Source organism: Misgurnus anguillicaudatus, chromosome 3 (genome assembly GCF_027580225.2).
Source record: "Misgurnus anguillicaudatus chromosome 3, ASM2758022v2, whole genome shotgun sequence".
Lineage (NCBI taxonomy): Eukaryota > Metazoa > Chordata > Actinopteri > Cypriniformes > Cobitidae > Misgurnus > Misgurnus anguillicaudatus.
Genome location: NC_073339.2, coordinates 43,107,315 through 43,179,403, shown reverse-complemented (window position 1 = coordinate 43,179,403; position 72,089 = coordinate 43,107,315). Strand labels below are relative to the sequence as shown.

Here is a 72,089-nt window from a genome sequence, read left to right as displayed (position 1 = left end):
CATTTATGGCTGATTTATTCAAATTACAGCAGTGTTTACACTTTTTAGGGTTTTTACTTAACTTACACAATATTCAAGTAAAGTTCATTATTGAACATATTGTACATATTAAACACAAAACATTAAAAATACAGAAAATTAATGTAAAATTACAGCAAAAAAATTCTGTAACTTAATGTGCCTGGTTTTTACGGATTTATTTTACAGTGTAATGCAGAATTACAGAAAAAAACTGTATTTTTGTATTACGGAAAATTTCTGTAATGTATTGTGTCCGTTATTTTACGGTATTTTTCCGGCACCCCAGCTGCCGGAATTTTACCGTTTTTTTGTAGAATTTTCTTTACAGTGACAGAACAGTTTGTCCACTTAGAGACATGTTGGTGCAAAATGGCGAACTCTGTGTAAGAGGACCCGCGGTGAATTCATATATGAACAGCACATTATAAAGTAAAAAAACCAATACAGTTCACTATGTAGGTCTTTATAAACCACTATTAATATAGTTGTGTCAGTGGTTCTCAAACTGGGGGCCGGGGCCCCCAGGGTGGCCGCGAGATGGTGCCAGGGGGGCCCCAGGTTTATGACATTTTATAACATACATTAACTCAAATCATAAATTCTGTGTAATTAAACCTCAACAAAATAAGGCTACTAACCAACAACAATTACATTGTAACAAAAACTAATTTGTATACTTTACTATGTATACTTGTATACTTGTCTAATCAAAATGTTACATTTTAGAACAAATTTTAAGAATACATTTTCTTTGGGGGGGGCCGCGAAGGAATGCATCGTACCCAAGGGGGGCCGCAAGCTGAAAAAGTTTGAGAACCACTGGTGTATGTTATATTGCATTTCTGTCATGAGATTCACACAATGCACCTTTAAATTGCAAATAAAATGGTTATTTTTTAATAACTCATGGAGAATATGCCATTAGAGATTACTTTTTCATCCATACATTTTATTAGCCTTCACTTCAGCACATAACTAGCCGGTACTATGTTATTTTGCAATGTTTTTTGTTGCTTTAGAGTAGGAATATTGTACTCTATTGATTTGGCTTGTCGGATTGGGATAAGAAGGACCCTGCTGTTGGCCTAAGGTCAGCTGTGAATAAATGATTGATTCCACATTCACGTTTCAGGCCAGGGTCCCTCTAATTGCCCGTCCAAACAGATGGGCCTCCAGTTCAGCACAAACGGCCGTGATGTTGTCCTTGCTGCTGGTCCTCTGGATGTTATTTCTGCATTTCTCCAGCATAGATGGATGGGGAAGCCAGGTACTAGATTCTCATTTAGCAGTTATGACGGGGAGTGTGATTCAATATATCTCTCCCGCTTTATGAGAAATGCAATTGAAGCTTGACAAAAGGCAATACAAATTGACGCCCACGTGCCACCCTCGCATACGCTTTTTGTTTGCATTGGGGCAGGTTGCACTAATGAGGTTATAAGACAATGGTTGATCATTCTAGAATGGCATATTTTCCCTAAAATATGTGTTTACCCAGTTACGTGACTTTGGGGCTAATGGTGTTTTTTGTTTACTTTAAAAAAATGAATTCACTTCTGTGCACCGACACGCAGGTTCCTCCTTTGGTTAAAAGCACGGCTGCTTTGATGGCTTTCGCCTGCCTTCAAAGACATGTTTGTTGAATAGGCAAACAGCCTTATGGGGTGGAATGAAGGAGTTTGAACCTGCCGAACGAATACGGCCATGCAATAAAAGCTGGTGTTTCAAATGAAATGCTACTTAATGAAGCATGTTGTTTAGGAATAAACTGAGCAAATGTTACGGGAGATGCATGTGGCCGACTTAACAATTGTTAAATTAGCTCGAAATATTAATAGCTTTATATCATTAAATAATTGTTTATCACCATGTTGGCTCCCACATCTGAAGAGATGGCATAAGCGTGAGTAAAGTACAAGAGTAATTTTCATATTTGGATGAACTACTCTTTTAATGTCCAATGTAAAGTCTATTGTGCGAACCAGCTGTGAATTATTGATGTTCTTTGAACTCTTTTATGGATTTGATTCAGGAGTGCTTTAAGTGCTGCGTTACATGGAGTCTTCTTAAGCACAAAAAGTGCTAAAATGAGGTGTGAAGGATTTGGATAATGTGTAAATACTTACGGAGTTGCTTGGCATTGCAGTCAGTGATAGATCAGGGTGCAGTTGGCAGTGTCAGGTTGAGATGTAATGAATAGACTGGTTAGGTCTTTGGCAGATAGTTTCATGCAGATGGCAGGCACGCTCTCTCTCTCTTTCTCTCTCTCCCTCTCGCTCTATATCTCTCGCTCTCTCTGTTCCTTTCACACAATCCCTGCTCCAGGATCTCTCATTAATCACTGTAATTACCAGAAAGAGAAAACATATTAGGACATTTAACCCTTGTGTTGTGCTAATTTCTCAAAAACAGAAAAAAAACGCTCCATGCCAAGATGAACTGCGTTCAGTCATAAGTACCAGTAATATTACAAATTCAGACTTCATTTAAATATTATGGCTCAAATCTCATGTGGGATGTATTCAGTATGTTTTATAAACTATTACCAAAAACAAATCTAGCATGGTAATTACTTTTAAATAGATCAGACAGCAAGCCAACATTTTGATCCCAAACTTGATGGCACATACTGACCGCTTCATTTAGGCTATTTGAGCATATTTATTTAATTTTTTTCACAATTTAATACTTTTTATTAGAGTAATTTTGGATTTAATGTTTATTGCTAGAAAATACCAAACACCATTTTAGTTAACTCTTTCCCTGCCAGAATTTTTAAAAGTTGCCAGCGCCAGCATTTTTTATGATTTTCACAAAAGTTAAAAGCCTTTCAGAAAAATTTTGTCTTTTTATATATATATATATATATATATATATATATATATATATATATATATATATATATATATATATATATATATATATGAAGAGTTTGGTTCCAAAACGCAATAAATCCATTTTGACAAATTTCAGTAAAAACGTGTTTTCTATACCAAGAAAGTGACGAAACCACTATTTTCTGTTACAAACTTTCACATAGCATCTTTAGGTTATAAAAACATAAAAAAATTCAAATCCATAACTTGATTTTCAAAAATTTATTATAAAAACGAATTCTTTTTTCCACAAAATGCAATAAATCCATGACAATTTTTTATTTTAAAATGATATAAATCTATTAAATCAATGTATAAATGTGCATTCATCTTTACCATTTTATATTTATTTAGTTGATAGTGGTATACAATGATTAAAAAATAAACATTAATGGCATTAACCAAAACACTTACTTTGTTATATTAAGAACACTGTCATTGCTGCGGTTATGCTTGACATCGTTTCTTTACATTTTTCACAGCGATTAGCTGTAAAATGTTTTGGTCCTGCTCGATTTTCGTTGACTTTGAATAAAATAATGTAAAGTTTTCATAAGATCCTCTGGGGTCAATGTTTTAGCATGAGACGCTTGATGCTGTCGGGAGAACAAGCACCCGAGTGCCTCTCGCGGAAATTATTAGATGTTGATGGCTTACGTTTCTTTCCCCATCACAGAAAACCATCACAGGTTTAGCGATGCAATTAAAGTATAATTTTGTTTTGTTTGTTGATCGCGAAGTACAAAGTAGATGAGGAAAACTAGGACTCTGTGTACTCAGCGCGCCGCCATGTTTGTTTACATTGCGTGAATGGTCCGCTGTAATATCAGGAATGGATTTATTGTGTTCTGTATAAAAGGAGGAGTGGCGTTTATAGCATTTTGGGAAAAAAGGGAGAAAAGATGACAGAATAACACGGCGGATATTGGAAATTAAGAATTTACTTTTAACTACTGACCTGCTATAATACAGATTTTGGCAGTAACTCATTTTTTTCAAAAATGATGTTTATCGCGTTTTGGAACCAAACTCTTTATATATATATATATATATATATATATATATATATATATATATATATATATATATATATATATATATATATATATATATATATATATATATATATATGAAGAGTTTGGTTCCAAAACGCAATAAATCCATTTTGACAAATTTCGGTAAAAACGTGTTTTCTATACCAAGAAAGTGACAAGATGAAAACCACTATTTTCTGTTACAAACTTTCACATAGCATCTTTAGGTTATAAAAACATAAAAAATTCAAATCCATAACTTGATTTTCAAAGATTTATTATAAAAACGAATTATTTTTTCCACAAAATGCAATAAATCCATGACAGTTTTTTTTTTTCAAAATGCTATAAATCTATTCAATCAATGTATAAATGTGCATTCATCTTTGCCATGATATATTCATTTACAGTAGTTGAACAGTTATATATACTGATAAAAAATAAACATTAATGTCATTAATCAAAACACTTACTTTGTCATATTAAGATCACTGTCATATTGCAGCGGTTATACTTGACGCCGTTGCTTAGCATTTTTCACAGCGATCAGCTGTAAAATGTTTTGGTCCTGCTCGATTTTCGTTGACTTTGAGTAAAATAATGTAAAGTTATTCATAAGATCCCCTGGGGTCAATGTGTTAGCATGAGAAACTTGATGCTGGCGGGAGATAAGCACCAGTCTCTCGAGTGCTTCGCGTAAATTATTAGATGTTGATGACAATCTTTCCCGTCACAGAAAACCATCACAGGTTTATCAATGCCATTAAAGTATTATTTTGTTTTGTTTGTTGATCACGAAGTACAAAAGTAGATGAGGAAAACTAGGACTCCGTGTACTCAGCGCGCCCCCATGTTTGTTTACATTGCGTGACTGGTGGGCTGTAATATCAGGAATGGATTTATTGCGTTCTGTAAAATAGGAGGAGTGGCGTTTATCGCATTTTGGGAAAAAAAGGAGAAAAGATGACAGAATAACACGGCGGATATTGGATTTTGCGTAAAATTAATTATTTACTTTTAAATACTGACCTGATATAATACTGATTTTGGCAGTAACTCATTTTTTTCAAAAATGGCGTTTATCGCGTTTTGGAACCAAACTCTTCATATATATAACAAACAAAAAAGTTTCATCCTATTTTCATTTTTGTTCTCTTTTTATAACCTCTTAAATGTGGGTAGGTTTCTTAAAAAAAATGCCAAATTTGTAAAGGGCTTTTGTTAGAGATCAGATTCAGAACAATGATACAGTCATGCATTTGAAAAATGTCTCATGTTCTAATTAGCTTGACCTCTTGAGTTTGACCAACATTTTCTGTCAAAAGGTCAAAAACTTTTTTTTTAACTGTTGTTTCAGGCTAAACTCACAGGAATTTGTACGTATTTTACGAGTTGGCTAATTTGTATGAATTCATATGATGTGAATCATACAAAAATCTGTGATTATGATAAAAACAATAACAAAACCCCGCCCCTAATCCCATCGTCAATTAGTTACTTTTTTGGGGAGTAAATTAATATTGTAATGCATTACTTTTAAAAGTAACTTTCCCCAACACTGGTTGTTCCCTGATAACAACCGCTCAAAACTAATAACACACGGTAACCCGGCAAATCATTTTGACAGGTACAGTTTAACATTACACATAAATGTAATATAAATATGTCTTTTAAAAACATATATGACATTATATTTAAATACGATTAAACCAAATAGTGTGTTTGAACGTCTTGTCTTAAAAGCAAAAGTAAGCGTTTTTTTTTTCTTGAGGAAGGTCTGCATTAAAAATTAGCAAATCAAATATTTCAAATCAATACTAGAGCAATACTATAATACCATTCATTTTGAATGGTGATGTATAATTAACCTTAAATGTTATTTGTTGGAAGATTTGTAAAATGTCTTAATACTTCTTCAAGGTCGTTCGGACGGTGAAGCTAAACGCAACAGGCAAATTTACAGGATATGTTGTATTCCCTTTTGTGCCATACAATAACATCACCTCCATGAAAAAGTTCAGTTTAAAAGGCAGCCCACTAGAGAAATAATATGCACAGACACACACTTGTAACACTTGAGGAATAACATTTATGGGTTCTTCCTACGGTACCAATAATGCTATAAGGTGTTTGGGGTTGTTTTGTGCTATGTTGCTATGCATTTTGCTTGGGAACAAATAGTCCACTTCTAAATCCCTGATGTTTTGATTCCGTGATGGCTTTGGTCTCTTCCCTGACACCTGTTTCATTCTTGCCCTAGCCAAGCTGCTTAAAGTTATGCTTTATCAAGTCATATCCAACCTGTCATCCTTCTACTAATGCTAAAAATATATAAAAGCTTCATTTTTAATCAGAAACTGGATTTTATGTCTTTAATATAACCCTCAAGATCTCATCCAGAATGGATCTATGTGTAAATCCTGATCTCTGTTGACAGGTGTGTTCATGTTGTGCCTGGATTATCCATGCCAGACTTACCCGCTTGGCTGGCACTAGCTGCACATGAGGTCTTAACTGTGCCAAGTTTGTCACACCGTCATTTGAACTGCACTCGGCTTCAATAGAAATCTAAAGCTTGAAGCCTGTTTGCCTTTTCACATTCAGCTGTTCATTATATTGTTGAAGCTATTAGTTCAAGTGCTAAGTGAAATAATAGATCAGTCGTGTAGTACGATGGCATCTAACCACTGCTATATTAAGGGCACAGTTAGCACTCATTAAAGAATATTAAAACAGTAGTTTGTGAAACCTCTTTTAACCTCTGCAGAGCAATTATTTCAAACAGTGCTGTTGGTCTGGTTTATTCAAGAGCTGATAATATAAAAGTATTCTTAAACTTGTTTTTATCTGAAAAAAAAAATTATATTATCTAAATTATAATCCACATTATGGTAATACTAAAAGTTGTACTTTTGCTGATATAAAATGTGTAATTGTGTAATACTGTAAAAAGTATTGTGGAATTAGAATTTCTATTAAAAACGATGGGAAATAAAAAAAAAAATAACAATCCGAGAAGCATTACAGTAATTATAATTTGTAATTTTTTTTTTAAAATGAAGTCACACTGAGAAAAATTGTAATGGTCCGAACATGGGCAAAGATTATGGAAAAGTGCAATACTCAGTATGGCTACTCTAGTGAAGAAAATCCCACTTTCCAGTAAAAAAACCTCATAAATTCTTAAAGACTCATGGTGCGTTCACACCAGATGCGAATGATTTACATGTTAAGTCAATGCAAAGACGCAATAAACATCTTGTGACGTGACTCATGTGAATAACGAGATCTGCACGTTTGACGCACATAACGTGCGTTTCGTGCTTTTGACGCACATAACATGCAATTCGTTCGTTGACGCACCTAGCATGCGATTCGCTCGTTTGACGTACGTAGTGTGTGATTTGCTCGTTTGACCGACGTAGCATGCGATTCGCTCGTTTGATGCAGGTAGTGTGCAATTCACGCATTTGATGCACTTAATGTGCGTTTGACGCATGTAACGTGTGATTCGCGCATAACACATGAGTAGAAAAATCTGAACTTATATTTGTATATTCATGCCAAGACATAGCGAGTGGAGGCAGAAATATGCAACATCAATTGAGGACAAAATCATTGTTGCTGTGTGTGGACACCCAAGCTGTACAACACATCTTCGTACTTTTATAGAAACATGGAAAAAAATCTTCATGCAGATCGAACAATCTGATAAATCATAAAAAATGCTCTTTACTCAATTTGAGATGTATTTATTTATTTATTCAGACTACATACTACTGAATTTCACACAAGAATGACGCAAGTTAACTCAAAATGTTCAAGCGTCCAACTACGTGCGAATAGCGCAATTTATTTGCTTAATTCGCGTCTAGTGTGAATGCACAGTAATGAAACCTACCCGGAATAAGGTGTTTTAGCGCCTAATTTAAATTATTATTTTATTTATAATTATTTTTATACATTCTCATGAAGCATGTTGCCCCACTAGGGTTGTGCCGATAGACAATACTATCATCTATTGACTAAAGTCAGACAAATGGTTGTTAGCGGCCCTTCATGATGATAGTTGGCATGTGTGCCCATTATAGTTATGAATTATTATTATAATCATCATCATAGTTTCACATTAACATGCGCGTTGCACGCTTTTTCCTTACATGGGAGAGCTTGTTGGCTTCTCTTCGCGCAAGACGGCTTGTAATGCGCTCGGCATGGACTTCCCCTTGCACCTGAACTTGCAATATGCAAGGCTCTCAATGTCCTTGCACTAAAGACGTTGTTATGCGCGCAGGGGTTTAAAACCAGTGAGTGAGTGGTTTATGCTCTCTGGCTCGCAGAAATTTTTTAGAGCGCCTTGGCATCAATGACGCGCTCGGATTAATGACATCAGGTGTAAGAAGGTTGCGGTCGTGACAGTGCTGCCCTTAAAGTAAATAAGCTTTTTTTACCAGAAGGTGTTGCAAAAATGATCACAGTGCTGTGAAAGTGCAGTAACTCAACTAATTTTGACATCATTTCTGATTAGTTTGATCATTTTCTTAAAGATTGCAAAATAAGTGGTTTTCCTTTTTGCTTTGTAGCACTTGGATGTCCCTCTAAAGATATTTGGAGTTTAGAGTTTTGCTCAAAAGAGCTTCAGTTAGTCCCACTGGTGTTGATACTGGACACCATATACATCAGCCATCATCATCGTCCAGAAAAGATAAAGTAACCTTCTTCACCTGTCTAAAATGGCACAGTCTGATTTTATCTTAAGCCACTTTGAAACGATGCTAGTGAAAAAAATGACTTAACCTGTCGTTCTTGCTTTGGCGGAAGTGTGTGAATGTGTAAGTACTTGTAAGTTTGAATGACTTTGCTGTGAAATGTGCTCCTGGCTTCTTTCATACATGCGCACGTGAGCAGATATGTGGGGTGAGACATCTCGAAAGTCTCTTCAATGGAGCATTCATTCTGTAAATTTCATAGGAGAGGATTCAAATACGTTTCTTTGCCTTTGTAGGGCCGTGTAATTGATTTCCCTTAAAGCTTTTCCTCTGAGAGCATTGTGTTACAAAAGCTCTCTGTCACAGCTGTAAAGGAGTATTTTACGCTTTGTACCACAGAAATAACAAGCAACTGTGTTGGATTCAGAAACTGTTGCTCATAGTGCAAATCCGAGGGAATGAAACGAAACGCCATGTCCGGGCAGAGCTATAAAAAAGAGCATTAGTATTATAATCCAGTGATGTACACTTAATACAAGCCAACACATAAGAGGTTTATCTTATATAAATGCAGAAAGGGTTATCCCAAAACTGCTAGTTGAAACCAGTCAATGCACAGAGATAACTACATTTGTACTTGTGTTATGGAAGACAAAACAGTTTGGTAAGCTGATAGACCGACACAGTACTCAGTCTGCCCCATGGGTTTCCATCAAAGAAAGGGCCGGGAAAACTGGCGGTATACTGGGATCCTAAACCAAATTGCCTCTAAATTTGCTGATCTCTAACCAGAAACCATTAACATCAGTGGCATGTGGGATGGGATCTTGTCTTCACCAAAAGCAGCCACACAAGTGCATTGTAATTGATTTTTGACTACCAATACAATTATTGTTTGTTTCATAAATACATAATCTAGGCTTATCTCAGATAATTTTATGCAGAAATTATATTAAAATTTAAATAAATAAATAACTTTTTAAAGAGCACCTATTTTCCGATTCACAATTTTACATTTCCTGTGATGTGTGTAGGTATGTATTAGTACATGTTAACAATATGCAAAAGGTACATACCCGAAAGTAAACAATGACGCGAGGAATCTTTTTTCTTGGACTATAACAAACACACGGATTGTACACTCTAAAAACAAACGGTGCTATATAGCACCAAAAGTGGTTCTTTGCTCGTAATCATAGAAGAACCGTTTTTGGTGCCATATAGCACCGGTAAAGCACCAGTGAAGCACCTGTGTAGAACCATATAGTGCTATGTAGAACCATATGTGGTGCTATATGGCCCCTAAATGGTGCTATACAGGTGCTTCACCAGTGCTATATGGCACCAAAAACGGTTCTTCTATGATTACGAGCAAAGAACCACTTTTGGTGCTATATAGCACCATTTGTTTTTAGAGTGTAGGCAAAAGTTTATTCCTGGGATTGGTGATGTAGCCAAGACCGACTTTATCATAATTCCTCCCACTTCGGAATCACAGCCTGTAAGTTATCTCCTGTCCGCATTGCATTGTGACCTAATCTTTAAACATGGTAAGGAGCGTCACATTTCCGGCTGACGTCAGAGGTATTCAGGCCAATTACAACGTACAGATTAGCTGGCAAACTACGGACACTGAGCTTTTCAGATCAATACGTTTTGTACAAAATCAAAGCGTTTGAGGAAGGCAGGATATCTGGGGCTACAAAAATGTACGGTATGTGTTTTATAACCACAAACCACGCAAAAACATTTGCAAATACCAAATACAAACAATAACGTTGTTTTTAGCAATGAAATAGCTGCTCTTTAATACAGAGAGAAGCTAAACTGTCAGGCTACCAAAATTTTGGTTAGATAATTATATTGTATGTAATTCAGGCATCAGGTATTGAAATCGCATTTGAATGCACGCTTGCGTTTACTTTCACTTTTCATTCGCAATTGCTCGAACTGTTCATGGTGCAGCAGTACTGATTTGTCATTGATGCTCTGGACCTGTTGCGCAGAATTTCCTCCAATGTCATCTTGTCCGTCATTACTATCCTCACGTAACAAGTAAAATGTCCTGCAGCGATCTTAAACGTCATTTAGATTGCATGCGCAGTAAAAAGAATTGCGAACTTGCTGATAGTTATGTCAAAAATCCCTGACAAGAACAAAGGAATGAAATTTGCTGTAGGTCAAAGTAATCAAATATCATTGTCAAGGTTTGCTATGACAAAATACACTGAAAAAAAAATGATTTGAATCTTTGAATTTAATCAATTTTTTTAAGGTAAGTGGTTACAATCAATTTATTTAAGCTACATTTAAACAAAAGTTTTATATTTTATTTTACTTTACTAATCTTTTTTGTTTAAATGTAGCTTAAATAAATTGATTGCAACCACTTACCTTAAAAAATTGATTAAATTCAATGAATCATTTTTTTCAGTGTGTGTCATTGTCAACTGCTTTGTCCTATTTTCAAACCATTGTCACTTAGCCCTACGTTAGAGGTATGGATTGGGTATTTCGGTCAAGCTACTTTCAGATGCTCGCACACAGAGAGTATCATTTCCGACAACGTCCACACAAAATTCGGTTCTTTCTCGTGTTTTTACCAAACACATACGACAAAGCAGTCTCAGCATGTATTCTTGTAAAAAACAATTATGAAGGCCTTGAAGTGAACATAATGCATTGAGTAAGAAATCAGATTTTTGACAATATGCTCTATGTGGCTTCGAATTGTTTAATTTGGGCTACTTATATTCATTTTGGGCTACCAAAAATTTAATTGTCATTTAATATATTGTTTTTATTCCCTATTTTTAAATCATTGTCGCTTGGGGTTGGGGTAAGATTTGGGGTTTGGAGGTACTTTTATATATTGGTTTCTAAATGTTTTTCTTCCACTTTTTAAAACGACAATACATCAAATGCCAAAAAATAATAATTCGTGCAACGGACACGAAAAACTATTTATAGAAATTTGTGCGAATTGACACGAAAAAGACATTCATGCTCAAGGCACAAAAAATAATCAATTTTTCGTGACTATAACTCTCCATGAGATCAGTCTCAAAAGCATTGTATTATGTATACAAGGCCAGAAGTAGACTTATGTAATTACTAATTACTTTATTACTTTGTAAAGGAATGCTTTTTGTCTGTGCATGTATGCATTACTTGCGTATACCCAAAAAATGAATAAATTATAGGTATTCTCATGATTTTGCGTTTTTGTAGGTACACAAAGCCAATAATGATAACGATTTTCACTTTAAAACATGTTTTCAAAAACCTGTTGTTGTGTAAACAGAGGGCCAAAATGAATGAAAACTGTGTTATGTACAGTGTTGGGTAAGTTACTCAAAAAAGTTATTAATTAATTACTAGTTACTAATCACATCTTCAGTTCAATCATGTAATTAGATTACAAATTTCTCACTCCAAAAAGTATTTAATTATATAATTACTTTCTAAATCTTACAGTATTAGTACATGATACAAGGATAGGTTTGAAATGGCTCGAAAAAAATATATATAAAAGTACATCAATTATTCTGGTTCCAATTTAGGGTCCAATTCTCTCTATTAACTAACTTTTAACTACTTTTGCCTCAATATACTCCAACTACTGCTTATAAATACTAAGGAAGTTGTTAATTTTAAGTATTGGTAGAAATGTGGAGGGTTAAGGATGTAGAATAAGGTTTTGCAGAATCAGGCATTAATATGTGCTATTAAGTATTAATAAACAGCCAACACCAGTTTATTGTGAGAATTGTAAATTAAAACCATGTTAAATCCACTATTGTATTATATTATACATAATTGTTTTACATTCCATACACAGTATTTAGTTACATCAGAAGTAACTGTAATTAGATTACAAGAAAAATAAGAGTAATCCCTTACTTTACTTTTCCAAGGGAAAAGTAATTAAATTACAGTAACTATTGTGTAGTAACTAGTTACCCACGTAGAAGGTGACGTTCTCGTGACCTTTCGCAACGTTCCCTAAAAGTTCTCTAAAGAGGATGAAAAGACCTGAACCTTTAGAGAACATTAGGTACATTCCTAAAACGTCCTTTGTTAGTTATAAAAGTCTTGCAGTTCAAGGTTCCTCGTGTGACTTTAGGGGGACGCCTTAGACATTTACAGAACATTCCCACATGGTACTATTTTGGTCAGATAAAAACGTTTCCTGATATGACTGTAGGAAGACGTTCCATATTGGTTATCCTGTGGTCACATAAGAACGTTACAGAGAGGACATTTGGAACATTAACAGAACATTCCCACATGGTACTATTTCGGTCAGATAAAAACGTTCTCGAAATGACTGTAGGAAGACGTTCCATATTGGTTATCCTGTGGTCACATAAGAACGTTACAGAGAGGACACCTGAAACATTTACAGAACATTCCCACATGGTACTATTTAGGTTATATCATAACGTTCCTGATATGACTGAAGGATGACATTCCATATTGGTTATCCTGTGGTCACAAAAGAACGTTACAGAAAGGACATTTGGAACATTAACAGAACATTCCCACATGGTATTATTTTGGTCATATCATAACGTTCCTGATATGACTGTAGGAAGACGTTCCATATTGGTTATGCTGTGGTCACATAAGAACGTTACAGAAAGGACATTTGGAACATTAACAGAACATTCCCACATGGTACTATTTTGGTCATATCATAACGTTCCTGATATGACTGTAGGAAGACGTTCCATATTGGTTATGCTGTGGTCACATAAGAACGTTACAGAAAGGACATTTGAAACATTAACAGAACATTCCCACATGGTACTATTTTGGTTATATCATAACGTTCCTGATATGACTGAAGGATGACATTCCATATTGGTTATCCTGTGGTCACAAAAGAATGTTACAGAAAGGACATTTGGAACATTAACAGAACATTCCCACATGGTACTATTTTTGGTCATATCATAACGTTCCTGATATGACTGTAGGATGACGTTCCATATTGGTTATCCTTTGGTCACATAAGAACGTTACAGAAAGGACATTTGGAACATTAACAGAACATTCCCACATGGTACTATTTTGGTCATATCATAACGTTCCTGATATGACTGTAGGAAGACGTTCCATATTGGTTATCCTTTGGTCACATAAGAACGTTACAGAAAGGACATTTGGAACATTAACAGAACATTCCCACATGGTACTATTTTGGTCATATCATAACGTTCCTGATATGACTGTAGGAAGACGTTCCATATTGGTTATCCTGTGGTCACAAAAGAACGTTACAGAAAGGACTTTTGGAACATTTACAGAACCATCCTACATGGTCCTCTGTTGGTCATATAATAATGTTCCTGATATGACTTTAGGGGGACGTCCCATATTGGTTATTCTGTGGTCACATGGCAACGTTACAAAGAGGACATTTGGAACATTAATAGAATGTTCTCACATGGTCCTCTGTTGGTCGTTTAATAATGTTCCTGATATCACTAGGAGGACAAAATATTAAATTACAGTTAGAGCATTTTATTTTTATAGGCAGTTAATACAAAGGATGTGTCAATGTGCAGTGGACCATACAAACAAAGTAATAAATAAATGATTTCAGAATGAAGAAAAATAAATGAGTGATTCAGTCTGCACTATCGTACATCAGACAAAGACAAATAGTAATTAAATAAGACTTTACATTACATTGTGTTAACAAGCACAAAAAATACTAGTAAATAATACTATACTAATATGTATTATGTTGTACTCTCTGAATATAATGATGTAGATTGCAATGCATCTTGGAAACAGTAATCAGTTAACAGCAACAGCGTTCAATCCGCTTTATGAAAAAAACTACCTTTCCCATAATGCAACAGCTTACAAGAGGACCCGGAAGTCACATGAAATTCAAACTGCCACACTTGACGACGCGTGATCTTTGTTTTGTCTTTATATAATACTGTAAGGTAAGTTAAGATACTTTTCTTTTTAAATAGATTTCACTCGTTGTTCTACAGCGAGTTACATGAATGTTTTTTCTGTTTATTTGCTATTCTTTTCTGTGATGTTTTTTATTTCTATGTTAGGCTATATATTTTTATTTGCCATTTAAAGTATAACGATAAACATGCAGGCTTACAGTGAGCTAAACAATGTTCATAAAGAGGATGTTAAAAAAATCTTTAAGATGTTCGATCTTTACAAAATAAATTAATGCTCAGCCCACAAAGATGCCAACCGAAGATCAAATGTTTTGTGTACAAAACAAAACAATCGACACTTTTTGGAAATACTGTTGTAAAGGAATTTAATACCTAAGAATCATAAATTAGCGTTTGTCTTACAAATTTTTTTTAAACATTATTGTGCTTTGTTTGCAGAAGTCATGTACCACACATTGTCAAACCTGAAGAAGTGTATCTTCCTGCAATCTGGGTAAAGAAGGTGTAACTTTAATACACATTATTTAAAAACATAAGAGTCATGTTCATTATTTATCTTTGTGTAATTTGATTTAAATTACAATATTGAATGTATTGAATTTGTTAAATTTTGTATGAGGTAATTTCTTGTATGGGTTAATTTGCCTAATATTAGTATTAGATACAAAAGCACAAGTGTTTTGGCTTAAAAGTGACAGCATGTTTTAAAAATGTTTCAGGTACTGGGGCTTGGATTGTTTGAAGTAGTAGAATAATGGCAAATAATGAAGCAGGCATTAAAAAATACTTGACCAAGAAGTTTTGGAGCTTAACATTTTTGTAGTTTGTAATTGCTTTTTTCTTTAAGTTGGTAATTTGAAAATCTTTCCGGAAGTCTGAAATCTTCCTACATATTTTTTTCACATCTCGATTTGAATGTTAAAAATCTTAGTTCTTGGATTTGTGATGTTTTGTAATATGTGTTTTTGCCCTTACTTATGCATTTTATGTAAATATATTTTTAACTGGATTTGTATTTGTATGCTCTTATTCTGCAGGCTCCAGACCTGGAGATTGAAGTTCCTAAAGGTTGATGTTTATCAAGCTTGTGACCTTATCACATGGCGTTATTTTTTTACATTTATATATCTAATACACATTTGCACATCTGTAAACATAAATTTTATATTTTGTGGGCTATTTTTTATTTTATTTAACCAGTTGTTGTATATTGAAATATGTTACATTTTATGCACTCCAAATGTAAATGTTTTGTTTTAATTGCATCTTTATTGTTTAAAACAATTTAATTAATGTGGGTTTTTGTTAGCTTTTATGTTATTCTTGTATTTTTTGGCTATTTATTTGTTTTTGTTTTTTATTATCCTTCTGTTAATTTGCCAGATTTTGACCTTCTATTTGTTTTTCCTGTAATCTCACTTCAATGATTTTTTGTGTTTCTCAATGATACATTTTTGTCACAGTCCCAATTTGTTCCTGCTTGTTTCTCCACTGTCAGGTGAGGATAATAACAAACACAGTTCAGGTGAGAGAGTGAAAAGGATTATGGGAAATGAAGTCCAAATGGATGATGAACGGGGAACCATTCATCATCCATTTGGACTTCATTTCCCATAATCCTTTTCCACTCTCTCACCTGAACTGTGTTTGTTATTATCCTCACCTGACAGTCGTCCCCCTCATCACTCCATTGTCTAAATACCCTGCTTTTCCCTTTGTCTAGGTCAGTTCTTGTTTATAGTGATGTGTTGTGTGTTTTGCTGTTTACCAGTTTCCATGTTCCTTGTTTTATATTAATTAAAGATTATAATTTTGGATTCATCATGATCTCCATCTCATCCTTTATCCTCCACCACACCAACCGTATCAATTTCACAGTATAATTATATATTGTTTGAGTTATGGCTATGTTCTGGGGGTTCTGGATAAGTTGTGGGTGAGTCTCAAATGTTCTGGGAACTTTACTAGGCAATGTACTTAACACCAGCGGGGTCGTTCTGGGAACATAACATTTCTACATAAAATATGGTTCCCTTAACATTTCCAGAACGTCCTGAATGTTCCGTGAAGGTCTGCCAAATAACATCCTTCAACCTTTTAAAGAACTCCACATCACGTCAGTCTTGGAACGTTCTGGGAACTTTTCTGGGCAACGTCCTTAACACCAGTGAGGTCGTTCTAAGAACATTATGGGAACGTAAAGTGTACATAAAATATGGTTCCCTTAACATTTCCAGAACGTCCTGAATGTTCCGTGGAGGTCTGCCAAATAACGTCCTCCATCCCTTTAGGGAACTCCACAACATGTCCGTCTCATAACGTTCTGGGAACTTTACTGGGCAACGTCCTTAACACCAGCAGGGTCGTTCTAAGAACATTATGGGAATGTAAAGTGTACATAAAATATGGTCCCCTCAACATTTCCAGAACGTCCTGAATGTTCCGTGGAGGTCTGCCAAATAACGTCCTCCAACCCTTTAGGGAACTCCACAACACGTCCGTCTCATAACGTTCTGGGAACTTTACTGGGCAACGTCCTTAACACCAGCGGGGTCGTTCTAAGAACATTATGGGAACGTAAAGTGTACATTAAATATGGTCCCCTCAACATTTCCAGAACGTCCTGAATGTTCCGTGGAGGTCTGCCAAATTACGTCCTCCAACCCTGTAGGGAACTCCACAACACGTCCGTCTCATAACGTTCTGGGAACTTTACTGGGCAACGTCCTTAACACCAGCGGGGTCGTTCTAAGAACATTATGGGAACGTAAAGTGTACATAAAATATGGTCCCCTCAACATTTCCAGAACGTCCTGAATGTTCCGTGGAGGTCTGCCAAATAACGTCCTCCAACCCTTTAGGGAACTCCACAACACGTCCGTCTCATAACGTTCTGGGAACTTTACTGGGCAACGTCCTTAACACCAGCGGGGTCGTTCTGAGAACGTTATGGGAACGTAAAATTTCTAGGGGGGTTACACCCAACACTGGTTATGTAAACAAAGGTTTTTATTTCAGCAATCTGGCTGTTCTGCATGTGAAAATTCAGCTTTTATTATTAATAAATGTGTAAATTGTGATAAATCTGTACATATGTACATTGTGTGTGCATATGTTTATATATAATACAAAACCACATGCAGAAATAGAAACCATTTTTTTAATGAAAGTATATGAGATCGTAAATGGCATATATGAACAATATACAGTGCTAATGCATGCACATACCCTGTGATGCCTTCATATTATCTTCTTGTTACGTAATCCATCATACTGGCTTTCGCATTATGGCCGTATGCCATACGATTGCATTTAAATAGTGCGGTAATAGTGTGAATGCCTCTTGTGTGAATCGCCAAGATTTCTCCCTTTGGGAGAACAGAATAATTAATAGAGCGATTCTTAGCACCTTAATTACTGAACACATCTGCCAGCGTCACATCTGCCGCTGTTGCCATCGGCTCAAACAATGTGTGTTCTGATATAAAACTCAAACGGGGAGGAGAATTGGGTCACTTCTGCTGTATTTCTTCATCCCTGGTCCTGACGGGCCCGACTGAATCCAAATTACTTCCACTTTTTTGCAACTTAAATGCAAGGATTCTCTTTAGTATAACACAGGTCAGGCAAGCTCATTATGGATTTATAAGCACATTTGGGCTTTTTTGTGTGTTGGCAGGAAAGCATTTACCGAATAAGCCGACTGAGCTCTCGCTCTAAGTTTTATGTGGCTAGTAAAACGTCCAAATAGGTTTGGATACCTGAATGTGTCTTGACTTCCTTGAAATGCTGACAGGAGTTGTTTACTGTCCAGGACATCGAAACTAACTGCAAATAGCAAGCAGCTCTTACGTATATGGACTGGAAATTGCATGTGGTCCAATAGTGAGATGTTAATGAAGTGTTATCATACAGAAAGTTGGCGTAATGTATTTTGATATGATGATAAGATGGTTACTGCGTGATCTATGCCCACAAATGTGTGTATTATATGCAAATACTTACTGTAGCTCAATTGGTAGAGCATTGCATTGGTGGGAAAAGGTCGATGCCCAGATACACATTGATTTAATAAAAAGTATAGATTTAGATTAAAGCATCACCAAATGTAAAAACAAATGTAATTTTCATCAACGGTTGTATCATTTGTGTCTCCAGTAGGTCTCCTAAACTGAAAAAAAGGAACCTGTGAATACAGTAGTAGTACTGGCATGGCACACAAACTGTATTTTTACTGCTTCAGCCTATAGCTTTTTTACTGCAGATAAAGTAAAGCCGAGCTGGTCAGGTTATTGAGACACAAGAAGGTTTATCATTTGAAGAAGAGTGGTTTAGCAGAAACTCTCTTTTAACACAAAAACTGTTTTACATTAAAAGAGAGCTTTAATGAATATTTCTGCCGTTTGTACAGAAGTAAAAATATGTCACATCTAGACAATGCAATATTTTCTGCTTAACGCTGATGTTTCATCTACATTTCTTAGCTGCTGTCCTGCTGTTCTCATTGCTTTTCATAGTTTCCCTTGCTCTTCTTTGTGTCCATTGATCTGTGGTGCATCAGTGCCCTTCAAAGGGCTGCTGGGAGCTCAGCGCTGCTCTCAACCGGGTTCTTTTCTTGATGCTGTTTGCAGATGCCTGAGGTTCACTGGAGACATGATGTGAGGTCTGCAAGACTGCTAAAATGTAGATTCTGCCATGTTGTTAAGAGGTGTTGGGTCCAAATTTTAAGAATATATCTTAAATTGTTTTTATTACACTCTGTAGTATTGCAAGTTTGGTCATCATGTAATGATATATTCAGAAAAATAGTTGTTAATGCCAAAATAGTGAATGTTTACACCAGGTTACCAAAATTTATAAAGATATTTATCAAAATGAAAATTTGGATTTTGTAGCGACAGTGTGTAGAGCATAGATATGTATACATAGATGCATTATTCAACAGCTTCACATATGTAAACCTGTCCTCCATTTTGGAGCGGTCCAGTTGCAGATGTCAGTTTTCCAGGATAGCACGACATTGCACAGCCCCTGGTTTCAACATTTAACCCATTATATATTATGTTTTAAATATATATATATATATTAATACATTTATATATAGTGTTGGTCTATGATTGTTCACAGGCTGTATAGAAAATATTATAAATTACCAGAATTAACATGATAAAATGAATGCAAAATTTGTGTAGTTATCCAACACCTTTACCACCCCCTTAAAATTTTTGACGTGACATCTAACTGGAGATCTCCAAATAGAGGCGTGTTCTCCAAATGTGGGTGGTACCTCCAAAGACAGTGGGTAGGGTTAGGCCAAAGGGCAACCTTCCGATCACTCTGATGAAGCCAATATGGAATTGACTTAAACTGCAATTCATTGATTGTCCGCTAGATGCTGGCTCCAAAAGGGAGTCAATTCCCATAGACCTCCATATTAAAATGCCCAACTTTACAAAAGAAAATGTGTTTACAGCTTGGTACAAACAGTGTTTTTGGTCTATATAGCTAATTATGCCCTCCATGACAACTGTGAGGGGGTATTTTTTGTAACACATCTGTTTAAATTATATTAAAGCTTAAAGGATTAGTCCATTTTCTTAAAAGAAAAATCCAGATAATTTACTCACCACCATGACAAACAAAATGTTGATGTCTTTCTTTGTTTAGTCGAGAAGAAATTATGTTTTTTGAGGAAAACATTGCAGGATTTTTCTCATTTTAATGGACTTTAATAGAGCCCAACATTTAATACTTAACTCAACACTTAACAGTTTTTTTTAACGGAGTTTCAAAGGACTATAAACAATCCCAAACGAGGCATAAGGGTCTTATCTAGCGAAACGATTGTCATTTTTGACAAAAAATATGCTCTTTTAAACCACAACTTTTCGTCTAGATCCGGTCATGATGCTCCATCGTGACCCGACGCAATACGTCATGACATCAAGAGGTCACAGAGGACGAATGCGAAACTCCGCCCCAGTGTTTACAAGTGTGTTGAAAGAGGACCGCTCCTACGTTGTTGTATGTCAACTGATACTAATTAATGTCTTTGTGTCAGTTTATTGTTTAGAATGGTCCGCAAATGTGCGTTTAATTAATATTAGTAACACGTGACCTTCCTACCTCACTACGCATTTACGTTAGGTCACGCTGGACCGGACCTAGACGAAAAGTTGTGGTTTAAAAGAGCATATATATATTTTTTTTTTTTTGTCAAAAATGACAATCGTTTCGCTATATAAGACCCTTATGCCTCGTTTGAGATTGTTTAGAGTCCTCCGAAACTCCGTTGAAAAAAACTGTTAAGTGTTAAGTATTAAATGTTGGTGTCTATCAAAGTCCACTAAAATGAGAAAAATCCTGCAATGCTCCCCTCAAAAAACACAATTTCCTCTCGACTGAACAAAGAAAGACATCAACACTTTGGATGACATGGTGGTAAGTAAATTATCTGGATTTTTCTTTTAAGAAAATGGAATATTCCTTTAAAGTTATGCATAATTAGGGGGGTGGCGACTTGAGTGAGGGGTGAACTGCCACTGCTGTCACTAGAGTCGAGCTAGGGGGTTGTGGTTCAGCAACCAACCACCTCAGCTTTACCCATGTCCTGTCTCTTTACCAATTTTCAGTTACCCGCGGCCAATATGGCGACAGCAGGCACCTCCTACTATTGGCTTCAAAAATGATTTTCAGAAACCTATGGTTGACGTCACAGACACTACGTCCATATTTTTTACAGTCTACGGGTTAGGCGTGTCTTGTCTGTCTGTCAGTCGGAGAAAGCCATGCCCCTTTTAGAAGCTGCCACCCCATTTTGGATATCTGCAGACTGCAGTTATGTCCTTTCCTCAATAGGCTTTATGCCCAGCTGCACTACTTCCTGAACTTCAGCCAGCTCCTTGTTTCCTGTCTGCCATTATTGGACAAACTGATTAATCCAGGTGTGCCTGACCTCAGTCACAACAACAATAATCAGACACACATGGATTAATCAGTTTGTCCAATAATGGCAGACAGGAAACAAGGAGCTGGCTGAAGTTCAGGAAGTAGTGCAGCTGGGCATAAAGCCTATTGTGCAGAAAACCACGACCCTGGCAAAAACTGGCACTAATGCTTAATTGGTTGCTAAATTCTGATTTATACACTTTGTTATACAGTTCATTTTTAAGCATCTAATAGTGACTTTAAGATGAAGTGTTACTGTAGTAGAGAGGTTTCCAAGTCTGTGCATATTGTTTAGCTCTTGTGTAAATCTGTTGGAGCGCCAGTCGTGTTCAGTCAGTAGGGCTATTAGGATGGTAGACAGGGCAATAGGAGCAGGCTGATGAATGGTCTAATCTGAACCGATGGTCTGTTCTGACAGTATCTGTCCTCTCTCGCCTGGCAGACTGAATGTGTAGAGATTACTGCTGTGAACAATGAATTGTACTTCACCTGTCGCCTGCTATTGGCTAATGAAAGAAAGGCTCCTGTGCATAAACGGCTCGCTGGGGTGTGGCGAAGCAACGGAGCCGAGTTGAAGAGTAAATATCAGAAATGTCAGATGGAATATTAACTGCTGGGGGACTTCTTTTGAGGAGATACAATATGTGCAGACTGTATGCATTTTCAGGAGAAAGTATGTATAGGATTGACATGGATTTCTGAATAAGTTGGTCAGAAAATGTACAGCTACATGAAAACAATAGATAAATAGATAAGGTCCAAGTTACATCACAGACCAAACTAATCGATAATGACATTTGTTCAACACTGTTTTCATGATTGATGATTATCCGTTCAATTATTTGTTGCTGCACCATTTTTACATGGCTTCCCCAAACACACCTGATTAGACATTTATATTATATTTTTACATTTGGCACATGCATTTATTCAGTCCATTTGTTAATCCAACTGAATTTAATCGAAAGTTTACATGTATCCTAAACATTGCAATATGAATAAAATGTTTAAATGTACATTCCATATAATCCAAACCAAACGTCTGCGCAAGTGCACAGCTAGGGTTGCCAGACTCACGTATCAAAACTAGCCCAATGGACATTCAAAACTAGCCCAAAAGCATCCTAATGACTATTCACAGCCCATCATTAACCCGCAGGAAAAAAAATCAATTTGTGGAAACCATTTAAAAGTAGCCCAAATTTGACCTCCGCCAAAAATCAGAGGACTTGGCAACGCAGCGCACAGCATCTCTTATCGAGTCAATGCTTTTTCTTTGGATAAATGTATGTCACAGGAGTGACGATCTTTTAGGCGGAACCAAAAATTGGGCAAGTTTGGTTCCGCCCGGATGTTTCCGCCCGGACCGGTAAAAGAAAACACCGGACATCCGGTAGCGCCGCGAACGCTGTAATCAGCCGAATTACATGCAGCTGAGAGTTATCAAGAGGAGCGCCGGGTGATTGGGCGAGAACAACACTCAGGGGAGTATTTTAGATCAGTTTGAAACACAGTTTGAGGTCGATTATTCCTGTTGTTGATGTGGACCGTAGCGCTGAGTTGGGCTCACCTGGTACACTATTTTGGACTGCTGTATTGCTCTCTCCCTCGTTCTGGATTATAGATTTACGTGAAGGAAAATACCGAAGACCTTAAAGGTAAACGAAGTAAACGAAGTAAACAAATACTGACCTTGGAGGAAAGCAACGAAGGGAGAAAAGACGCACCGTTGTGAGTATACGTTTATGGAAGAATAGTGTTGGCGGCTGGAAAACGCCCTGTCTGCGCATTTGGAACTATTACAGCGTGAAGTCAATCTAGGACAAAGAAAATACAACAGTTGTGAGTAACGGAATCTTCTTACAGAAGTATTGTGTATGTATTTGACCTATATATCTCTGAGTGTTTCCAAAGGAGAGCGGACGGCCCTACCCCTGAGCCAGCGCGGTGGGTGAGCCGAAGGGCCTTTGTGTGAAACAGCTCCAGTGACGAAATACAAACACTAGGCCGAGTTAACATCTCCATATTTCCGTCCGGAGCGAAGGAAAGGAAGACGGGCGTCTATTGTGTGCACTGAGTGGTGGGTGAGTCTTGGATGTAGAAATTTTCACTTGAAGTGGTGCTGTGTAATGCTGTGTCTTGCAGTGGGATTGCTGTTGTCTTGTCCGACGTAGCCCCCGCCTCCAGTCACTCGCTTCAGAGACGGTAAAGAGGAACTATGGTCCTAGAGTAAGACCTGTACATGATTATGCTGTGAGTGTGTTTCAGTCTTAAAACCCATGAACTGGCATCTCGAAGTATTTTCCCAGCTAGGCGCTCGGCGGACTTGAGTTTATGAGTGGCGGTGAAGAACTGTGCTATTGACGGTGCGTGAGTATTATCTGTATTATTGCTACCTTACCTGTGTCTTCTTTTCATCATCGCAGAGTTTGAGGCGAAGGAGATCCGCCGCCCCGAGGTCTCAACGAGAGGGCGCCCCGGTCCAGTTTTCGATCGACCAACGGGTCTCGAGGAAAGGGCAGCGCTCGACCCGGTGTGCCGGCGTGACGTTCTCGCCCCTCTGTGGACCAACGAGCTCGCCGAGAGGGTTTCGGCCCCCGGCGCCACCTAGGAAAAACCACTGTCCAGTTGACGCATCGCGTAGCCAGCCATCTTAAGTCCGCCACCCTGTTACATTAAGCATAACCTGTTAAAACCTGCCAACTCAACAGGGAAGAGGAGTGTGCCGTGAGAGCTGTGCAGAGAGCCGTACCTACCTCGAAGTGGTAGCTAGCAGCCATCTGTGGAGAGAGAGAACCATTGGAGACCGATTCATTGTGCCCTTGTGTCCCAGTAATCATCTGTGGAGAGAGAGAGAGAACCAGCGTGAGCGCTGAGATACCGAGCTGTGAAGAGAGCATTACCTACCGAACGCTGTAGTCAGCACAGAGGTGAGAGAACCATTGGAGACCGATTCATTGTGCCTTTGTGTCCCAGCAGTCATCTGTGGAAAGAGAGAGAGAGACAGCGTGAACGCCGAGATAACGAACTATGAAGAGAGCCTAGAGGGGCCGTTATTTTAAGTTCCCCCTTTTCCCTGCCCTATTTATTAATTTTAAATATTTAAATAAATAAAGATTATTTTTTTTATACTTACCTGTTCCTCGTTGTTGTTTGGTCATTGGGTTGGTTTTGGGGACCTCCTCGAGGTGGAGATTGAGAAGGGGCGTGGCTTAACCACTAGCAGCCAGCCCCTGGCTTGTGACAGATTTTGGCGTAGTCGGCAGGGTTCCACCTCGAGTTGAGTAACCAGACTAGCCCAATGACCGACAACGCGGGGCCCGCAGCCCAACCCCGTGCAGTACCTGTTTTTATGGGCAGCCCTTGGGTCCAAAAATATGGAGGGACAGAGTCGGGAGTACGGCTAATGGAATGGAAGGCCCAGCTAGAGTATCTAGCCGACCTGCAGGGCCTTAGTGTAGCCCAGCGGCTACAGTTCGTGTTGAACTCCCTAGAGGGAGAGGCGCGGCGAGAAGTACAGGCCGCCCCTGAAGCTGTCCGAACCAATGCCCAAACTATATTCCAGTTTCTCACCGAGCAATATGGTGACCACACCCCCGTAGCCGTCCTCCGTTCCCAATTTTTTAATATTAAACAAGGCCCCCGACAACCTATTAGAGCGTTTGCCCTGAGACTGCGTGAACAGTTCACCCGGCTACAGACCCGCCGCGACCATGGGCTGGGCGACGGAGAAACTTTGCTGCGCGACCAATTCCTTCTGGGGATGAAAGAGGGCCCCGTGAGACAGAGTCTGAGGGTCCAGTTTCGGAGAGACCCCGGCCTCACATTTGAAGACCTAAGAAAGGAGGCGCTAGCTCTGGAGGGCGATGAGGTGGAAGTAAGTGAGACCCCAGTATGCGCGGCTGTAAGTGAGAACGTGCCGACACAACCAGAACGCACGGATTGGAAGCAGGCTCTGAAAGCCGAACTTTTGAAGGATGTCCGGGAGCAGATGTCAGAATTATCTGAAACTCTGTTGGGAGAGCTGTGCCAAGGTAGGGCGCGGGAGGAACCAAGGCCGGCACCCCGAGAGCGAGTACACTCGGAGAGGAGCCGAGAGCCACCTGGACGCCCAAACCGATATATTCGGCCCCGTTTCGAATGGGATGATCAGGGACGGCCGATCTGCAACCGGTGTGGTAAGCCAGGACATTACAGCCGCCAGTGTGGGCCCCGCAGGGCATCTGAAGGGGGTTTTTAGGACGACCGGCCACAGTGGGTCGTGTGGCCGGGACCCCTCGAGAAGACCCGGGAAGAAGGGACAGCTCTAGGCAACAGATGGTCGGGCATAGCCCGGTGGCAGAAGTAAGAGTGTGTGGTAAATGGATCCAGTGCCTGGTAGATACGGGCTCACAGGTAACGATGTTCGCAGAAAGCCTCTCTAAGGAGATATTCGGACGAGGAGGAACACAAGGAACGGAGGCCCCCTGGCTGACGTTGAAGGGCGCTAACGGCCTAGAAATCCCCTACATTGGCTATCGCCTGACGGATCTTGAAGTGCATGGGGTAGTCGTCCCCCAAAAAGGTGTGATCATTGTCGAAGATAGGTGTTTGGGCGCCCACCGAGCCCTATTGGGCATGAATGTCCTCTCCGAATGTTGGGAGGAGATATTCCAGGCTAGGCCTGGTCCGAGGATCTCACCTACTGAGAGACCCAAGTGGGAGCGTGTAGTGGCCGATTGCCGCCGGGTCCAAATGAACCAGGTTCGTAGAAATCGGGAGGAAGTGGGAAGAGTAATGTGTCGTTTTGCCTTGTCTATTCCCCCTAGGAGTGAGGCTATCGTATGGGCGAGAGTGCCCCTTCGGGAAGCGAGCCCAGAGGAGTGGGTGTTTGTAGAACCACATACAGATTGCCCTCAAGTGGAGGTAGCACGGGGACTAGCGGCGGTCCGCCGGGGGAGAGTTCCAGTGAGGGTACGAAACGAGCACCCCTATGCAGTACAGTTACACCGGCATCAACGACTGGCCCGGCTGACGATGGTCACACCCCACCAGGTGAGGGAAGAGAGGGACGTCAGTTTCCGTCAGGTGTGCCCCACTGTGATCGAGGTGGCCCTGACCCAAATGGATGCCCCGGCGAGTAACCAGGGGAGAGGTGTGCCAAGACACCTAGCGGGTGAGTCACTGCAAGGAGACGACCTGGGACAGGTACAGACACAGAAACTGCAGGCACTCCTTCGGAAGTGCAACATGTGTTTGCAAGGCACGATGAGGACTACGGGTGCACCAGGGTGGTGGAACATCACATCCCCACTGGGGACGCAGGGCCAAGCCGGGAGAGATATCGGCCGATCCCACCTACCTTGTACGCGGAAGTACGTACACTCCTGCAGGGCATGTTGGGCCGGGGCATTGTCCGAGAGAGTAGTAGTCCCTGGGCGGCCCCCATCGTGCTCGTACAAAAGAAGACGGGAGCCTGGAGGTTCTGTGTGGACTATCGCAAGCTGAACCTGGTAACTAAGAAAGACGCCTTCCCCTTACCACGAATTGAAGACTCCCTTGCTAGCCTCACACAGTCGGCCTGGTATTCCACCTTAGATCTGGCCAGTGGATACTGGCAGGTACAAGTAGCCGAGGCGGACCGGGAGAAGACCGCCTTCACGACCCCGTTTGGACTGTTTGAGTGGGACCGGATGCCTTTCGGGCTCTGCAACGCTCCGGCCACCTTTCAACGCTTGATGCAACGCTGCCTTGGAGGTCAGTTGATGGAGTCAGTATTGGTATATTTGGATGATGTGATTGTGTATTCCCCAGATTTCGATTCCCACCTCCGGCACCTAGAGGAAGTCTTCCGAGCCATGGAAAGGTACGGGCTGAAGCTGCAGCCGGACAAGTGCCACCTGCTGCGGCGAGAAGTGAAGTTCCTGGGCCATGTGGTTAGCGCAGCAGGGGTGGCCGTGGACCCCGAGAAAGTCTCGGCAGTGAAAGATTGGGACGCGCCTAAGACTGTGAGGCAAGTACGATCCTTTCTGGGGTTCGTGGGATATTATAGGAGATTCATTAAAGATTTCTCGAAGATTGCCAAGCCCCTTAACCAGTTGCTGGTTGGCACGGGACGAAACCGGGGCCGTGGGTCGCCCCCGATCAATTGGGACAATGATTGTGAGATGGCTTTTCAGAGGTTGAAGCAGGAGTTGTTACAGGCCCCCATCTTGGCGTATGCTGATTTTTCTGAACCTTTTGTCTTATATACAGACGCGAGCAACCTGGGATTGGGGGCAGTATTGGCCCAACGGCAAGAAGGTACAGAGCGGGTGATCGCTTATGCGAGCCGGAGTCTCCATCCGGCAGAGAGGAACGACGCGAACTACAGCTCTTTCAAGCTGGAACTGCTGGCCCTGAAGTGGGCCTTGAGCGAAAAGTTCAAAGACTACCTTTGGGGAGCTAAGGTAACAGTCATTACAGATAACAACCCTCTAGTACATTTACAGACGGCGAAGCTGGGGGCCGTGGAACAGCGATGGGTGGCTCAGCTGGCCAACTTCGATTACAAGCTGCAGTATCGGCCTGGACGAGAACACACGAACGCGGACGTCCTCTCAAGACTGCCAGAGGGAAAGAGCCCCAGACATCAGGGGTATCGAAGGGAGGATAGCCGTGAGGAGGGCTACATGATAGGGGCCGTGGAGGCGCCAGGAGGCCAGCAGGAAGCTGCACCAGGGAACTGGGGGTGGGACCCCCGCCGTTGGATAGAGAGACAGGCCCAGGACCGGGACGTGTGTCAGGTGAAGACGTGGGTAGAACGGGGCCGACGGCCCGCGCCAGCGGAAAGGCTAGCCCAGACAGAGACGGAGAAGAAGTTGTTGGGACAGTGGGAGAAGCTGGAGCTACAGGAGGGAGTGCTCTGCAGGAAGACCTGCGATCCAAAAGTAGGCGAGGAAGTGCGTCAGATCGTGGTGCCGGCCAACCAGGTAAACGCATTGGTCTCGGCCTATCATGACCAGTTGGGACACCAGGGACAGGAGAGAACCGTATCCCTACTGCGTAGATTCTTCTACTGGCCGGGATTGGAGGCGTCTGTGCACGACTTAATTCAAGCGTGCCCCCGATGCACGCTGTTTAAATCTCGACGAGAGGCCCGAGCACCGATGGTACCCATCCACGCGAAAGCCCCCCTCCACATAATGGCAATGGACTTCCTGACGCTAGGCCGCCCTCAGGACCGTTATCAAAACATTCTAGTAATTACTGACCTATTTACTAAATACGCCTGGGCAGTCCCGACGCTCGACCAGACTGCAAACACCACCGCCGCAGCTCTATGGCGAAATGTGTTCCAGACGTTTGGATGTCCCGAGTTTCTGCACTCCGACCAGGGAGCAAACTTTGAATCCAAGGTAATCCGTGAGTTATGCCAGTTGTATGGATGTACCAAAACCCACACCACGTCGTACCACCCCCAGGGGAATGGAAGCTGTGAGAGGTTCAATCAGACCCTACTGGGGCTACTGGGGACCTTAGATCAACGACAGCAGAGCGATTGGGTGAGTGCGCTACCAAACCTTTTGCAAGCATATAACAACAGTGTTCATAGTACGACGGGGTATGCCCCTACTTACCTGATGTTCGGCAGGCACGTACGGATGCCCACTGACCTGGTCCTGGGAGTAGCAGCAGACCGGGAAGAAGTGAGTGTGACGGAGTGGGTGGGGCGCCATCACCAGCGTCTACACTTTGCGTACGAGCAAGTGTCTAGAAAGATACAGACGGCAGGAGAAAGGAACAAACGTCTGTATGATCGGACTGCTCGAGATGCCCCCCTGTTACCAGGTGAGAGGGTCCTGGCGAGAGATAACCGGCGGCAAGGAAAGGGAAAGTTAAGTGACCGCTGGGAGGCTATCCCGTATGTGGTCTGCAAGCAGCAGAGACCGGGACAGCCGGTGTACACCATCCGGCCGGAGGGAAAACCTGGCCCCGAACGTGTAGTACATCGGAACATGCTCCGCCCCTGTCCGAACTACCCTGAGGCTGTGAGAGAAGGGCACACAGAGCCAGTACCGGTGGCCCCCTGGATGGAAGGATGGGCGGTGGTACCAGGTCGACCCGTGGCGGCGCTACCCCCGGCCGCCCAGAGGCAGCCAGAAATAGCACCCGAGCCAGCTGAACCCCCAGTGGCCCAGATACCGCCTGAGTTGATACCGGAGCCGGTTGAACCCCCGGCGGCTCAGATGCAACCAGAGGTAGTACCCGAACCAGTCGAACCCGATTCACCCGTGAGACGCTCCCAACGGGAGAGCCGAGGACGCCCCCCTGCCCGGTACGGTGAGTGGACAACGCCGAGGCATTCCAGGGACTAGAATGCATTGGCGGGGGAGGATGTCACAGGAGTGACGATCTTTTAGGCGGAACCAAAAATTGGGCAAGTTTGGTTCCGCCCGGATGTTTCCGCCCGGACCGGTAAAAGAAAACACCGGACATCCGGTAGCGCCGCGAACGCTGTAATCAGCCGAATTACATGCAGCTGAGAGTTATCAAGAGGAGCGCCGGGTGATTGGGCGAGAACAACACTCAGGGGAGTATTTTAGATCAGTTTGAAACACAGTTTGAGGTCGATTATTCCTGTTGTTGATGTGGACCGTAGCGCTGGGTTGGGCTCACCTGGTACACTATTTTGGACTGCTGTATTGCTCTCTCCCTCGTTCTGGATTAAAGATTTACGTGAAGGAAAATACCGAAGACCTTAAAGGTAAACGAAGTAAACGAAGTAAACAAATACTGACCTTGGAGGAAAGCAACGAAGGGAGAAAAGACGCACCGTTGTGAGTATACGTTTATGGAAGAATAGTGTTGGCGGCTGGAAAACGCCCTGTCTGCGCATTTGGAACTATTACAGCGTGAAGTCAATCTAGGACAAAGAAAATACAACAGTTGTGAGTAACGGAATCTTCTTACAGAAGTATTGTGTATGTATTTGACCTATATATCTCTGAGTGTTTCCAAAGGAGAGCGGACGGCCCTACCCCTGAGCCAGCGCGGTGGGTGAGCCGAAGGGCCTTTGTGTGAAACAGCTCCAGTGACGAAATACAAACACTAGGCCGAGTTAACATCTCCATATTTCCGTCCGGAGCGAAGGAAAGGAAGACGGGCGTCTATTGTGTGCACTGAGTGGTGGGTGAGTCTTGGATGTAGAAATTTTCACTTGAAGTGGTGCTGTGTAATGCTGTGTCTTGCAGTGGGATTGCTGTTGTCTTGTCCGACGTAGCCCCCGCCTCCAGTCACTCGCTTCAGAGACGGTAAAGAGGAACTATGGTCCTAGAGTAAGACCTGTACATGATTATGCTGTGAGTGTGTTTCAGTCTTAAAAACCACGAACTGGCATCTCGAAGTATTTTCCCAGCTCGGCGGACTTGAGTTTATGAGTGGCGGTGAAGAACTGTGCTATTGACGGTGCGTGAGTATTATCTGTATTATTGCTACCTTACCTGTGTCTTCTTTTCATCATCGCAGAGTTTGAGGCGAAGGAGATCCGCCGCCCCGAGGTCTCAACGAGAGGGCGCCCCGGTCCAGTTTTCGATCGACCAACGGGTCTCGAGGAAAGGGCAGCGCTCGACCCGGTGTGCCGGCGTGACGTTCTCGCCCCTCTGTGGACCAACGAGCTCGCCGAGAGGGTTTCGGCCCCCGGCGCCACCTAGGAAAAACCACTGTCCAGTTGACGCATCGCGTAGCCAGCCATCTTAAGTCCGCCACCCTGTTACATTAAGCATAACCTGTTAAAACCTGCCAACTCAACAGGGAAGAGGAGTGTGCCGTGAGAGCTGTGCAGAGAGCCGTACCTACCTCGAAGTGGTAGCTAGCAGCCATCTGTGGAGAGAGAGAACCATTGGAGACCGATTCATTGTGCCCTTGTGTCCCAGTAGTCATCTGTGGAGAGAGAGAGAGAACCAGCGTGAGCGCTGAGATACCGAGCTGTGAAGAGAGCATTACCTACCGAACGCTGTAGTCAGCACAGAGGTGAGAGAACCATTGGAGACCGATTCATTGTGACCTTGTGTCCCAGCAGTCATCTGTGGAGAGAGTGAGAGAACCAGCGTGAGCACTGAGATACCGAGCTGTGAGGAGAGCATTACCTACCGAACGCTGTAGTCAGCACGGAGGTGAGAGAACCATTGGAGACCGATTCATTGTGCCCTTGTGTCCCAGCAGTCATCTGTAGAGAGAGAGAGAGAACCAGCGTGAGCACTGAGATACCAAGCTGTGAAGAGAGCATTACCTACCGAACGCTGTAGTCAGCATAGAGGTGAGAGAACCATTGGAGACCGATTCATTGTGCCCTTGTGTCCCAGCAGTCATCTGTGGAGAGAGAGAGAGAACCAGCGTGAGCACTGAGATACCGAGCTGTGAGGAGAGCATTACCTACCGAACGCTGTAGTCAGCACGGAGGTGAGAGAACCATTGGAGACCGATTCATTGTGCCCTTGTGTCCCAGCAGTCATCTGTGGAGAGAGAGAGAGAACCAGCGTGAGCACTGAGATACCAAGCTGTGAGGAGAGCATTACCTGCCGAACGCTGTAGTCAGCGCAGAGGTGAGAGAACCATTGGAGACCGATCCATTGTGCCTTTGTGTCCCAGCAGTCATCTGTGGAGAGAGAGAGAGAACCAGCGTGAGCACCGAGATACCGAGCTGGGAAGAGAGCCTTACCTACCGAACGCTGTAGTCAGCGCAGAGGTGAGAGAACCATTGGAGACCGATTCATTGTGCCTTTGTGTCCCAGCAGTCATCTGTGGAGAAAGAGAGAACAGGGAAGGAGAGCGAGTCGAGCAGCGAGGAGCTGTGTGTGACAGGCGGCGAACCGCCTCGAGCTAGCTACAGGTACACGGATACGAACGAGTCTACACCAACCCTGACTTTGATTTATTTCTGCCTCCAGGAAGGAAAAGGAGCGCGCCACGGGCAGAGGGAACCAGAGGCGGGAGCCCGTTCCCCGACGTTATCCCCACCCCCCCGTCACTCACTAGCTCGTGGCTCCCCTGGAGGGCAGAGCCGGACATTAGTTTTAATTTTCCCTTTCCCCAATCCCCAGTACATTTTAAATATTTAAATAAATAAAGATTATTTTTTTATACTTACCTGTTCCTCGTTGTTGTTTGGTCATTGGGTTGGTTTTGGGGACCTCCTCGAGGTGGAGATTGAGAAGGGGCGTGGCTTAACCACTAGCAGCCAGCCCCTGGCTTGTGACATGTACAAAGTCAAAGTTGAATTGGAGAAAGTTGTTCTTAACAAGTTTTCAGATATAGGCCAAAAAACACACTTTTTTACAGCGTGTAACCCCGTTACCTTAAAGGGGGGGTTTAATGGTATTTCAAGCATTCTGACTTATTAACACAGTTATAGAGTTGTTTCCTCATGCTAAACGTAGGCAAAGTGTCAAAACAGCAGTTGGACATGTTACAGAGTATTTCTGTGCCGAACGCACTTCGCCAGGGTTCGTACAAGTTTCGGCAAGTTTTTTTCGATTACAGTTCTAACTGACGTTTCAGGGGTTTTCGATACGTATCACTTCTTTATATGGGCTTCTACCGGAAAACTTCTCCCGGAAAACCCCGCCCAGCCGTCAGTCAGCGGGAGACGCTAGAGCTGCTAACAGCTTATCACGCCACTCAGCTTTGTTTAATTTCAAAAGTCAACAATGGCATGAAAGAAGAAGTGTGTTTTTGGATGTAAGGAGAAGACATCCAGCCTTATGGAAAAAATGGATATAGTTTATTATCCGGGGTAGCAGCGGAGTTTTGCGTGTGTGTTTGATGTGCTGGATTTTCCCAACCGGGTCATGACGAGTTGCACGCGGTAAGTAAGACTTCTGTCTTATGTTGGAAATAGTCGCGTGCATATTATATAAATGACACGAACATGTAGTGAATCATCAGTTAAAACAGTGTTGTATAGTGTTGCATGACTCGTACTCGCTCCTCCCACGGTAGTAACTCCTCCTTCTTCATTTTTTCGTACGTTATCGGAAAGATTCGGTAAAGCTAATCTTTCTTTTATAAATCTGATTAAACTAAAGGCTCTTCATAGATATAAAGGATGTCATACTACTCTATAGGTACTCCAGATTAACATCAGAAATGCAGAAACAGCGTGTGTTACGTGAGCTTTAATAATGTGTGTTGCCATTGTCTTGCTGAACAAGCCTTCTCTGCATGTGCACAACGTATTTTTGCATCCGATTACGAAAATACTATGATTCACGCATTTACATGCATGGTTATCGGATCACAGATCGGACTACACCGCATTTTTCAATACAATCAAAATTTGCATCCGATCGACCTTAATCGTATTGATTAAAGTATTTACATGAATGCTTTTCAATCCAATTGAGCCACCGATACGATTACAAACTGATTATTTGGTTGCATGTAAACGTACCTAGTGAATTTTATTAAAATGTGTTTTCCTTAGGATTGCTTTGGTTACAAAATGTTTGCTTAAATGCATAAAGGTTAATATCACATTTTCTGTGGCACCTAAGTTTAGCTAAACTCTACTTAGTCAATGTGAATTAGTTTATCAGCTTCAAGATTTAAAATCTACTTTTTTTTCAAATATTCGTGTAACTTTTGACAAACATACTTTGCACTGCATACATTTCACTAAAGGCCCTTCAGTTTTCATGGCAGGAGCTTTAACTCCCCAAAGCAATTACTCAACATGGCACAAAACAAACGCAGAAAATACAAAGTAAAGGCACACCGGGGGCAATGCTTTACAACAACGTCTTTTATATTTTTATACTTATATTTTTACTGATTTAGTTTTAAAGAGCCGCTTAATTTGATCTGGCTAAGTTTTTCTATGTTTTTAAAGTTGTAAATTTTTGCTTTTATCATTCTGCACTGCTTTATGCTTTCCCTGGCATGTTTAAACGTCAGATAAAATGTGTTTGCTGGAGTACAAAGTCGAGGGTTGTATTTAGATGATGCATCACTTCTCGCTATGTGATGCCCCTACTCACTAAATTTGGCTTAGTGTGAACTTGGCAAAGCCCCCGTTACATACTTGGGTGGGTTGGATGCTGTAAATATGCCTGGTAAGAGCTGAAGTCGAGGAAATTTTCCATGTCCCTGGGCACAGCATGTCGCTAAAAGAGTTTTTGCCAGCACGACACAACCTCTCAGTAATATTTCATTTCGCTTTCTTTTCGACAGAATTGTGGGTGGCATTCGTGGGCATGTCCTGTTGGGATGTTGTGTTTATTTTCTTTTCTTAAACGTAGACTAAATTGAACCTGAGATGCTTTGTTGTCCTGACACACAAATAATAAACTCTTAGTGGACGTAACAGCAGGATACCGAGAGATGGAGGCATGAAGTTTATTTGTGTCAGTAAATCTCCATAGCATCTGAATATCTATGATAACATTAAAATGCAAGAGTTTATCTCACCAGCATCATCTATTATAAAGTAATAGATTAATTTTTTTATTGGTAAAAAGACAAATTTGACGAATTGGTTATTGAGCACATACTGTAGGACTCTGTCTCTTTACCTTAGTTATACCCAAATTTGCACCTGATTCACGAAGGTAAACTTGTAATAATGATTTACAATTTGAGCTTTTGGGTTACATTCATCGGATAATGTCAGTTGCGCCATCATTTGACTTCGTAACTAAAGTAACCTGCAATTTTATATCTCAAACAGAGATGGCGATAGAGAGGCAAAATTTAAATTGTGGTCTCTATCATACACCCGGCGCAATGCAGTGCAATGCGCGACGCAAGTGTCTTTTGCTTATTTCAACCAAGCGCAATGATCATTTTCATGTTTAGCGCCACGTTGTTTAAATAGCAAATGCATTTGCGCCCCATTTTGCACACATGGGCGTTTTGGTATGAAAATGAGGTGTGTTCAGGCGCATTGTAGGTGCATTGCTATTTTGAGGCAACTAAAAAAGACTAGACGCAATATTGTTTTTGTTATTTAAAGGGCGCTTGAGTAATATGCGCCTATAAACGGGACGACAACATGGGTTTGCTTATCACATACATGGATGCGCAGCAGCACAAAAACGCTTTTAAATATGAAAAATTAAAGGATTAAAATTTAAAAGATTTTTATTGAGTCTCTTGGACATAAATGAGGATCGCTTAGGAGACGTTAGAAGGCGCAAAGAGCTGCTTCACCTGTAGCCTGGTAAGTAAATAAATGCTTATATAATTTTCCATTGTTAAATTAGCAAAAGTGGAATCGGACACGCTCGTTTAGACAATGCGCTTAGATCATTAAAATAGGGCCCTGTGTCTTTAAACTAATTTATTTAGATTATCGATCATCCATTTATTGATTATTAACACAAAAGATGATCAGCTTTTTGATATTGTGCAAAGCATTTCTCTCTCGTGTAAGCTTTATGTGCAGTCCTGAGGCGTTTGTTCTGTTTGTTAATGTAGCAGATGGCCCAGCCCTGACAGGAGAAGCTGTTTGTGGAAATGAGTGTATTTAATTAACTGTCAAATCTCAGACCCCGGTCCAGACTAATGTGGGCCTGAAGCTCCGGCTCTTCTTCGAGCAGGATCCAGTTATTCCACAGCTACAGAATACGGAATTCAAAGTCAAAAGTTATCATCTTTAATCAACCTGAATCCTACGTACAATACTCTCAGTGAAAGGCTGTATTATGTTGCCAAACTTGTATGTGCTTAACTAACAGGCAATTCTTCCTCTTATTCTGTCTTTCCATAGTAACTTTAGTTTAATAGATGATGACAATTCGATGTCTTGCGGTCTAGAGAGAACTGAAATTATTGCATAAAAAATGTTAATGACCCGTGCATGCTACTGTATGAATCTTTTTGTAATGAAAAAACTGGGATTCTTATTATATTACTGTGGGGCATGTTATGTCATTGGATGACTTTTTTCTTGACAGTCATATTTTATAAATGTATGCTATATATGCTTCCTTCTCATTTTAGTTGGTGGCAGACAACCACCAGTAAAATATAATTAGGACTATATGCTTTTATTCATGCCCAGAGGACTACTAAAACAGTGACAATTTTCCCACACTTCCCTACTCTCAGTTCCATTTGACACATTTTTCCATCTTTAAGACAAATACTGCAGAATTCAGTAGAATTTAAAGTCCCCATGTAGTAGATAATTTTATCATTTAAAACTCATCTTTGAGCAGCATAATAACATATGTAAAAATTTCCTGCAATTTCTTCATACTTTAAAGGGACCTATTTCATTGCTAAAAAACGTTATTTTGTGTATTTTGTATAATACTGTACAATGTGTCCGTGTGGTTTATGGTTAAAAAAAAACTTTTTTCCTGAAATGCACAGTTTAAAAAAGCTCTGTACCTGATGTCCAGCTAATCTATACGTTGTGATTGGCCTGAATACGTCAGCCGGAAATGTGACGCTCCTTACCATGTTTAAAAGAATCGCCCACAATGCAATGCTAACAGGAGTTAATTAACAGGCTGAGTCTGATGCAGGAGGAATTATGATAATGTCGGCTATGTCTAAATCACCAATCCCAGGAAGTAAACTGTTGCCTACAATCCGTGTATTTGTTGTGGAGACTATGGGCCCTAATTCTAAGTGCATTGTTTAAAGCGCACGGTGCACGGTCTAAATGGGCATGTCCTATGCCACTTTTGCTAATTTAACGATGGGAAAAAGAGTTGTTCCTAAACTCCTAATGATTAATGTGTGTGTTTTGTGCGTAAAATGCAATAAACCAATGAGAGTCTTATCTCTCATCCCCTTCAAAAGCCAGTTGAGAAGGCACTATATATACTACCTATTTAGATGACGGACTTTGTAAATTGAAAAACTAAGCGGATGAAGAAGACCCCCAGTTTAAGAATACGATTTTTTTTAAAGATTTTTTTATTGTTTGGATAAAAACTTTTAAAAGCCTTTTTCTTTCAGGCATAGAAATAGCAGGCTTTTAATTGCTGTAAATGTATTGATATCCTACATAATCATTGTAATCTCATAAAATTATTTGCAAAAATGCAAGAAAAGGTTTTTACTCTAAAAATACAAACAAGAGATAAAGAATTTACAAACGTGCAGAGAGCCGAAACGTTTCAGCACTTGGACAGCGCCATGGATTTTTTTAAAAGCATTACTTAAAAACGGTTCTCATCTCATCATATCCACAGGTACAGAGTCATCATTTACAATAAATCCGTGGGAAAGCATTTAAAAACATTTAAAAACAGATGCATTTGTTTAAAGCAATTTATTTACTTACCAGGCTACAGGTGAAGCAGCTTTTTACACCTTTTAACGTCTCATAATCGGTCCTCATTTATGTCCAAGAGACTCGATAATAATCTTTTACATTCAATCCTTTAATCTTTTGTGCTGCTGTGCATTCATGTGTGTGATAAGCAAACCTGCGTTGTCGTCCAGTTTATAGGCACATATTACTAACACGCTTATTAAATAACAAAAAACATATTGCGGCATTGACTTTAGACTTTAGAGCAGGTTTTTGTTGGTCAATGGCGTAGTCTATTTTAGTTGCCTCAAAATAGCAAAGCGCCAACAATGCGCCTGAACACACCTCGTTTTCAGACCAGAACGCCCATAGGCGCAAAATTGGGCGCAAATGCATTTGCTATTTAAACAACATGGCGCTAATCGTGAAAATGATAATTGCGCAGGGTGGAAACTAGCAAAAGACACTGGACGCAAGTGCGCATTGCGCCGGGTGTATGATAGAGCCTCATAACTCGCCTCATCGTTTACTTTGGGGGATGTACCTTTTGCACATCGTTAACGTACTTATACACAATTACACACCAAAGTAAAATCGTAAATCGGACCGTAGGTGATCTTTAAAAAATAAAAAGTGTGTGAAAAGCATGTGCGCGCGTCACAGAAGCAAAACTTACGCCCCATTCAGACCGCCAGTGCCTAGCAGTAGCAGAGTGACGCGATCTTATTCATTTCAATAGAAGCTTGGTAACTTCCGCCGACATGAGCAAAAGTGAGCGGATGTGTCCAGTGATGTGAGAAAATTTTATCTTTATGTTAAAGATGAGCGATTTTCGGGAGCGACTACTACTGGGAGCGAATCAGTGGACTTCACGTCATCTTTCTCTCATCAGTTACTGGAGTCTGTGCATCCATACATGTCTATGGCTTGAACTACTGATTCACTCATTCAACTGGGTTGATGTCATTGGTTGCATGATTGTGACGTAGGAAACCAAGGCGATTTCAAACCACGGTTTTAAGATTGTCTTTCAGAAACTCCAATTTTATGAAGAAAATACTCATGAATTGCACATGGGTTTTCTTAAAGCATATTAAAAACCTCACACACATACAGTACAAACATTAAAAACAAATATTCAACACAGGGGGACTTTAAAGGAATATTTCACCGAAAAATGAAAATTCTCTCATAATAATTTCCCCTCCATGCCATCCCAGATGAAAATAACTACATTTCTTCACAAAAGTAGAATATGTTTATTTTAAATTGTTACTATGTTATCTTCATTAAAGGGGACATATTATGAAAATCCATATTTTTTCATATTTAAGTGCTATAATTTGCTCCCCTGTGCTTCTATCAACCTAAAAAAATGGGAAAAAGAACAACCGAGTAACTTAGTTTTGGTAACCCATTCCCTGCAAGCATGTGAAAAAATAGGTAATTGAAATTTGGCTCCACTTGTGATGCCGGAAGGGGATAATACCACCCCTTAATCTGCACTATCCAACCACAGCACTGCCATTTAGTGCAGATATCAGCTCATTTGCATTTTAAAGGACACACCAAAAAACGGCACATTTTTGTTCACACCTACAAAGTGGCAATTTTAATAATAAATTTATCTATATGGTATTTTGAGCTGGAACTTTACATACATACTCTGGGGACGCCAAAGATTTACATCTTAAAAAGTCTTGTGACATGTCCCCTTTAATGGGGGTCAACATGGCACATTAATTTTGCGTTAGACTTTTTATTGTCTGTCATGTTGATGGACATGGTGGTTAAAATTCTGTCATAATCAATTATTATCCATAACTTAATATTTTAATTATATAATAATTAATGAATGAATAATTAATAGCTTTTCGTTCACATTTTTAATCACGAACTTATGAAAACATTTCGAAGACGGACATTTTTTGGTTAATGTGACCTCTGGTTCAAAGTAATCCAAATGACTCAAGTGAGTTAATACTTTTGAAGTGAAATGACATGTATGTGAGAGAAAACAATTATTTATTTGAGATTATTTTGCAAATGATATGTCACATATCTATGGCAACATACAGATTGGTGAGATAAGTTCAGATACGGCGGCACAGGCACACTGATTATATCTCATTGGTTTGCTAAATAAGCTCAAAATATTAAAAAATTTCTCTCACAAACTATTTTGTTTCAGAAGACCTTTGTATTGGAATGAGTATATTTTTAAAAAAAAGAATTGGTTAACTTTTCCTCCAAAATCTGGATGTGTTTTGATTCAGACACCTGAAGATTCGTCAGAGATACTTAATTTTCCCTTCCCTAATAAAATGAAATCACACCTAAACGGCATCCAATGACGGAGACCACTTTTCACACTCTCACCAAGCCTCCCACCCTCATCCGAGTGCCACTTCATGTCTGGCTCTCACAGTGCTTAATGAACTGAAGTGTGGCTAATTACTGCGCTATCATTTCAAAATGGAAACTATAAACATTTCCATTAGCCCCGGCATCATTAGCACAACAATTAGGCATCTGGGGGATTGATAAAGGATATCACTCGCTACGATGTTACTATCAAGCCAACACAACCTCACCACACACCACCTCTGTATATCAATATCCTCATGCATGGCTAATCTCCAATGGCTCCTCTGCGTGCATCTGCCGAAGTCCCTCAGGATACGGGGCAGATGCTAATTTGCCTGCTGGAGGGAGAAACTGGTATATGGAGGTACCAGGAGAGGTTCTGCAGTCCCTGATGGAAGCTTACGTCTGTCTCAGTCCGCACCTGCTGTAAACACGTCCCTCTTCCCAACATTTGAATCACCCGCTGTGTTCAGCATCGCTCAGTGCGGACCGATCCCCGTTTCTTGATGATTATTTTAAACCTTGGTTATGCAACATGAGTTAAAAGACATGACTGAGGGGTGGATGGATTTGGCTGTCAGTTATGAAACCGACGGTGGTGATGGGAAATGTTGTATGACTGATGTTGTATTTTCGAGTCTGTCTGCCATGGCTTTATCTTGTTGTTACAGAAAACACATTTTTCATAAAAACCCAAAAAATTTCTTAAAGATTTCCAAGGCTGGATGAAAAATGGACATGTAAAACTGAATAAAAACTTGGGTGCAGATAACTTTCTATTATATTAAGGGAAGAGAAAATAAACACTTAAACACTCTGAATGGGATCTCTATGAAAAGTCCGCCACAAAAATTGAATTATCTCAGCTTTTTGCTCAAAATGTGGTGTTTTTGCAGAAACCTACTCATATTCAAAAGCTGATTACAAAAGAAATTCTGAAGGTAGGATGAAAGTTTTTTTTTTTTTTTTGAAAGCAGAGGGTCTGTTCTTTCATTTGGTATATTGTATGTTTATATATTTAAAGAAGAACATTTTCTGGAAGGCATTAAACTTTTGTGAAAATCATGAAAAACGCTGGCGCTGGCTGGCAACTTTTTTAAAAAACGCTGGCGGCGAAAGAGTTAAGTAAGAAACATTGGGTCTCATTAAGTAATAATTGTGTATGTTTCACTGTTAAAAAAAATCCTTGTTGCACTCAAATTTTTAAGTTTAATCAACTTGAATTAGAAGTTGCAATAAAAAGTTGTATTAACTTAAGTCATTTTAACGTTATTGTTATAATTTTAGCAACTTCTCACTAGTCAAGAACGTTGAAATTAATTGTAAATATAAGTTGATTAAACTTGAAAATGTAAGTGCAACAAGGAATTTTGACAGTGTATTTATACGCACATTTGAAATTTGTTCTTAAACTCATTCTTATAATACCGTTTTTTACAGACGCTAGGACCCATTTTTTCAATACTTTGGTCACTTTTGCAAAACTCTTCACACAGTTCTCCTAACCAAATTTCAGCTTGGCAAAGCAGTTCATTTCACATTGAAAAAACGCTACAACTACCAAAACTCTTTATTCGGGTCTCAAATCAACTTATTCTTCCAAAAACACTAGCAAAGGTTGACAGCCGACAAACACACTTTGTCACCCACAAAACAATGACCTAAAAAACACTAACAACATGTAGCATTATACAATGTTTTCTTGTGTAAAACAAGGACGCATCTCTGTTTATAATTCACTGCAATATATGTTCATAGAATGAATCAGACATGATGCAGAATTCTTCAATATTTTATGATGTTTATTTATTTTTACTTTTTTGCATTGCATAATTCCAAAATACTATAATTTGTTTACACACCATCCACTGAGATAGATACAATGGTTATGCTAATCTACTCGGCTGTGGACAGCTGTGGCTGGTCCAATTGTCCAATTGTTTTTATAGCATTTAATTTTAAGATTTAAAATATATTTCAATAAAATATTACTGTAGAAATGTAGCAAATTGCTATCTTATTCAGTTTTGTATTATGTTATTGTTTTGAACTAACGTTTAACAGTTTTGAAAACAGTATGTAAGCATGTGCAAATTGGCCTATACGTACAAAGAGTTTTGGCAGTTTTGTGTCTGAGTGAGAAAAGAATTCATGAAATTTGAGAGATGTAGTCATTGAATGCATTTTGTGCCAAAGCAATGATAATTGATCCTCAGTTTAGCCCACATAGACTTCTGTTGTGCTCACTGTGTGAAGAGTTTTGTAAAAGTGACCTAAGTATTGAGAAATGTGTCCTAGCATCTGTAAAAAACTGTAATACATATAAATTATATTAAACACATTATATATTATATACAAATACTTCATCGAAAATAACAAATGTTTTGGTTTCCTAGAGATGAGAGGAGATGGCAATCATGGATCACCGCTATGTGAAGGGAGGTTTGGCAGCCAAACTAGTAAACATTGTATACATTCAGAGGTGTAAAAAGTACTCAAAAATTTTACTCAAGTGAAAGCACAAGTACTGAGTGTAAATTTTACTCAATTAAAAGTAAAAGTATCTGGCCAGAATTATACTTGAGTAAAAGTAAAAAAGTACCACATTAAAATTGTACTTGAGTATTAAAAAAGTAAAAGTAGCCGGAAGAAGGAAAACGAGAGATTCATGTTTAAGCTTTTAATGTCTAAAAACATGAAGTGAATTAACCACATACAAGCAGGGCCAGATTAACACTTTGTTATACCCTGGGCAACAATATTCAAGGGCCCCATCATCACGACCCCAGGATCACCATAATATGGTCATATACAGAATATATTACTGTATTATACAGTACATATACTCAATATTTCAAATTCTAACTGTCATCAGGTGTATTTTGATTTACAAATATTTAAATGCTCATACAAATGCACTACTATTATATACTATGTCCCCTATTAAAGACATTCACTCACATATGATGCTATGAAAACTAAACACATCAGCATCTGTATAATCTCCGGGCTGTAAAAGTAAGCTGGCGGTGTAGAAACGTCCTGGCTAACTTAGCTGAGTTGTCCTCGTCGTTGACCGAAGCTCACTTGACAGAACTTTTTAATTAATACACATTTAAGATGACCATGGATTAACTCTAATTTGCATAGTCATTGATATAAAAAGCTTATTTTTTGCATATACTATGGATAATATACAAGCATTGTCTAAAAATGAAAATAGGCTTTTATTAATTATTATTACAAGACCATCATATAGTCTAATATTAGACACCCAAACCAAAGTGAAGAAAATGCTCTTTAATTTGCAAGTCTGAACTGAACATCAACGCAGACATGATTTTCCTCACAGAAGTTTAAGATCATATAGGCTACATCTTAAACGTAGATATATAAATGAACACAGTGAAAGTAAGTTTAACACTGTGAAGCACAAGCAAACATGCTGGAAGGCAGCTAAAAACCATCAGGACATAAACACTGGCTTATTTTATTTTATAGGAGCCTTCCCTCCAGATAAAGTAACAAACTGGATTGATGATTTAAATGTTGTTTACTCACATGTGCGTTGTTAACTCTCCGGATTTTATGTTGTGCACTGTCTGCTCCACTCGTTCACTACTCCTCATGGTTGTTTACAGTGTCGCGTGAGCAGCTACACTGCATGTTTGACTTCATTTGGCGCTAAGCAGACCTATTGGTGATGTCAAAGTACCGCGAGAGCGATTCAAAGCAGATTTCTCCATGTGATAACTGGAATCGCTCTCGCGCTACTTAGCTGTCACTCGCCTGTAGGTTCTCTGCTCCCCAGTCACTTTCGCGCCGCTATAGTAATTTGATTTCATACGCCGATAGGATCGCGCAGATACCTGCGTATCACGTAGACTACACCACTGTTTATACTTTACATTTTCTGCGTTTCTGATGTCCTTTTCCTTTTTAATTTTACTAACGCCTTGCGTCACGTAATGCTCGGCGAACCTTTGACTCACCCACCTCATGCGGACTGACCAATGAGGAGAGGGTCCTAACCTGCGGCCCTCTCTTCATTGGTCAGGCCGCATGAGACTCAACCGCTCTCAACTCACGTTCAAAGTAATAGGCAGCGCAGCGTCTCTCTTTGCAGCGCAAAATCCCGCTTTGACAGTTTGTTTAATATAAAGCGGCCAGCGGGAAATGACCAGATACAGTATTTTGCTCATGCCCTTGCTGCCCTGGGCCCTTTGGAGGTCTTGGGCCCCTGGGCAATTGCCCAGTTGCCCGTATGGTTAATCCGGCCCTGCATACAAGGTTTTATCCTTTACAACTGTTTGTATTTAATTGTTTTTCATTATCAAACTATAAGACTACTACATAATTTCCAACATGATCTCACAAAGTTCTGTGGTATAGTCACAGAATTTTTTGCTCATTTATCCGTGTCATTGTCACGGATCTCCGCATTTTTCGTGTCTGTACCATGGACTTTCTTTTACGTGTCAGTTTCACGTATTGATTACTCAATTGTTTTTCCTATTTTTAAACCATTTTCGCGTGGGTTTGGGGTTAGATTTGGGCTTTGGGTTAGGACAACCCTATCTCACGGCGAATTCGTAATAATTCAAACGATTTAACCAAGTGGCTAAATCGTATGAAATCATACGAGCTGGCTCGTACGAAATCGTACGATTAGTTCATCGCATTTAACACAGCCCTGTGTTGCAGGGATTTCGTGCTAATTAATACGAATAGATTAAATCGTACTATACCATACGATTTTGTTCATCGCATTCAAGAAGCGTGACCCGTAGCCAGAAAAAAACCTCTGGGTGTGCATCTGAAACTCTGCGTGTGTCACAGGCAGGCAAGATAACTAGAAACGCTGGGGAATTCAGGTGCTGTAAATCCTTCTTCTTCTTCTTCTTCTCTTTTTATGGCGGATGTGCTGTAAATCCGGTGGACAGGACTCATCTCGTTATAGATCAAGGTAATTTATAAAGATCTTTAAACGAAGGATTGGAATATCAGATAGTTGACATGGTAAGCAAGTTAGTTAATCTTTTTAATTAAAAAAAAAAAAAAAAAAGGTAAAACGAAATAAAACTAATAGCATACATTATTGTTGTTGCGGTGTGTCACGTGACAATCATGACCCGTCGCCATGGACACAAGGGGTCAGATAAAATATTTTTAACTTACGCGTGAAAGGCTTGATTTTAAATATATATATATATATATTCTAAGTACACAACAACAGCCCTAGTTTAGTAAAAAAAAATATTGAAACTATAAATAAATATTCTGCATCCATTTTAGGTGTGCTACTGTGGGTGGCTCCCGCACACCCGTGGCTACGCCCCTGCCGTGACCCAAATCTCGTTCGCACATCATCGCAATATTTATCATCTGTTCACAAACGTCGCCACATCTCGGTGAGTATACCATAAAGTGTCTGTTTGTTCGATATTAAATTCATTATATGTTCTTTTTTAATACAGATCGGCTTCTAAGTGTTCTCTGAGTTGTATTGGTCATCTATATTACATTATTTCTAAAAGCTAGTCACGTTATGTTAGTCACCATTATCATAACGTGACAGATCCTCGATCATTTTATTATATTCATATTTTTGGAATTAACAGTTAACTACCAATGTACTTCTACTGTGGTATTTTGTGTATTTTGTGTGTATTTAGTAGTAGTACACAAATCGTACCATGTTTTTACCGCAGTTAGTCTACTTATAATGTGGTATTTTGTAGTACAGTAACAGCAAACCTTATGCTTTTACCACAGGTGTTCAGCCCTTTCATACATAGTTAAAAACAGTAACACCAACAACATGCTTTTAATACATTTGATGTACAATTCAGAAATGTTTAGACATTCAGATCTATCTTTTTTGGTCAGTTTTATTCTATTGCCGTTTTATTTATTTATTTATCTTATTATATAGTCTTATGATAGTGGGCGGATCTTGGGGTTTGTTGTAAATAGTTATACACATACAATGTTTAGCAAATAAAGAATTAAAAAAATATCCAAAAATTGTAATTCACAATTTTTTTTGTCTTGCAGTTTCTTCACATACATCTCATACTCCTCCATCTACACGCTCCACAACATTTAAACCAACGGCTCTTTTAAGAGCCATCACTTGCAAAAGCTCTCCTACTCACTCACTCACTCTCCAACTCACTCTCCTACTAAATCACTCACTCTCCTACTAACTCACTCACTCTCCAACTCACTCACTCTTCTATAGGGCTGTGTAGGGTGGTCGTCTGTGGTTCTCATGCGTGTTTCATCAGTGGGGCCGGTTCCGTGGTTGGAAGTGGGTCGCCGTCGGCTGCTTTCAGATGGAGCGGCATTTATTACACAGAGAAGCTGGGCAAAATTGCATAGATTGTCGGAGTCGGTTTTCCTCGATTTTAAACCCGGTTTTGCCTAGCTTCTCTTTGAACTACGGGTCTGTGTAATAAATGCCGCTCCATCTGAAAGCAGCTGATGGCGATTTACTTCTAATCACAGAACCGGCTTTACTGATGAAACGCGCATGATTATTTTGCACAGCCCTACTCTCCTACGCACACACACACACACACACACACACACACACACACACACACACACACACACACACACACACCCACACACACACTCACTCACTCTCTCACTCTCTCTCACTCTCCCCCCTCTCTCTGTTTGTCCCTCTTTCAATTTGTTTTGCCTATTTCTCTTTGCATTCTTTCTTTTCTTCAATATGGCATCTTCAGGGTTTGACCAGTTGCAACTATTTAAAAGCATCTTTAAATGAAAGCTGACAATGCTGAACTTGAAGCAGCTACCAGAGAGGCTGAAGAAATTCTACAAATGTTCAATCCTCCACTGGTAAAGTTAAATACATTTCAGTTTTCTTCTTCATTTGGTTAATTTTTTATTTACACTTAAGCTGCTTTAATAAATGCATATTTTTATCTGTTCATAGATTTCCAAGTCCTTACTTTCAATCACTTTTAGCATTTTATTTTAACATGTTTATTTCCAATTTTTTTCAGCTGAAAAAGAAGACCAAACAAGCGATTTCCTGGACTCAACAGACACATTGAACTTTGCACTGCATTTCAAAGGTAATGTTGGTTATATAAAATATCCGTATATCCACATAAATGGACTCAGGTCCGTAATAGTGCCAATATACATAATATAGTTTTATAAAATTGATTGTTGTCTGTTGTTACATCTGTAGCCAGCTCCTCAGCCGCAACAGCGAGAACCAGAGTTGAGATCAATGTACTGCTGAGAAAAGTGCAAGATCTGTTTAACCAAAATTATAGTAAGCGTATGTTCAAACACTTTTTAAGTCTTGATAACCTAATATAACTTGATGTATCCATGGCGTTATTATCAAATCAATAACTTATTTGTGTCCATCAACCATACGATTATGACACATTACCAAAATTACTTTTTACAGCCGATACACTGGCTATTAACAGGATGGGAGAGTCACAATTGTCCGACTGTGTTACAATGTGTAACATGTACATGCTTGTGTTTGCCCGTGTCTTTCAGAGGATGCCGGAGGAACTGGAAGGCTCCCCTACCAATCCCTGGTAAATCAAGGCATGACAGTTAAAGTTGCAGGACTGCCCAACTTCTCAAAAAGCCATCCTATTATGGAAGGAACCAGTTGGAGGCCATTTTGCAAGCTGCTGAGGAGATTTCATTTGAAATCAGTAAGTGAGATTAACAGTGGTTTTGATTCTCCAGCTGAGTTTCAGCAGATCATTTGGCTCTATGCAAAGTGGGAAAAATAAGTTAACTAAACAATAATACGGGCCTACATGTGAGTCTTTGTATAGTGCAGCACTGGGTGGGTTAAGTTTTGACCCATAATGAGTAAATATTGAAAAGAACAAATGCTGGATTGTTGTTATGCAACCATGGGGTATAATAACCCAGCAGTTGGGTTAAAACAACCCAGCATTGGGTCAATATTAACCCAGTAGTGTGTTCTGTCCAATATTTACCCAACATTTTTGAACCCAGCCATTTTTAGAGTGTGGGCCACTATATTTCTCCATGTCTCCTCACCCCAACCAGTCGAGGCAAATGGCTGCCCATTCTGAACCATGGTTCTGCTCGAGGTTGCTACATATTAAAAGGAAGTTGCCATTGCACTCTCAGAAAAAAAGGTATAAAAGTTGTACCTTTTTGTCACTGGTACACTACCTTTTAAAAAGGTCCTAAAATGAACCATTTAAGTTGAGATATGTACCTATTAGGTACCAGCATGTAGCTTGGCGGTACCAATGTATACCTTTTAGGTACAAAAGTGTACTTTTTAAAAAGGTACTGCCCCGATGTCAACTTTTGTATCTTCATGTACCTTTTTTCTAAGAGTTTGTAGCCTTATAATATAAAGAGTACAGTATGATCTAGACCTACTCTGTTTGAAAAGTGCTGTGAGGTAACTTTGTTATGAATTGGCACTTTAAATTAAATGAAATTCAATTGAAACAGATTCAGGTTATAGATTCTGTATGTGTCTATGACAGTTTGTAAGGGATGTAACACTATTTCTCAGTTGCAGTTTCCTCATAACAGTGGACACATTTTCTAAAAAGGCACCTCTCCAGAATATCCTATAGCTATTTAGTTGAATTTGACTAGTGATTGTGATGGCCCTTGGCAACAGTTGAATTTTATCTATAAAATTATATTTCTTCATTAATACTGAAAGACCAGTTATTAGTTATGTTTCTAAGTGTTTCTTTTTTTCCCTATACATTAATTAGATGTAGCACAATGCAACTCTACTGACAAAGCAGAAGGAATGTCAGAGGCGATGGACGCAGAAGGTACGCTCAGTTGTTTTTATTTTATCTTTAAATAAATATATAACTTAAACTTAAAAAGCATAGTTTACTGTTATTTACATCTTGCAAAATGGTCTATATGGTTGGTATTCTGATAATTTTACACTTTGAATTGGCTGTTGATATTTAGATGCAAACAATGAATGGTACTGTATCTGTATTTAACCTACAATTTACTAATTAACTATTGACAGTATAAATGTTGACACATTGCAATATGAATTTGTTATATAGATTCAAATGTTGTATTTAGAAAGTTGTTATTATGTTTTATGTTCTTTAGGTACAGAGCTGGAAGAAAATTCCTCAGAAACAGCCACTACTGTAGCTATCGTGATGACTGCAGATTAAGGTATCTTTTCAAATTGTGGTGATTTTTATGTCCCATTGTGAATAATAAGCTCTTCCTTATAGTAGACCAGGCCAAGTAGACCTGGTTGGGAGGCAGCAACATTTATAAAAATAGGTTGTTTCAACAGATTACAATACTTTAACAAGAACAGATATTGGAACAGAACCATAGACCAAAACATTTAATAAGGGAAACAATCCACTACACAGTGACACATCGTGACACATCAGCCTCCAAATTTTTCATTTAGGATCTAACAGCATTAAACTAGATTCACTTTGTAAGTCTTTCAAGGGGCAGTTTCCAGGCAGAACATGCAGAATACATAAACAGAGTTCTGTACATACATTTGGGACCTAATGTATAAAAACATCTTAAAGGGTGTTGTCCAGGACATTGTCTTAAATTACAAATATATAATAGAAGGATAGAAGGTGAGGACACCAACAATTGCTTTTAAAATGATGATGTTCCCGTGTACAAGCCTATGAATGGCTAGAACAGGCCAACCTACGACTGTATGAGTTATGTATTACAGTTAGTTATGCTAAAGTGGTGGTGAGATTTTTTAAATTGATGATTCTTCTGAATCATGTTTGATTTACATACATTTCTGAAATGGAAAACCCAGAGTTTCCTTGTTTCCGCTTTCTGAAATGTGCCCCAGGAATTCTTCTTTGTTGACCTGCTTGTATATGATTGAGCGTCAGCAATACCCACATTTTAATTTGGCAATAGTTACAAATGAATAAACTGCCTTTGAAATGTTACTTAAAATATGCTCATGAGTATTAATTTCAACTAACTGGGTTGACTTAAATATATTTGTTTTGATAGATGGAGGCAATTTGTGCTGTTTCTGCCGCGTCCTTTCGATGACAGGAAGAAGAATGCTTCAAAGAAGTGGCGTTCATGGTCACAGTGCACAGTGTGCCAATCATGGTCACACACTGCATGTGGTTTTAAAAAAACATGTGCCTTAAATGCCAGTGTCAAGACACAATGCAAACAGCCTGTAGCGCTGCATCAGTGATAGGAAACATGCTAGTTACACAAGATGTTTTATGTTTTAACTTTGAGCTGTTACTTTGTTCATGACCTAATTCCTGCAAACACACACATTTTTTTTATGTATTAGGTGCAATTTAATCTTTTTCATGCTAATTTCTTGTAATGATTACACTTATAATAAAACAGATTTTTCATTCACTCTAATTTTTATTTATTGTTGTCATTTGTTGGCACCATAAGTGTGGTCCCTTTACCTGGGACATGTGGGGACCAATTAATATCTATTGTACTGAATTTAGGCCACAGGTTGTAAATGATAAGTAGCCCATTGTTTCATCTTTTATCAATGGTTCGGTATGGTTGGGTGTTGGCAAGGACCTCACCATACTTTTCAATACAGTGAGTCAAAGTTCGATTTCATGTTATGATTAAATACTTTACATAACTTTCACTTCTTTCTCGCAGTCTTGCTGTCACTGAGGGGTATTTGGCAAATTGGATATCGAAAAGTTAGTTTATGTCAGAGCAGTAGTGATACTTGTGGATACTTTGATGTACAACTAAACAGTACAATTTAAACAACTTTAAATATAAAAATAATAATAATAAATTTAATTTATAATGCACTTTATATTTAGAAAAATCTCAAAGTGCTACAGGATAATAATAAATAAGAGACAATAAAACAAGAAGGACAATGGTTGCTATAAACGATGATGGGGATGATAATGTTATGTGTATCTGCTTTATCAAAGTGATTTTCCTCCACCATACAGATAAAGTTGAAGCAAATCTCTATTACCACATATAATGTTATGAATGAACCATCATGACAGAAATATATATTTATATATGAATTGAAAGTAATACAAAAAAATTGAGACCAGAAACACATCATGAGTTAAAAAACTGGCTATGCTCAATTGTAAGGAATTTTTTGGAATGATTAAGTAATTTCACATTTTGTGTTGAAATTAGAGTGACAACACAAGTAACAAAATGTGGTGTTCCAATAATAAAACTGATTGTGTTGTTTTAACACATTTTTTAAAGTGTATGTATTACTCTATGCTGTAGCATTCATTAACAAAGTTTTAAATAATATATACTGTATACTACACTTTACTATAGTATGGGTATTTACTATAAATTACTTTAGTACTTTTATGTGGGCAGAATTTTTATGACTGGACACACCTGATCCACATACATTCATGGTATAGTTTGCATACTGCTCAGGCCTGTCTTTCTGCTTAGAAAGAAGGAACATGAAACAATACATAGGCTTCCTATACTGTACACATAGCTGAAGCATTCAGTTTCTCAAAGTGACAGGTTTGGAAGGAGGGAAATGGTACTCTAATGGATAAACTAAATAGGCCTGTTTACAATTTTTAGTTGAGCTCAAAAGAAAACATTTAAACAAAAATAAATAGGCTACAAAAGATGCAAGAGAGCATACATTATGTAGCAAACATTGTGTATAATGTTTGCTAATCTGGGTTTTGACAACCAATAGGCCTAATAATCATCTACTAGCCTACAATCGGAGACGACTACCCATCAGACTATGGTCTTATTTATTAATGGTATGTTTTTAATTATCATAGCAGCATTAACATAAATAGATAGTCTATGCATATAAGCCCAAACAGAAATGCACAGTTTGTGTGTGTGGCCAACATCAGGTATTCATCAAGGTGTGGGGTCTGTTTACACAGCCAGAAACAAACAAACAAACAGCTTTATTTTATCTAAACCTAACCTTATTGAGCCTTCAAAGTGCTCTCTGACACTACACCTGAGATGGCTTGTGTACTTGAAATGAGAACATGAAAAGTTTGTTGTAGAGCTAAGCCAAATACATCGTTAGAAAGGTCTTGGCCTGCAGAATAACATATGTCAGTATAAAGAATCCACATGGCACATGCTTTGAAATACGGACCTTTAAAGCATCACCTTTGTGCATTTTTGAAGGCTTATAATTAGGCAACAAAAGGGGCTATAGACATGGGACAAACTGTTAATGAGAGCTCTTGACCTCAGTTATAATGTCAATATAGTCAACAACTTGTCACTCTATCAAATATGGTTAAAATTTATTTAAACCTATTTAACAATTAAATATTTAAAATCTGATTGTATAAGTGTGTAACAATCCCCCTAAACACCTTACTGTACTCTCAACTCACTATTTACAACCTCCAATTATAAGAAAAACACAAATGTTTTAAAAAACTACAATTCCCTACATGTGTGCAATGCAGCTTGATACAAATCAGCACTAAAATTGTAGTTTTTCTGGTTTGCAAAGTAGGGCTGTAAAAACATATATCTACTGAATATATAAACACCTAGTTCAGACAAACTATTAATTATGCTGCATCTAGATGATCTACGTTAAGAAAATGTAAAAAAGTTGTTTTTTAAAGATATTTAAGCAGAAACAGTGTTTTTTGCTAGATGGGATACAGCTACGCCATTTAGGGTTAAGTTTGGGATAGAATTCGGATGGAAACAGCAGATCTGTCTAGATGTGATACAACTTGTCTTAAATCGCGTGAAATGTTTGGTTTAGGGTTAGGTTTTGGGGATAGGATTAGGATAATAACAGCGCTCATCCGCGAGATTTTGCTGTTGCTGTATCCCCTCTAGCCACAACGCCGAAACAGCAGAACACGCAAACCCCGCCTTCAACACAATGCACTTCCGTAACCTTCTGCTACCAAAAAACTAATTTCTCAAAATCGAATTAGAAATTGTTCAAAATGATTATATTGTTGAGTTATCAAGTTTTTGTTTTCTGTAAGAAATGTTGAATGTCATTTAAAAAGAAAACACGTCATGCAAGCTACGTGGTTTCAGTAATGGCACCCTTTATAGCAACCACCATAGCAACGAACTAACTATAATACTAAATATAATGGGAAGAAAAAAGTATTAATCCACATCAACTTAGTTCGGGAGAATGTCAAGCCAATATAATGGTTATGTAAGAACATACTGTATGTGACAGTCTGTTTTGTGGATTATGACTGTAAAATCATTGTGTAAGTCATTTATTAAGTTAATCACTATTCATTCATCTCTAAAGTGTGCTGTGACAATAGCTGAAATCATGGCTATAACTCATTGTGGAAAACATTTTATTTTTTACAAACTTTTACAGTATTTGTTTCAAAGGATTCAAGATTCAATACTTTGTCATTTCAACTTAGCTCACAAAAACAAAACACCTTACACACATTGACCACATTTGTACATTACTGTAAGTAAGTAACATCACAATGGTAAACACACAATTTTGTCCTCACACAGACTAGTGTGAATATGTGTGCTTAAAAACAGTACCTACGTTTAATAATAAATCAGATCTAGTAAAACATCATGTTTGCACAAGTAAGGCGAACATTATATTACACTACCATAAAGGTTTCTATGATATGCTGCAACATATACTATACATTTTACATCATTCTTTTTACAGAATACAATATCAGACTAGAAATTTAAAAAAAATCTGTAGTGCTAGTTATCCACATTGTCATCATTATCACTCTTATCATTGTATACCAGTGTCTGTATGCTTGGCATGGGGAGGGCCTGACACAAGTGGGGTTTGTCTGCAGGAACAAAGTCTGATACATGTGGGTTAAACATCACAATGGCTTGATGTAGTTTTCTTTCCAGCTGTTGGAAGCGTTGAATGAGTAATCCCTTTAGACTCCTCGAAACATCATCTTCTTCAATCTAGAACACAAAAGAAAACAAATTCTATGTTATGTTACCAGGTGGTTTCTAATATGATTTGCAGGTAGTTAGTTTGTCAGATGGTTACTAGAGTGACTGCTGTGTGGTTACTAGGGTAAAGTAATTATACTTACAGTGTTATCAAAGCAGAAGTAGACATGCCAAGAGGGATCACATGATTCCTGAAAATCAATTGTCGCAGGTAAGAAGCTCATCTGCGGTGACTATTGAATGCTGTCTCAGTCTATTGTTGGAGCTGGCTACCTGCTTGGAGAGTCTAATGGCAATGCCCTGCCCATCTGAAGCAAAGCTAGGAAACAAGCATGCAGAAAAATTAATGTATTAGTTTGTATTATAGTCCTTTTTAAGTTCAAACCTAATGTCATATTGTATCTACTTATCCACTTATAGCACTATACCTGGATATTCTTCTCAGGTGAAGGAGGACTGCTCTCTCCCTTGATTCAGTTCTAGCCTTGCAGTTGGACTCTGAGCTCATGGTCCACATCTTTAAGGGTAGACTGGAAGTTTGAATCAGACTCTTGCCATCTTCTCCCAATACGGTAGTTTTTCTCAATGTTCAGCAGAGTCCTCAATTCTAATATCTACACATTACAAAAAGTACAGCACAAAAGTTCAGTAGCTAGCAAGCAGAAAGCATTACCGTGGTACACCTGACCAAACATATGTTACAAGTAAGGCCTTGGTGGTAATAGATTACTAATTACACCACATGAAGATTTGCAATAATGCTGCAATATTTTAATTTATAACCACTGGTGACAGTTTCCTTCAAAACTATGCCATTTCTATAATCACACGTTGAAGCACATCAGCAAGGCACTTAAAGGAAAACACCACTGTTTTTCAATATTTTACTACAGGGCTATTCAGATCTTACCCTGGAGGGCCAGAGCATTGCATAGTTAAGCTCCAACCCTGATCAAACACACCTGAGCAGGCTAATCAAGGTCTTCATGATCACTAGAAAATCACAGGTGGTTAATGGTACATAAACTCTGTAGTGCTCCAGCCCTCCAGGGTAAGATTTGAATAGCCCTGTTTTACTATGTTCTTACCTCAACTTATACAAATTAATACATACCTATCTTTTTTCAATGCGTGCACTTTTAATCTTTGTACAGCGCTTTGTGAATGTATTAGCGTTTAGCCTAGCCCCATTCATATGGCTCCAAACAGGGATGAATTTAGAAGCCACCAAACACTTCCAGGTATTTAGACGAGCAAGTATAGTGGCACAAAATAAAACTTTTGTTTGGAGCCATAGAAATGAATGGGGCTAGGCTAAATGCCAACACATTCACGAAGTGCTTAACAAAGACTAAAAGTGCATGCATTGAATAAAGATAGGTATGTAGTCCCTTTTCCATCTACAGACAGTGTCTGAAGAAAAGACCACATTACTACCACTCTAATAAAGTAATTCATTTCATGTTACTTCTGTTTCTTTGTTAATAGTATTCATGACATTCTTACAGTATTTAAGACTTTAACTTCAGTTCCTTACTTATTGGTTTCTGTTGGGCTAGCTTTTTTCCATCTCTCCATGTCTCCTTCAGAAATCAACACTATACAACAACAATAACAGAAAACAAGACACACATCAATCCTAAATACTCTTGTGCAAAATGCACTTATAAATGGAATGTAATATTCTCTCATCTACAACTAATTGTTACCTGCTTCTTATGTTTATTGTTTACCTGGTGCCTCTCTGATGACATGAGATATCTTCTTGAGCAATATTTTCTCTGCTTTGTCTACTCTTTGCAGGAGCTGCACCTCTGAAAAGACAGTTTAATCTACTTATAGTATGCTTGCCATTTTGTGTGTGATCGACTTCACTCCAGAAAATATAAAAATGTATAAACAGTGAACCACCAGCACAGAATTTTCAAAGGTTATACAGCAGTAGACACACCTGGGTCAGTTGATTTCCTCCGTCCATAATGCAAAAGGGCATCAGTCAGTAGGTCAAGGCGATGAGATGGAGTCATCTTCTTTATGACTCTGGCAAATCTTTGGAGGAAAGACCACAGCCTTTCCATTCCTTCCCCGTCTGTGAGCCCAAACCCATCAAGCCATCTGGTACTGTACTTGATCTATGATTAAAGCAAAGTGGTAAAATATCACATACTGTACACTGACACGAAGCATGATCCTACTGCTTATAGTGATCTTATGTTATTTTATCTTTTAATTTGTAAAAATAGCAAAGCTGTTCTTTTTATTACTTTATATTAATGTAATTATTATACAAATTAGGTAATCTGCATAAAAAGAAACAAAGGAAACCAATTTGGTTATAACAATCCTCTGCTTATAGTGATTAGTTTGACCCAGACAGATTTGAGATAAACGGTTTCCACTGAATTGTCTTACACATTGCATCTCTGAAACAAGTTTAGACAAATGTCAGGTTGGAAAAATTAGATTAAAGATTATTTTTAGGCATTTCTGGCTAATTTCAGCTTTGCGGTGCATAGACAAGAAAATGTGAGACCAAACAGGGAGTGAATGATGTGTGTTACATGTCCTGATATCCCTATAAAGTCAATGAATTACCTGGCAGGGCCATTTGTGTCCATAAACATGAAATGCTGGTAAGTCTAAGGAGATGTTGTGTGGTATGCCCTCACCTGATTTCTGATTGAACACAGTATGACATAATTTTGAGTTAAAGGTCTTTTCTCAAAACAATAATTCAGTTTTACACAGAAAAAAGGGTACTTACCTGCAAATGTGAGGCAACAACACAGGCAATGTCTAAGACTACTCGCAGGTGTATTTTCTTGTCCTCACATCTTTGTAGTAGTGCATCAGTGACATACAGGGGATAGGCTAATCTATTTCAACACAAAAATGTGAATGATAAAACACTTTATACTGAAGAAAAGTGAAAAATAATTATACAATCTCCAGCATCACATTCAATACCTAAATACTCAATAATGGCACTCAGAATAATTCTAAACATTTTTCATGTTTTCTTATATAAGTGAATATTATAAAATTGCTGAAAAGTTTCACAATTATATTTGGTGACTAAAAAATGTAATAAAATATGGCTTATGTTAGGGTCATGCTATTTTAGGCATTTTATGAATAGCTAGAATCAAACAGGGGAATTATCATTCATATATATAAACACAAACTTTGGTAGATTTACCATGTTAATAACTGTGGAAATGCATCATCACAGTCTGTGAAAAAAGACCATTATAATACAAAGAGCTTTTAAATTGGTAAATCCATGTGTACAAATAAATACCTCTTACAACAGCCTCATAAAGTCTCTGCATGACTGGTACTGAGTGATGCCTCTGAACGTTGACGTTTTTAATGAAAACTTTTGTGAAGCGATGCTGGCCTCTCTGTGTGGTAATAAAGAGCATTGGAGAGAAGTCCAGTAATTCCATCTTACGAAGCTGAGAAGAGAGAACAAAATGTTTTAAACAAGAGTACACAGTCAATGATAACCTATGCTCTTATCCACCTATACTTAAATAAATATTTGTTTTTTTTGTTTACTGAACTGAATTGTAGTTGTAATAATTATAATAAATAAAAAAATATATATATTTTATAAATGAAACTTACAAGCAAGTCCACACAGTTCATAATTTTGTTAGAATTGGCATGTTTTTTTATTTGGCTGCCCACTGATCATAAAATTTTACTTTTGGGGCTTTCAAGTTTTTCTTTTGTATAATCTTTACTTCACAGTATGCAGGTTTTGGAGGCACCGCCAATTTCTTTGTAGCGCTACACTGGCGTGTTCTGGATCCAGGTGCCTTGTGTGTGTCAGTGTGTGAATGAATGAGTTGGAGAGTGAGTGAGTGAGTGAGTTGGAGAGTGAGTGAGTGAGTGAGTGGGAGATATTTTTTTAATTCTTTATTTACTAAACATTGTATGTGTATAACTATTTACAACAAACCCCAAGATCCGCCCACTATCATAAGACTATATAATAAGATAAATAAATAAATAAAATGGCAATATAATAAAACTGACCAAAAAAAGAAAGATCTGAATGTCTAAACATTTCTGAATTGTACATCAAAAGTATTAAAAGCATGGTGCTGTTGTTACTGTTTTTTACTATGTATGAAAGGGCTGAACTACTGTGGTAAAAGCATAAGGTTTGCTGTTACTGTACTACAAAATACCACATTATAAGTAGACTAACTGCGGTAAAAACATGGTACGATTTGTGTACTACTACTAAATACACACAAAATACACACAAATACACAAAATACCACAGTAGAAGTACATTGGTAGTTAACTGTTAATTCCAAAAATATGAATATAATAAAATGATCGAGGATCTGTCACGTTATGATAACTGTGACTAACATAACATGACTAGCTTTTAGAAATAATGTAATATAGATGACCAATACAACTCAGAGAACACTTAGAAGCCGATCTGGATTAAAAAAGAACATATAATGAATTTAATATCGAACAAACAGACACTTTATGGTATACTCACCGAGATGTGGCGACGTTTGTAAACAGATGATAAATATCGCGATGATGTGCGAACGAGATTTGGGTCACGGCAGGGGCGTAGCCACGGGTGTGCGGGAGCCACCCACAGTAGCACACCTAAAATGGATGCAGAATATTTATTTATAGTTTCAATATTTTTTTTTTTTTTACTAAACTAGGGCTGTTGTTGTTTACTTAGAATATATATATTTTTTTAAAATCAAGCCTTTCACGCGTAAGTTAAAAATATTTTATCTGACCCCTTGTGTCCATGGCGACGGGTCATGATTGTCACGTGACACACCGCAACACCAATAATGTATGCTATTAGTTTTATTCCGTTTTTCCTTTTTTTTTTAATTAAAAATATTAACTAACTTGCTTACCATGTAAACTATCTGATATTGCAATCCTTTGTTTAAAGATCTTTATAAATTACCTTGATCTATAACGAGATGAGTCCTGTCCACCGGATTTACAGCACCTGAATTCCCCAGCGTTTCTGGTCATCTTGCCTGCCTGTGACACGCAGATTTTCAGGTGCACACCCAGAGGTTTTTTCTGGCTACGGGTCACGCTTCTTGAATGCGATGAACAAAATCGTATGGTATAGTACGATTTAATCTATTCGTATTAATTAGCACGAAATCCCTGCAACACATGGCTGTGTTAAATGCGACGAACTAATCGTACGATTTCGTACGAGCCAGCTCGTATGATTTCATACGATTTAGCCACTTGGTTAAATCGTTTGAATTATTACGAATTCGCCGTGAGATAGGGTTGGTTAGGATGTCACTTTAACTATTGTTTTATACTATTTTTTTTAAGCAATTGTCGCCTGACATTAGGGTTAGAGTTGGGTTTGGATTTCACTTTATGTTACAGAAAGTCGTTCTAACCTCAAACCCACGCGAAAATGGGAAGAAAATAGGAAAAACAATTGAGTAACCCATACGTGAAACTGACATGGAAAAGAAAGTCTGTGGTACAGACACAGAAAAATGTGGAGATCCGTGACAATGACAGTGAATTTTAGTATGCAACATGCTACTCAAAAATTGTAAAACCTTGAACTTAACTTAAATTTCAAGCTATATCAAGCCTCTCACAGGAAGCCGATGCAGGATAAGGTGTATTAGACCTTGTTCACACTGTAAGTCCAAATCCGATTTTGGTGCATATCCGATAGGAATCCAATCACATTTAGAACATGTGAACGGCTAAAAACCACATGAAATCCATTTTTTCGAATCCGTTTCAGGCTACATCCAGAGGTGGTTTGAAATCCATTTCAGTCAAACTGTCCTGATCGCATTTGTGTAGCTTTTCGGTTACATCATGCTGTCACGTCACATAAAACACGTCATACGTTGAGGCAGATTGTCATGCCAGCGTGACGTCATTGCCATAGAAACAGTGCAGATAATCCGGAAAACGGCTACAGGACGCACAGATCGGATCTGAACAGTTGTGATACACAGTGTGGAAAGTGAGTCTGTCAAATTAGATATGCATCAAAATTTGGACTGACAGTGTGAACAAGGTATTAGTCTTGATAGAGAGGCTGCAAACAGCAGGAAACGTGTCACACTTCATGTGTTGTCGGTTTCAAAGAAGCGAAAAAATCTTCATCATTAGATGAACTGTTGGCCAATTCCTGTGATCCAAAGGCTCCAAAATAAATAACATTTCAATTAAACTGCCCATCAGCGCAATTCAATTGGTTTGACAGAGCAAGCAAAAATAGATCTCTAAAATAGAAGTACTTTTTGACTATAAATAAAATTGTAAGGAGTAAAAAGTACTTTTTTCTTAAAAAAATGTAATTAAGTAAAAGTAAAAGTATTGATTTTTAATTGTACTCAAGTAAAGTAAAAATCCCCCAAAATAATACTTAAGTACAGTAATAAAGTAAAATTACTCAAGTACTTTACACCTCTGTATACATTATATAGTACACATTTTACACAGTAACGTTAGCTCAGTGTAGTTTTTGAAATGCTTTAGATATGATTTTAACAAAGGTAATATACTTATTGTTTATTTTGGTTATTTTGGTTTTGTCAGAAATTGACTACTCTAAAAGGACTCTGTAGGATATGTGATAATTGTGTATGTGTTGTCTTTGCATTGTTTGGTACATCTAGAAGAAATTTTTGTTGAATCAGGATTTATTCATAAAAATGTCTGTATGCACATTTTACAATTAGTGCGTATGCATGCTTAGTGAATGAGACACATTTTTACGTGAACTACACTGATAATTTCATTTAAATGGGTATTTGCTCTCAAAAAAAAAAAATAAAATATTGGATTTTTTCAACCCAGCCTCAGGTCAAAAAAGGACAAACTCAACCCGTTGGATTTAACCCAGCAATTGGTTAAGGGCCGCTAAAGCAGGTGTTTTCAGCAAAATAAAAATGCAAAGATAGCTTCTGTTCCCCTCCCTGTATGCAAAGTAGGGGCGCTTCCAAGTGTGCTCTGGACTACATCAAAACATGTGTCTCTGGCAGAAGGTTGAACTACGTGCTCATAAGGCGGAGTCTGTGAGCGTTCATGGGTGGGGCATAATCACTGTGACATCACATTGATAGGGGATCCCCAATAGCTTGTTTTGTGTGACTGTTGATATACACAGAATAAATAGATGGATTTGTATAATTACATTGTTTTTGCACCCACACTGGTGACCACTTTTCTGCTAGAAACACATTTATAAGTGCATTTTCTAGGTTGAGGGGTTTAAACAAGTCAGCATAGGTTAAATTATAAGCAAGCGGGTTGGGTTCGTCCCTTTTTGACCCATCAATTGATTGATAATAACCCAGCATTTTTATTGTGTGTGAATACATTTAAGTTTTGCTGTTTAGAAGAAATCCTTTCTCAGGTCTTCTTTTTTGGCTGCATTGCACTTGCTGTGTTGATTGTTATTGATTAACTCTGTGACTCTGTGGCGGCTCGGCGAGTGCATCAGTTGCTAATCTCTTAATTCCTGCTTGTACCTCATTTATCTCTATGGTTCCTGTATCAGTGCCTCGGGTTTTAAGGTGTCACTAAGGCCTGTCAGATAGAGTCATGGTCTATTGTCAGGAGTCCAGTTTGCCTACAACACAAGTATTCAATCTGCAATGAATGACGGTACGAATATCGAGCGTTGTTAAAATCTACCTAATCAGACTGCTGGTTACTTTGTGGACAAATCTGAGCAATAAAGAACATAAAGAAAGAAAAAATAGATGCTTTAATTAGTTTCTTGAGAAACCCTTTTGTTTGCATTTGATTTTTTATTTAAATGTTGTTTGTTCTGTAATGCCACAATTATATTTTCCTTATAACTAATTTAACAAAGAACATCTCAAGTGACCGTACATTTTTGAAAATTAACTCATTTCCCGCCAGTCTTTTTTTTTAAGTTGCCTGCGATCATTTTTTGTGATTTTCACAAAAGTTTCACAAAATGCCTTTCAGAAATAAATTCTTCTAAAAATATATAAACATACGAGTATCAAACAAACAACAAACAAACAAACAAAACTGGACAAAAACTTTTCATTCTATCTATATTTTTTTCTCTGCTTATAAACTCTTAAATATGGGTGTTTTTCTTTAAAAAAAATTTTTTAGCAAAAAGCTGAAATAATTGCATTTTTGTGAAGGAATTTTGTAAGAGATCAGAATCAGAACGGTTATCAAAACATACACAGAGTTTAAAATACGTAAATAACTTTTTGCTTAAGTTTTTTTAATAAATTGGGTGTAGTAGTTAATCGTGGTATTACAGATTAAAATAGAGTAAAATTAAAATTCATTTTTATGCAAATGTTTTCTCTTAATTGGCGAGATAACTTGTCAATGGCCGGGAAAGAGTTAAATTAATTGTCCACCAAATATGAAAAATTTTTCATAATTTACTCATGTAATCAGATATATTGCAAACACTGATCACGTTTATGATTTAATTTTTTCAGTTTAATAAAAAAATGGCTGCATGTTGTCTTCCTACATAGAGGTCAACAAAGCTCAGAAATGGTGGCAAGTCGATCATGTTCAATCTAATTTGTTCTCTCAAATGATGTTACTCAACGTTAAAACAACCTAGCATTTGGTTTGTAACGACCCATAGGTTAATTTATAACCCAACAGTTGATTCTGCCCAATATTTACTCAACCATGGGTTAACCAGTGGATCTCAAACTGGGGGGCTGCAGTGCAGATGATGCTGGGGGGCTCAGATTAATGATATATTGCATATTAATTTATCATAAATTCTGTGAAATTAAACCTCAGAAAATAAGACTACTAACCAACAGCACTACATTGTATAGTTTAATTTGTGTTTTTTAATTACAATTCTAAGTTTCATGAGGGGGCGTAAAGGGATGCACCTTACCCAAGGGGGGCCACACGCCAAAAAGTTTTAGAAGCACTGGGTTAAACCAACCCAATATTTTTTAGTGTAAAAGAAAAATTTTATATTTAAGTGTACTATCCCTTTAATGTGTAGGTGATATTTAAAATAAGCACTCATGTGTACAGTTTGTATATGGCCACCTGTAGCTCAGCAACCCTGAAGAGCGCTGTCTTTGTTTTCCACTTCACAATATAGGAAACACATTATGTGCTGGATCTTTCTCTCCACGGCTTTTATTGTTTCTGAGTGAAGTGTAATATAAGGCCACTTGTCCTCAGTGAAATGAGTAGTACTGTTATAGAGTAGAGCTATTATTTCACAGAGGAGAGGGCTTGAACCTCTCAGCTTCTCTAGTTGAGTTTAGCTGTGAAGTCTTGGTCTTGTCTAACCCTCAGTGAGAGAGGGTACAGCGGCTCAAGAGGTCTCATGGGGCGAACGGCGCTCTGTCATTATACTGTAATGGTAAAGAGACACAGCGTATCAGTTTAGCCTCTAAAGTACTGACATTACCATAATTGCAGCGTTTTATGAGAAAATTAGCACACAGTTAGCGCACGCTGGCTTTCACTTCACTGCACTGATGGTCTAAAGTCATTACATTCTCTGTGAATTAAGATTTCGCTGATTTTTTAAAGCTATAAGTTATTAAAAATATTTGCCTTATTTTATTCCTTTTTACAGTTTAGTCTAGACTATGTGGCCAATATCATTTTAAAAAGATGTAATATTTTTAAGATAGGGATTGGTAAGCAATTCTCCGTCTTGTGTTGTCGGTTGCTTTATGTATTTATTGGGACTGTACATGGAGCTAAATGCAAAATATCTGAAGGACAAGTACTTTTATTTTGATAGTCAACCTCATGTGGATTGTCTTATTGTGTAAAAACATGTTTTTATCATAGCTTCAATGTTTTAAAGAGGCTCATTTTCCAGCTCCCCTAGAGTTAAACATTTGATATTTCCCATTTTGGAATTCATTCAGCTGATCTCCGGGTCTTCCGGTGCGACTTTTTAGCATAGCTTAGCATAATACATTGAATCTGATTAGACCATTAGCATCGCGCTCAAAAATTACTGAAAAGTTTGAATATTTTTTCTATTTTAAACGTGACTCTTCTGAAGTTACATCATGTACTAAGACTGACGGAAAATTAAAAGTTCTGGTTTTCTAGGGCGATGATGCTAACGGTTTAATTAGATTCAATGGATTATGCTAAGCTATGCTAAAAGTGAAACCGCCAGACCCAGAGATCAGCTGAATGTATCCCAAAACAGTAAAAATCAAATGTTTAACTTTAGGGGAGCTGGAAAATTAGCATAATTTCAAAAAAAGTGGAGTGTCCTTTTAAAGGCCCCATCAAATCAAATCGGTCAATTGTTATTTTTAATAATATTGCAGTGTTCATTATAAAAAATGTATCTTATTTCATTTATGTGAAAATGTACTTCTGCCCTCTTGTGGCGATTCTTCTTTGATGATGTCAGTTTGATGGCTTAGGCAGAGCCTCTGTTAACCCCGCCCCCTCCAGCTGTCTGTCTGCTGTGAGTTCAGTTTCTGAATGAAACACCTAAGCCGTTTCTCAATACCAAGTACGCCAAGTTTCGGACTTGTGTCCTTCCTAGTTCGGACTTGCAAGTTCAGACTCGGAAGAACGAACTTCTGACGCGAAATGCATTCTGGGAAACTTCGCTGTCATAAGTCCACACAAGTCTCCTCTGATGCATCCTCGATAAAATGGGCGGATCAAGAACACATCCGGGGATTTTATGTGAACTTGGGCTTGATGCGAACTTTGAATTGGAACAGTACTTGGGCCGCGACTGATGAAGTTTCACAAGTCTACAAGAACGCAAGTACAGACAAGAACGCATATTGAGAAACGGCTCTAGTTTTCTATGTCTGATCAATTAACAGTGTAAACGTAAGCCACACCCACTATTTTCCTTGTTTGATATTACATTTCACTCGGATATTCATCACAATACGGAAGTAAAGTTGTGACTTCCTGTTCAAAGGGACTTTAAAAGTGCAGTGTGTAAATTTTAGCGGCATTCAGTGGTGAGGTTGTGAATTGCAACCAACGGCTCAGTCCACCGCTCACCCCTCGCTTTTGAAACGCATAGAGAAGCTATGGTGGCCACCACCGGAAAAACATGTAATTGACGGAAACAACTTAGTAAAAAAAAAGTTTGTCCGTTAAGGGCTTCTGTAGAAACATGGCGGCACAAAATGGAGATTTCAACGTAAGGGGACCCTCTGTGTATTTAGATAAAAACGTCTCATTCTAAGGTAATAAAAACATAACCGTTCATTATAAAAGGGTCTTTATACACCCCTGATAATATAGTTTTGTATATTATTTTGCATTTCCGTCAAGAGGTCCTTCTAAAAATTACACACTGCGCCTTTAAAGGAACAGTTCACCCAAAAATTTAAATTCTGACATTATTTACATTATTTACTTATAAATCTGTTTCAAAGCTGTAAGCTATTTTTATGTAGGGAAAAAGTTGAAATAATAAAAAATATAAATTGTATCTTGATACAGCTCAATCATGAACATGATAGGAATGAGGAATGATGTAAGCACAATGGAATTTTGCATCCTAGTTATTCTTCAAAATGGCTCCTTTTGTGATCCACGGAAAAAAATAACAGGGTATATGTTCGTAATGCCCTGTTGGTTTGTTTCTGTAACCTGTAATACTTCAAGGCCCTCTTAAGTCACGCGTGTGGGACCTTCCTAATGCCGCCTGTCAACTCGGCCTTCAGTATAAAGAGAGTTTATCAGACGGTCTTAGCACAAAGTAGATGAAGGTGTGCTGGTGACAGACTGTTTCTACTGGTTTTACTCGTACTGTCTTTTAGTGAAGGTCTGTCTGCTGCAGGCCATGTGTCACCACGATGATCACAAACAGAAAGATGAGCGTTGTACATTACACTGTCTATGATGACTTTACGATACCGATGCAATTTATTGCATCATAACCATTTGAAATATATTTTTGATGACCGGGATGCAGTACTTTTTTATTGATTAAATCAGCTATGATTCAAGGTGCAGTTCAAAAGGCCCAGTGGGAATGATTGATGGTCGATTAAAGTGCAACTCAATGCTTGGTCATTTTATCAGGACTTGAGATGATGTTAAGAAGACGCTCCTGACAGGTTCTGTACTTTAATAAGGTGCAGGCGTAATTGGGTGTTTCTTCAACTATTGCCACTTTTATGAATGTTAAGAACAAAAACTCGATTAAAACGTGTAGAGATACAGTAGATACAGAGATCTTAATTCTAAGATTCATGCATATTAAAGGGATAGTTCATCCAAAAAATAAAAAGTACCCCATGGTTTGCTCACCCTCAAGACATCCTTAATGAATACAATTATCTGTATACAGTCAGAGTTATTTTAGAAAATGTTCTGGCTGTTCCAAGCTTAATAATGATAGTAAATGGTGCTTCTGATTTAAAGTCCAAAAAAGTCGATCCACCTTTCACAGAAGTAACCCACACGACTTAAGGGAGTTAATCAAGGCCTTCTGAGGGCAACTGCTGCGATTTTGTGAGAAAAATATAAATATTTTAAACTTTACAAACTAAATTAACTAGCTTCCAATAGAGTGCGTTTTCATTGTATTATTCTCTTTTAAAGGGACACTCCAGTTTTTTTGCAAATATGCTAATTTTCCAGCTCTCCTAGAGTCAAACACCCGATTCCTACCGTTTTGGAATCCATCCAGCCGATCCCCGGGTCTGGCGCTTCCACTTTTAGCATAGCTTAGCATTATCCATTGAATCTGATTAGACAATTAGCATCGCACTCAAAAAGTTTTGATATTTTTCTTATTTAAAACTTGACTCTTCTGTAGTTACACCGTGTACTAAGACAGACAGAAAATTAAAAGTTGAGATTTTCTAGTCAGAAGTGGTATATTCTCATTGTGGCGTAATAATCAGGGACTTTGCTGCTGTAACATGGCTGCAGGAGACGCAATGATATTACGCAGTGCCTGAAAATAGTCCCCTGCTATTGAATACTAAGGGGATTATTTTCGGCTGCTGCATAATAACATTGCGCCTCCTGCAGCCATGTTATGGCAGCAAAGTCCCTGATTATTACGCCAGAATGAGAGTATAGTTCCTAGTCATATCTGCCTAAAAAAATCGCAACTTTCAATTTTCCATCAGTCTTAGTACACAATGTACCTTTAGAAGAGTCAAATTTTAAATAGGAAAAATATAGAACCTCTTTGGTTATTTTTGAGCATGCTATTGGTCTAATCAGAATCAATGGATTGTGCTAAGCTATGCTGAAAGTGTTAGCGCCAGACCCGGAGATCAGCTGAATGGATTCCAAAATGGTAAAAATCAAATGTGAAACTCAAGGGGAGCTGGAAGATAAGCATATTTTCGAAAAAAAGTGGAGTGTCCCTTTAATGACTGGTAGCACCAACGTTAAGATACATTATTGAACCAGAGTGTGTTTTGTGATGTCACGGTTTTGCGATGTCACGGCTCCATCTTAACTATCAAATAATGAAAGTTTTGCACATTTTAATATAAATCATTAAAAACCTGGATGAGGAGAGACTGATAAAACGTTTAAAATATATAATAAATCCCTTAAGTTTCACAACGTCAGCCAAGAAGCGGAGGGGTGTCTGTGAACTGTACAGTATGTGCGCTCCTCAGCTGCAGTGTGAGAGGCGCAGAAACCGGAAAAAAAATAAATAAATAAAAAGGCACACAGCTAACAAAAGCCTTGAAAAATTATATACAACCCCGCCAAATCCTGCTCAAATTACAGAGATGCCGAATATTATAATATTATCACATGACCTCAGTGTTTGGCGAAATATGGTAGGTCATTTGCGGGGCAATTTTGACTTTACAAATTACAGAATTGGCCGATTCGCATGGGATTATGATCACAGACAACCTCCACAATTATTACAAATCGCTAGAGGTCACCAGGTAATACTAATCCCATGCGAATAGGCCTTAAGATGGCATCGTTACAGAAAGCCAGTTTATAAAGTTTGAAATATGGATATTTTTCATACAGAATCACATCAATTACCCGCAGAAGACCTTTATTAACCTATTGGATTACCTCTGTGAAAAATGAATGCACTTTTTGGATTTAAAGTCAGAAGTTGTTCCTTCATCCGTGTTTTTTCCCATTATAAAGCTTGGAAGAGCAAGGACATTTACTTAAATAACTCCAAATGTGTTCGTCTGAAAGATGATGGACATATGTAAGTCGGATTGCTTTAGGGTGAGTAAATCATGGGGTCATTTTGATATTTGGCTGGAGTGTCACCTTAAAACTATATTATAAGCTATAGGACTGAACTTTGCAGTCCTATCTCTCGCAACAACTCGGCCACAGTCTCATTTATGTGACAAAACCAGACATGAATGTCTTTCATAATATATCTCAGATTGCTTGACGGTGAGGAAACCATAGATATTTGGCTGGAGTATACCGTTAAAGGAGAAATTTCACAATACTTTTTTAAGATGTCAAAAAATCTTTTGTGTCCCCAGAGTACGTATGTGAAGTTCTAGCTCAAAATACCATATAGATAATTTATTATAAAATATTAAAATTGCCACTTTGTAGGTGTGAGCAAAAAATGTGCCGCTTTGGGGTGTGTCCTTTTAAATGCAAATGAGCTGAAGTCTGCACTAAATGGCAGTGCTGTGGTTGGATAGTGCAAATTAAGGGGCGGTATTATCCCCTTCTGACATCACAAGGGAATACTTCTTATTATCAGGGTTCCCACGGGTCCTTGAAATCTTTGAAAGTTTGTGAATCTGGGGGGAAAAATTCAAGGCCCTGGGAAGTTTTTGAAAATATACATACATTGATATAGATCATTGAAAGTTCTTGAATCTATTTTATGCAAGAGGTTTTTTGGAAAAAATCCATATTATTCCCTGTGTAGTGAAGGATAATATCATAAAAATTCTAGACTTTAAGCACACGTGCTAAACTGTTCGCTTTAAATGCTTATATCTTCTATATGCGAATGTTGATTCATACCAAAATGCTTTTTTTGGCATATTTGTGTTTGACACATGAAAACGTCTCGTATGTAACTGTTGTTCCCTGAGAAGGGAACGAGACGCTGTGTCTCCCTTGCCATACTTCCTGCGTCCCTGTAATGCCGTCTTTGCCAATATTTCAGATAGCAATATACTTCCTGACTCCCGCGTCACCCTGTCTTTGACGTTAAGCCTCACCATTGGTTGAAATTGATATACACATTCAGACACACTTATCCCTGGAGGCGTCCCCAAAGTGTCACTGCGGTGATGCAGCGCAAGTTCCCTCGAAAGGGAACTGTAACAATTTATCTTAAAAGGTAACACGATGTAACCTTGCTCTCACTTGAAATTTGTCCCCACATTTAGTCCTTGAATTTGAGGGTATTGGACTTGGAAAGTCCTTGAAAGGTCCTTGAATTTGAAGTTAACTAAGGTGTGGAAACCCTGTATTATGCTTGCAGAGAATGGTTTACCAAAATTAAGTTACTGGGTTGATCATTTTCACATTTTCTAGGTTGATAGAAGCACTGGGGACCCAACTATAGCACTTAAACATGGAAAAAGTCAGATTTTTATGATATGTCCCCTTTAATGTGTACACTTTGTAAAGTAAGGTGGGATTCACCTTTTATTGTTATGACTCTTGTCTTAACATATTGACATATAATGTAGATGAATCAGAAGCTTCTGCAAATCTTTTGATTCGTGGCATTATAGAGGAGCACCAGCTTCTTAAGAGATGAGAATGTGAAAAGCAGAAATAATTTGTTTTTGTAATCGAATAAATGAAGGATTGTCGTACAGTTTTTTAAAGCACTCAGCTTTGCAACAGTTAACGTACTCCGAATTATAAGAGTTGAAAGAAAACCAAAACAAAGTATGATGTGTGAGTTTGACTTCCACTTAAATATTCTGTGCCTTTAACAGCGCTGTCTTAGTGATTGACAATTAAAAGTTGACATTATTGTGTCGTTCATTATGAAGGATCTGCGTTGCAAATCAAAGCTCGTCTCGGGTTCAAGCTTATGAATTAAACACTACTGAATAGCCTTTTTAATATGAGGCTTTTAAATGCTTTCCCTTTATGGATTTTTAATATCTGCCTGTGACAGATGGTTTTGAGCAAATATGCACAGCGTCATATCACCCACCACAGGAGCGCAGAACAAACCGATTCCATTAAACAGTCACAATGACATTTATATTGTTTTGGCTTTGATTGAAATGCAGAGTGAGATGTTGTGACTTGCTTCGAAAGTTTCAGGATGAAAGGTCTTTGGAACAGTCAACCCAGTCGGAACTGAAAATATTTAGCAAGCCGTTCAGCAAGCTGTGTGTTCGACAGCACCAAACTGTGATATTAACATATGAGGATGTTAGTTTAATTGGGTGATTGCAAAATGTTCTTGTAATGTGTGTACAGAGAAAGACATGTGATTGATTGCCTTAATAATTTAAGTAATAACATCGTCCAGATTGTAGTTAGCACAATTACGGTGGCACAGATGGGCTGGTTCGTCTCAGAAAATGTTAAATTATGGCAACCTAGATATTCAACTTGGTGGAAATTTTGATTCATTTGATGTGTAGCGTCCTGTATTTGTGCATTCTGCTCATGTCTTTCAAACTCAATATATGAAGAAATGAGGTTTATGTCATAGTCATTATCGTTACAGCAGCAACAATAACTAGATAGGTACATTTTCTAAAGAAAATGTAAGTGGTGCTTGCTATTACAATATTACAATAAGGCTAACACGTTTAGCATAATGTTTGTATGATTTACCATGAATGTGTTTCACTTGTTTGCTAGGGAGTGCAAGACCCTAGAAGCCGGTTGCTAGGCGTTGTTAGGCCCTAAAACCGATGTTTCACCTAGTAACTAAAATGCTTTAACTGTTTACACACTCACCTAAAGGATTATTAGGAACACCATACTAATACTGTGTTTGACCCCCTTTCGCCTTTAGAACTGCCTTAATTCTATGTGGCATTGATTCAACAAGGTGCTGAAAGCATTCTTTAGAAATGATGGCCCATATTGATAGGATAGCATCTTCCAGTTGATGGAGATTTGTGGGATGCACCTCCACATCCACCACATCCCAAAGATGCTCTACTGGGTTGAGATCTGGTGACTGTGGGGGCCATTTTAGTACAGTGAACTCGTTGTCATGTTCAAGAAACCAATTTGAAATGATTCGAGCTTTGTGACATGGTGCATTATTCTGCTGGAAGTAGCCATCAGAGGATGGGTACATGGTGGTCATAAAGGGATGGACAAGGTCAGAAACAATGCTCAGGTAGGCCGTGGCATTTAAACGATGCACAATTGGCACTAAGGGGACTAAAGTGTGCAAAGAAAACATCCCCCACACCATTACACCACCAGCCTGCACAGTGGTAACAAGGCATGATGGATCCATGTTCTCATTCTGTTTACTCCAAATTTTGACTCTGCCATCTGAATGTCTCAACAGAAATCAAGACTCATCAGACCAGACAACATTTTTCTAGTTTTTAACTGTCCAATTTTGGTGAGCTGGTGCAAATTGTAGCCTCTTTTTCCTATTTGTAGTGAAGATGAGTGGTACCCAGTGGTGTCTTCTGCTGTTGTAGCCCATCCGCCTCAAGGTTGTGCGTGTTGTGGCTTCAGAAATGCTTTGCTGCATACCTCGGTTGTAACGAGTGGTTATTTCAGTCAAAGTTGCTCTTCTATCAGCTTGAATCAGTCGGCTCATTCTCCTCTGACCTCTAGCATCAACAAGGCATTTTTGCCACAGGACTGCCGCATACTGGATGTTTTTCCCTTTTCACACCATTCTTTGTAAACTGTAGAAATGGTTGTGCTTGAAAATCCCAGTAACTGAGCAAATTGTGAAATACTCAGACTGGCCCGTCTGGCACCAACAACCATGCCACGCTCAAAATTGCTTAAATCACCTTTCTTTCCCATTCTGACATTCAGTTTGGAGTTCAGGAGATTGTTTTGACCAGGACCACACC

At 38.8% G+C, this 72,089-nt stretch overlaps 1 long non-coding RNA gene across 1 annotated transcript; it reads left to right on the top strand.

Moving 5' to 3' along the window:
- Positions 1–46,883: 46,883 nt before the first annotated feature.
- LOC141353895 (uncharacterized) lies at positions 46,884–50,547 on the top strand. Its single transcript, XR_012360795.1, has 7 exons — positions 46,884–46,989; positions 47,157–47,228; positions 47,348–47,434; positions 47,674–47,837; positions 48,900–48,962; positions 49,264–49,332; positions 50,170–50,547. It is a non-coding gene; the product is annotated as an uncharacterized lncRNA (long non-coding RNA).
- The last annotated feature ends 21,542 nt before the right edge of the window (positions 50,548–72,089 follow it).